Below are 72,089 nucleotides of genomic sequence, written 5' to 3'. Positions count from 1 at the left end.
GAAATTCAGAAGCTCGAGGAGGAACTGTGGAACCTCAAAACGAAGGGTTCTGACATAGTGGCTTATACAGCCAGGTTCTGCGACCTGGTGACTCTATGTCCTAACCTGGTCCCCACTGAAAGCAAGAAAGTCGAGAGATACATCTGGGGTTTGGTACCCCCGTAGCGGGGGAATGTTCTAGCATCGAAGCCTGCGACCTTTGATAGTGCCAAGGAGTTGGCCCAAAGGCTTATCGATCATGAAGTTCCTGCTACTCAAACAACAACCCCAACTGTCGCCCTAGCACCAACCAAAGCAGCCGGTAACAAGAGGAAACGCTGGGACGGAAAGAAGGGCAAATCAACTCAACCCTCTTCCAAGAAACAACAGACGGTGGCTGTCCATGCTGCCACAACTCCTGTTGCCCCTGTACCCACCAAACCATATGCAGGGACCCTACCCAAGTGCACCAAGTGCACTTTCCATTATAACGGCCCCTGTCGGGAAATGCACTGCACCAATTGCGACCGGAAGGGCCATACCGCCCAGTTTTGCAGAGCACCACCCAAACCTAACACCCAGGCTCCTGGTGCGGGAGTGAGCCAGGCCTGCTATGGGTGTGGTGAGACAGGGCACTTCAAAAGAAATTGCCCTAAAGTTGGGAATGTGGGAGGAGCAGGGAGACTACTTGCTATTGGCCACAATGAAGCCGTGGCAGACCCCACGGTATTCACGGGTACGTTCCTTCTCGATAACTCTTATGCATGTGTCTTATTTGATTGTGGGGCAGAGAGGAGCTTCGTTAACCAAAAATTTAAACACTTACTTAATCAAGCACCGCAAGCACTAAAAGAAACCTTCGTCGTAGAAATGGCCAACGGAAAGACAGAGAGTTCAAATGAGATTTACATAGGTTGTACTCTCACGTTAGATAATCATTCATTTCCAATCGACCTCATACCTGTAGCAATCAAGAGTTTCGATGTCATTGTGGGCATGGACTGGTTGAGTCTCCATCGTACCGATATTCTATGTTTCGAGAAGGCAGTCCGCCTAAACCTACCGAGTAACGAAACCTTATTGATCTACGGAGACAAACCCAGTACGAGCCTTCGTATCATCTCAAGTATTCAAGCCCAGAAGTACTTGCGTAAGGAATATCGTGCATTCCTTGCACATGTAGTCGATGCGAACCAGAAAACCAAAGACCTGAAAGACCTCCCCATAGTGCGCGATTTTCCTGACATCTTTTCGGAATAACTCCCAGGGTTACCCCCGCAACGTCAAGTCGAGTTCCGAATCGACTTAGTTCCAGGAGCTACCCCCGTAGCCAAAGCACCATATCGTCTAGCCCCAGCAGAGATGCAAGAACTGTCCGGTCAACTTAACGAACTGCTCAGCAAGGGCTTTATAAGACCAAGCTTCTCACCCTGGGGAGCCCCGGTCTTGTTCGTCAAGAAGAAAGACGGATCGTTTCGTATGTGCATCGACTACAGGGAACTCAACAAACTTACAGTCAAGAATCGTTACCCTCTGCCTCGCATAGACGATTTGTTTGACCAACTGCAAGGGGCGAGCTACTTCTCCAAGATTGACCTGAGATCCGGGTATCACCAATTACGAGTGCTTGAGGAGGATGTTCTGAAGACAGCCTTCCGAACTCGTTACGGACACTACGAGTTCGTGGTGATGCCATTCGGATTGACCAATGCCCCCGCAGTATTCATGGACTTGATGAATAGGGTATGTCGTCCTTACTTAGATCAGTTCGTCATTGTCTTCATCGATGATATACTTATCTACTCTCGAAGTGAGGAGGAGCATAGTGATCATCTGCGACAAGTCCTAGGAACCCTACGATCGGAGAAGCTCTATGCGAAGTTCTCTAAATGCGAATTTTGGATCCGAAGAGTCGAATTCTTAGGACACGTGGTTAGCGAAGAAGGAATCCATGTGGACCCATCCAAAATTAAAGCTATTGAAAAATGGTCAGCACCGAAGACGCCTACAGAAATTCGTCAATTTCTAGGCCTCGCTGGATACTATCGCAGATTCATACAGAACTTCTCTCGAGTTGCGAAACCCCTTACAACATTGACCCAGAAAGGCGTGGCCTTTGACTGGGAAGAGAAGCAAGAGAAAGCATTCCAAACGCTAAAACGAGCCTTATGCACCGCACCGATACTGTCCCTCCCCGAAGGGACAGAAGACTTCGTGGTCTATTGCGATGCGTCAAATCAAGGGCTCGGCTGTGTTCTGATACAACAAGGTAAGGTCATCGCCTATGCCTCAAGACAGCTGAAGACACACGAGGTCAACTACACCACTCACGACCTCGAACTAAGAGCGGTTGTGTTTGCCCTAAAGATCTGGAGACACTACATGTATGGTACGAAGAGCACTATCTTTACAGACCACAAAAGCCTACAACACATATTCAACCAGAAGGAGCTCAACATGAGACAACGACGGTGAGTCAAGCTACTCAATGACTACGAATGCGAAATTCGTTATCATCCGGGTAAAGCCAACGTAGTAGCAGACGCCCTAAGTCGGAAAGAACATTCTGGTCGAAGAGTCAAGTCATTAACTATAACTATCCATTCGCATCTATCCGCACAAATTAAGGAGGCTCAGCTCGAAGCCTTAAAACTTGAGATGTGGCGGGAGAATCCCTGCGTGGAATGGATAAGAACTTGGAAGTCAAGGGTGGCGGAGCCTTATATCTCATGGACCGGATCTGGACACCGAGACACGGTGGCTTCAGAGACTTGGACATGACCGAGGCGCACAACACCCGATATTCCATCCACCCGGGTTCAGATAAGATGTATCTGGATCTTAAAAAGTTATACTGGTGGCCTAACATGAAAGCAGAGATTGCTACCTTCGTGAGTAAATGCCTTACTTGCGCCAAGATCAAGGTCGAATACCAGAAACCATCAGGTTTACTCCAACAACTGGAGATACCTGAATGGAAGTGGGGGCGGATTACTATGGACTTCATAACCAAGTTGCCCAAGACAACGGGTGGACTTGATACCATTTGGGTCATCGTCGACAGATTGACCAAATCCGCACACTTCCTGCCTATCAAAGAAACCGACAAGATGGAAAAGCTCACAAGAACATACATTTGGGAGATAGTACGACTGCATGGTGTTCCTATATCCATTATCTCCGATAGAGATAGTAGATTCACTTCGAGGTTCTGGCAGTCACTACAGAACTCCTTAGGAACAAGGCTAGACATGAGTATGGCCTACCATCCACAGACCGACGGACAAAGTGAGAGAATTATCCAAACCTTAGAAGATATGTTGCGAGCCTGTGTGATCGACTTTGGAAAGGCGTGGGATACTCACTTACCCCTCATCGAATTTTCCTACAACAACAGTTATCACACGAGCATAAAGGCTACTCCATTCGAAGACCTCTATGGCCGAAAGTGCAGGTCGCCTCTGTGCTGGACTGAGGTGGGTGACACTCAGTTAGCTAAAGGACGAGTTCCTGGCAGCACTCTCACAGGTCCGGAGATCATTCGGGAAATGACCGAGAAGATCGTTCAGATTCGTGAACGATTGAAAGCCTCTAGAGACCGACAGAAAAGCTACGCAGACAAACGAAGGAAACCTTTGGAATTCCAGGTGGGAGACCGAGTCCTGTTGAAAGTCTCACCCTGGAAGGGCTTGATACGCTTCGGAAAGCGTGGAAAGCTAAATCCGAGATACATAGGGCCTTTCGAGATTCTCGCTAGAATCGGCCCTGTAGCTTACAAACTCGACTTACCTCGCGAGCTTAGTAACGTACATCCAACCTTCCATGTCTCGAACTTGAAAAAGTGCTTATCCGACGAGACTCTTGTAATCCCACTCGACGAGATCGAGATCAACGAGAGCCTCAACTTTGTGGAAGAACCTGTAGAGATCATGGACCGAGAGGTCAAGAGAACGAAACAAAGTCGTATTCCAATAGTGAAGGTTCGCTGGAACGCCAAGCGGGGACCCGAATTCACTTGGGAGCGCGAGGATCAAATGAAACTTAAATATCCGCATCTGTTCGCTTAGTTATTTGTAATAGCTTAGTTACTAAACTCAAATTTCGGGACGAAATTCCCTCTAGCGGGGGGATGATGTGACAACCCGAAGCTTCCATCTTGTGCTACTATTCAAATCAAGTTAAGTTAGACACGTTTTTGCTACTTTCTAGCTTTATTTTGAGCCATTTGGGTGTTCTAAACCTAGTAGATGCTAGTTAGAAGTTTGGATTGGAATCCCGTAAGCTCACCCGACACAAAAATTGGCCAAACGCTCCAACATAAGGAATGTACGGCCGTACACTTGGGTGTGCGGCCGCACACCCCTCCTCCGGCAGCACACACTCGTCTGGCAGCACTTTCATACCCATAAGAAAGAGTCTTGGCCTTCATTTCACCCTTTTACACCCTCTTAGTCAAGAACTCGTTTTCTCTCAAGTGGATCCCAATTTTTCACTTAGATCTTCAAGTGGTAAGTGTTTCTAGCCTTTGATCTATAGATTCCTTACTCCATCTAGTGTAAATCACTGATTTCATCCATGAAATCAGCTCATTCTAGTGAATCTTGAAGTGTTCTTCAAGATCACCAAGAACACCTACTAAGTTCTTGGGCTCCAAACACCCCCATACGCTTCTACACTGTAAGTACCCTAATCCTACATGTGTTTAGCTATATTTGAGCCTTGTTAAAAGCCCCAAAACTCAATCTCAAAGGAGTGTTCGGCCGAACACCTTCATGTGGCCGTACACCCCTTATTTTAGTGCTTTAAGGCCTTAAACTCATGTAGTATTCTAGCACATGATCAAAGATACTTAGGGGATGCAAGATATGACCATGGAATCTCGTTTTGGACCATTTTTGCTAGGAGTGTGCGACCGCACACATCATGGCCGCACACACTTGGCCGCACACACCAAGTGTGATCGCACACACACTTTTAAGGGTCCAAAATAGCAACAAACTCCCAATCCGGCTAAGAAATGGCCAAAACACCTTCTTAGGATCATCACAAAGACTTGGAAAATCGATTTGGACACACTTTTATGGGAGTGTACGGCCGCACACAAGCCTGGCCGCACACTCTGGCCGCACACCTGGCCGCACACTCACAAAAGTCAAGTTTGGTGGCCTTACACTCAAATCCAAGGCCCTACACTCATTTAGGGACTTCAAGAGGTGTTTGTAACACTTAATTCCAAGTGTTTTCATGTCCCTAAGGCATGTCCATGTGTCTATTAGTGGTTATATACCTTAAGTAAATTCATATACGTGTTATTACATGTAAAATAGGATTCGTTTGTGCTCGAGACTCCAATTGACACCCGACGATCCTAAATCGATCTTTCATTCAAGTTACTCACTGCAGGTGAGTTCATACCCCCTTAATCAACCTTTTAAATGATTTTAAATGCTTTTAGGGGGAATACAAGTTGAAACATTCTAGCCATTGTTTTAATCACATATGATTAATGACTAGAACAAACAGAAAGATTTACTATTACTTTCAAGTTATTATCAAACTTATGGATTTCGAGCATTTCAGAACCTTTTATTAAACTCTTTTAAATGCTAAAATTGTTTTCAAATTCTTTTAAACTTACATTCTTGTCAAACTCATATCTATATAGTTATATTTATATAAGTAAGGTTTGAAGGACTTAGGACTGATAGCTCACCTTATTTCATGTTCCTTGTTTGGTTGTGGACTTAGGGTATCCTGTTATTTGTCCGAATGTTGTTGAAATCTTAATCATATATCGTATATATATGTGTGGGTATAAAAGCTTTTACTACAGTTCAGTACCTTTGTGTAACAAAGGCATACAAACAACATTTCTATTTAACTATAATAGGTATAGTTAAGAGACTACTACTCACTATTACTATTACAACGACACATACGAGATTCAACACAGTTATGAGTCATTACATACACACTATAATGAGAAACGATGCATATTATATACAAGAGAACATACTATACACTATACAAGGGAACATACTATACGCTATACAAGGGAATATACTATATACTAGTACAGAGAAAGCATCACTACACTATGGTTTACTACACAAACATTTGAACACTATAAACAGAATGTGACATACTACTTCTCGATACGACACTTCATTGTGGTATCACTTTGTAACCAGAGTCTCCTGGAGGGAGAGCGAGCATTGTGTGTATAGATCTATACGGGACAGACACTCCCACACCCTGACTGCTAGCTACAGTCCCAGCCGATAAGGCCAAGGGGTGACAGAATGTTACCTCACTACATATGACACCGGAGGGTCATCAGTTATTCAGCCGTCGATCAGCATGGTTACATACGAGTTCACATTCAAACCTTTAATTAACCAATTAAGAATTAAAGGCAAAACAGACTTTTCGAGGCGTATTGTTCATTTAATACCACCTGGAGTCTGCATTTTCATTTTCTTTGGACTCCCCGAGGTGTACTGTACATTTAGTACTACCTGGAGTCTGTATTTCATCACTTTATAACCAGCAGTGTCACTGCTGAGGAAAAACACTATTTTCCTATGACATTTACTTGTGATCATGTCACATACACATTTAAGTAAACTGCATTTTCATAATGATAGTTTCACTGGGGAAAACTCTTACACTACATAAGGAACAAACATGCAAACAGTCGGGTCTTGGTAGAAGACTACATTCCAGTAAAAAATATAGGATTTTCTAGGGAGTTCAACTATTTACAAATATTTACAACCAACTATGAACATTTACACTGTAGTGGTGTTGATTATGATGGCATGTGCGGAATTAGAAAGATCTAGTGAATCATCATGTAAAATCAAGAACACAAGGAGTAAATAATTCTGTGTAAGCTCATATTAGATCTAGAAAGGATATACAAATGGGTTTGTACACAATTTCTCTCTCTAGTCTAACACTCCAAATGGTTCCTTACATAATGGGAGTCACTCACTTCCTATTTATAAGAAAGACTCAACCCATTTACACATACAAGAGGGTAAGCCTAAAACACTACATCCAAGAGTGACTTTGCACCCTAACATTCTCCCCCTCAAAGTTAGGATTGGATGTCCGGCTTCAATCTCCAATGAGCTAGCGCGATCAAGACCAAACTCCCCCACGAAGTAACACCGGTCTTCAAAATCCGCAAACGAATATCCGAGAAACCCGCTTCGAATACCCATCATTCTCCCCCTTTTTATAATCAAAAAATGATTATAAAACTCATTAAGGGTGAGAAGCGCTCGAGGAATGAACAATACAATACTCCCCCTTGATGTGTACCAAAAATGAATCACCAAAAATCTTGCACGGAAAAACAATCACGAAAAAGCCACAAAAAATTTCCAATTTATGAAATTTTTTGACTTTTTGGGTGAAAGTTGCAAGATTTTTCAAAAACCGGGTAAAAAGCGTCAGTTTCTGAAACTTGCAGGGACCCATTGCGCCTAAAACAGCCAAATATGCAAAACTCTCCCCCTTTTCCAAAGCTGAGTAGAAAGCGTCAATTTGCACAAACTACAGGGGCCTGAAATGTATTTTCTTCAATTTTCAGCAAAAACAGTCATTTTTCGAAAATGGGTATGAACCGCCAAACATTCGAAGCCTCAGGGACTATTTTCGAAAATTCTGCCATTGTGCACCAAACATACGAATAGTTGACCCAAACATTCGAAAATTCAGAAAATTTTCGAATTTGGGTGAAAAGTGTCAAACATTCGAAACTTCAATTAATTGTGGAGGTTGTCAAATATTCGAAAGTTCAGGGGCTGAATTCGAAAAATCTGCTTTTTGATCAAAACATACGAAATCATACGAAGCCTTTTTCCAATTGTCAACCATTCGAAATTTGAGGGACTACATTCGAAAAATTTTCTTCTCCATTCCAAACATGCGAAAATTTTGCATCCAAACATACGAAATTTTTTTCTTCTCTCTCCCCTTCGTATGAAAATCATCTTCCTCACAATTTTTCTCTCCTCTTCATACGAAAATTTTTCCAAACACACGAATTCGAAGCATTCGAAGCCTCTTAATGAACAGTAACCTCTTAATCATTCAACCTCTGAATCGAATTATTTCACTTCAAAATCCAAACACAGGGACCCTTCGTACATTAACACCAAATTCTTCCTTTTATTCATCAATCCAAAACACCATCAATTAACTGTTCGTTCCCAAATCATCGACCATAAACCTTCGTACATTAACGATTTCTTCGATTCTTCGTTTATATACATCATCAATCATCCAGTTCGTTCATCAATATTTCACTAAATCAATCCATCACCCAAACGTTCGAAATCAAGATGATACCAGGCCAAATCATCGATTTCTCAAAATCAACACCAAATACACTTGATTTCAACCCAAAGCAGTCGACAACTCCAAAATTTTCGTTAACACTAGTTCTTCCAAAATCATCAACAGCAAACAACCTTCGCTTGTTCATTCACGAATCGTGAATCCAGTGAATCAACGATTTCTTCCACAAATCGTTCTTTTGCAAACATTGACAAATCTTCTTACATCAAGAATATGTTCATCAAATCAACAACTTAACTTCAATTGAACATACTTCCTCACGCGGATTCGGTTTCCAGAGAAAAATCATAATAATCAAAAGTGATATTATGCGTCTACAATCGACTCCAATCTTCGAATCTTAACCCAAATCGATCATTAACCCCTCGAATCTAAAATCCATTTGCTTTTGACTTCAGTTAACCAAGAACACACCAAACTCAATATCGACACCGAAATCAAAACAAAAACATCACATTCGTTCCAATTTTGACTTTCGTTCTTCGTTCATTGTCAACCATCATTCCAGTCGATTTCACAAATCAACCATTCGACCACAATTCGTCGACCTTTGTTTTTCAAATCAACAATCGATTCATAAAAATCGACTATTCCCAAAATCTTCGAAATCAAAATCTTCGGCATCACCATTTCCCAAAATTTGTGCCCAGTACACAAATCAACATGAACATCAACAGTTAATTTTGATTCTTCTGACCACCACATTCCAATATATGATAAAAATCAGTGAAAGACTAAAATCGAGGAGTGAAATCACCAATCGACTTCAAACTACATTCCATAATCGACCTTTTGGAACAATATCATATGTTCGATTCACAGTGATAGATTCACAGCGAGAGCTCCGATTTTGAAGAAAGTCAAGATTGTACAACTTCTTTATGCGTATTGTGCATAACTAAGATTTGTGAGTGAATCAATTGTTTGATGGACTAGATAGTAAATGATTATATCGAATCAAAATAATGGATTGGGCTTATGGAATGAACAGTGATTCGAATTTATGTTGGACCCAATTAAATGGGTATGAACAACAATGAATAGTGATATTTCACTTGACTTTGGGCTCACAAATTGGATTACATGAAGAATAAGCTCAAATCATGTATTAGAATATGATTTTGATTTTGTGATTTGATCTAAAAAAAAATTAATTGGATCAAATAAAGGGGTTGAAACGGATTAGATCCAATGAGGCAAATCGATCAAAAATGAAAAACAAAAAATACGAATCAAAATCATGGATGTTTTGGAATCCATTTGAGAATTTGAGATACCTTTTTGACGAATCGAGTTCCGTTTTCAACAAACGAATCGAATTTAGAAGATCTTGGTTCTTTTGTTGGAACGAGAAAATCTCCAATTTGAACATTGTACAACCCACTATGCGAGATGTACAAATCGTTCTTCATATTCTTCGTGTTCTTCAACGATCCAAGAACATATTCAAAAGAACCATCAACACATTTGGGTTTTGATTTCAAATTCAATGCAACATTTGGAGATTGTTGCTTTGGAACCCAAATTTGCTTCACGGATTTTGGCTTCACAACATTTGACGATTTTTGTGAATAAACCCGCTTGTTCTTCCGATTAATCTTCTTCATCTTTTTCTTTCTCATCTTTTTGCATCTTGAAGACTTGATTTCATGAACAAACCCGCTTTCCACAACTTCAACTTTATGAGTTTGAATCAAATCTTTTAGAGTTTGATACTTGTGAATTTCTTGGATCACCGGCTTCCGATAAGGAATCATTCCTTCAAACGAATCACAAGAACACAAAATATCATTGGTTTGAACTCCAATCGAGCAAAAAACTTTTTCATCTTGAGAATCAACTTGAATCTTCTTATCATGAACTTCAAGAACATCAAGAACATCACATTGTACTCCATTGTCAACAACTTCAACAACCTTAAGAGCACGAAGATCATTTGGGTCTTCAATAAGAGAAATATATTTCTTTCTGAACAAATATTTTTCTTCTCCAATCTTATCACTACTACGTGATGATATGGACCATGTAATATCAGCCAACCATTTGATCTCACAAAGTGGTTGAAATATCAAGTTTCCATGATCATCCTTCAAACCTCCATAAGAAACCATAGTTTCCCAATATATCGAATTCTTTAACACCAACCCATAATATTGATCTTTATTGACTTTGTATTTGATATCTTCAACGATCACAATCCAAGAATTGTAAGGCAAATTCACCATGATCACAAAAACTTGAAGATTTCTAGAGAGAGAAAGTGATTTTGAATGGGTTTTCTAGAGAGAGAAAGCAAAAATCACTTGAATTCTAGTGAAGAAAATCGAATTATGAATAGAAACAAAGATGAATTCGATTTCTAGAATCCAAAAACTCTCTAAACCACGAAGATCCAAGATCATAAAATGAATCACCAAATCAAGATTGCCACCATGGATCAATTCTTGATGAAATCAAGAACGCCCGCTCTGATACCAATTGTAGTGGTGTTGATTATGATGGCATGTGCGGAATTAGAAAGATCTAGTGAATCATCATGTAAAATCAAGAACACAAGGAGTAAATAATTCTGTGTAAGCTCATATTAGATCTAGAAAGGATATACAAATGGGTTTGTACACAATTTCTCTCTCTAGTCTAACACTCCAAATGGTTCCTTACATAATGGGAGTCACTCACTTCCTATTTATAGGAAAGACTCAACCCATTTACACATACAAGAGGGTAAGCCTAAAACACTACATCCAAGAGTGACTTTGCACCCTAACATACACTACGTTGTTACAAACATATTCTTACAAGCAATGACACTAAAAATACTTATGAACTCACCAGCGTTATGCTGATAAACTCTTTTCAAAATAACTTGTATTCTCAGGTCATCAGTAGTCAGGTACCGATGGAGCTTTTGAGAAGATGGAGCACATACAAGACTCATCTTTTATTTTGAGTATTCATTTTTGGTGTCTTCCAAACTATACAGAACACGTTTGTATTAAAATTATTCTATTAATGAAATGGATGTGGTTGCTTGTTTACTATTATGCTTTGTTGTGATACTGTACATGACGTCCTCCACCCCAGAACGTTTCCGTCGTTCCGGTTTTGGGGTGTGACAGATCTCAAACGAGTCAAAACGCGAACGAGGTACACCGCCACCCAACACGGCGGCTGGTGGCGGCCGCCACCACCTCACGGTGGTGGTTATGGATTTTTCTATTGATTATTCCAGCATGATTACAAACAATATTACAATGAACACACACACAGTCAAAAGAACATACTAAACACACACCCACAACCACCCTTGTGGTGGCAGGTGGTGGCAGATGGTGGCAGCCACCACCTCACGGTGGTGGTGGTGGCCCTCTTATGATTCCGGCTAAGACAACCACCCACACACAACACACATACATGAAATTAACACCATACAACAGCATACACACCCGCCACGGCTGTCCTTGAGGCGGCAGCAACGACAACAACTCTTCAGCCGCTAGGTAGCGGTGGCGGCGACGTAGCAGCGAACAGAACGGAGAGGAGAGGAGAGAGGTTTATGCTTCTTCAACCGTGAACAACAACCATGACATCCACGGGGTTGCTCCTCCGGCCTCGGTAATGTGATGGTGCCAACTAGCGGTTCTTCGTCGTCGGCGGCGGTGTTCATGACAGTTCTTCCGATCGCTCACATCGTCACCGGCGGCTACGGTTGGCGCTTCAAGGCAAGGCAACAGGTAACTCGTGAGAACAAACAGCGGCGGAGAGGCACCTGCTCGAGTCCCCGTCGGCAGCTTCCTCTTCAACAGCATGGCAGCAAGCTTCGTCAGCGTCCATGGAAGGTGGTGGCGGCGGTTGAAGATGAGAGGGGGGGGTATAAGGGTGGTGTGGTTGAGTGTTCTAGGGTTAGGGTTAGACGGTAATGAGATTATATACCCGACCCTCTTAGACATTTTTCCATAATAACAAAATCAGCCCCTCCATCTTCCTTTCTTTCAATTCAAGTCCTTAATTTACCATTTAAACCCTTCCATCTGAAATTCCTTGCAAAACGAGTCCGAAATGTTTACTAAACAGCCCCAGCCATCCATAACCCTTTCATAATAAGTCCAAAAGATACCAAACACCCCCTGACTTCTAAAATCCTTTGCAAAATAAGTCCCAAAATTACAATTTAACCCCCGGAGGTTCCAATCTTGTCATTGGTTTCCCGAACCAACACCCCACTAATTATTATTTGATTTTGGAAAATACAAATATAAAGTAATAATAAAATTACATTTCGGGGTTCCAGATTTATTATTTAATTATTTTATTTTAAATGGGATGTTACAGTTCGGGACTAGGGCACCAGGTGGAGTTAGTGAATACGTTAGTCATTGGTGGTATATGGGAGTTTTACAAGGTGAGCATTGGTTGGAATAACGGTGTGGCTTGCATCATTGGTTAGAAGTTTTATCGGGTAAACATCGCTTGATTATTTTCGGGTGCGTTGTGGTGGCTATACACTTGGTTTGTAAAATGAAGAATAAACTTCGATAGGATGTAGGGTGAAAAAGGTTGGTGGAGACATTGTGGAGACGGTTAACATCAGTTGTCACAATTAGCTGATCGGATTGACTGTAATTGCTTGAGCGAAGGTTGGGGTTGCCGATATAAGAACTGTTGGTGGTTGATGTCGATGTGAGGACGGTAACTAGTGATGTCATGGAACGTATCGGGCTGTGCGTCACCTCATTGGTTTCAACCGTTAGGCTCAATTGTCATCTATGATGATCAGGTTCTGATGGTTTTTGTTTCGATTGTCACACACCGAATGACACCAAATGATGTGATATCTTATCTCCAGGTGGTCTTTAAGGAGACGATAGCTACAAAGGGATCTGCTATCACACAAGGAAGAGGAAACAACGTCAATCGTTCTCCAATGGGGGATCTCAGGAAAATGATCCGATGGTCTAATTAGTCTCATGAGGTGAAAATAGTAGTGAGAGTAGAAAGTACGAGGGTGCAATCCCTTTACCAGTTTGAGTAAGGAGCCTTTATAGCAAGGCTTTAACAGTTCGGGTGCGTTGAGGTGGCTATACACTTGGTTTGTAAAATGAAGAATAAACTTCGATAGGATGTAGGGTGAAAAAGGTTGGTGGAGACATTGTGGAGACGGTTAACATCGGTTATCACAATTGGCTGATCGGATTGACTGTAATTGCTTGAGCGAAGGTTGGGGTTGCCGATATAAGAACTGTTGGTGGTTGATGTCGATGTGAGGACAGTAACTAGTGATGTCATGGAACGTATCGGGCTGTGCGCCACCTCATTGGTTTCAACCGTTAGGCTCAATTGTCATCTATGATGATCAGGTTCTGATGGTTTTTGTTTCGATTGTCACACACCGAAAGACACCAAATGATGTGATATCTTATCTCCAGGTGGTCTTTAAGGAGACGATAGCTACAAAGGGATCTGCTATCACACAAGGAAGAGGAAACAACGTCAATCGTTCTCCAATGGGGGATCTCAGGAAAATGATCTGATGGTCTAATTAGTCTCATGAGGTGAAAATAGTAGTGAGAGTAGAAAGTACGAGGGTGCAATCCCTTTACCAGTTTGAGTAAGGAGCCTTTATAGCAAGGCTTTGGTATCGATCTCAGTGTGAGAAACAAGGGTGTCAGATCTGACATGACACAATAACGTTGATCGGTGGATCGTGCTCATTTCCTAACCAGATCTTGTGATTGGCTCATGTAGAATAACGGTAATGCTTTGAGCATTACTCTTGTCGTTTGAAGGCGTTGTTTTTATCGCAAGACGACCTAGACCGATGGTTGGCCAGGCCGCGCGGGCTCGCTGGCAGATGGACGCTAGATGAAGATATATCAAGGATACTGGTGGCTTGGCGACCCAGTGGCCGCAAAGGCTTGTTGCTAAGTCATTTCCGTTATTCTTTGGGCGTATACCAAGCGATACGTTATCAGTTGAAAAGTAGGTAAAATTTTGACTTTTTTTGGTTAATATGAACGGTCAAAATTTTAATGGATGAGGGAGATGTGAGTGTGGCAAAAAGTTGCCGAGTCGGGGCTTTACACTCGGCATGTGGAGGCGGTGGTGCCGTGTTTGCCGATACCTAGGTAATGCTTACCGAGGTGAATCCCTTCGGACGCATATGATTAAACCTAAGCGAAACGACGTCGTTATCTGTTGTCTGTATAACCATATCACTGCTAGAGCCGGCACCAGGCCACTAGCGGCATCTTCCTCCACCGATGACGGAAGAGACTGAAGCAACGCAGATAGCACACTAGTCCCCAACAAATTCAGATGTCGTCCGTTTCAACTTCGATCCTCCGCCACCACTCCACGCCGTTCATATCAACCACCGTCCACCGGTGCGCCTCCAGCTTCCGTTCACTCTCTATCGCCGCCTCCAGAAACCAAAACCGTGAAAACGTCTCGAGGAAATCCCAGCAGCCGAGCAAGCATCTACTCAAAGCACGCGACGCCGTTAAACATTTCTCGTCTCTATCACCGTCTCTCACCTCCACCGATAAGCTCCATCTCTCTCCGGACCAAGCCATCGGAAAAGTTGCCTCCGCTCAAGCCAATTTTATGCGCGTGGTGGTTGAATCGGCGAAATCCTCGTCTTCGGAGGAAGAGGAGGGACTTGGAGTTGAGTTGTTGTGTGTGGTAAGGAATTTGCTGAAGAAGATTAAGAGGAGAGTATTAGTAGGAGATAAGGTGTTGGTAGGTTCGATAGATTGGGTTGGTCGAAGAGGAATGATAGAAAACGTGTTCCAAAGAGAAACTGAGATACTTGATCCTCCAGTAGCGAATGTAGATCATTTACTAGTTTTTTTCTCTTTAGATCAGCCGAAATTGGAGGAATTTTCACTCACTAGGTTTCTAGTGGAGGCCGAATCAACGCAGATACCAGTCACACTTGCTTTGAACAAGACTGAGCTCGTAGACAAAGAGGTATCCATTAAAATCATGATCTCATAATCTGCTACATTCTTAATTACTTCTTAACTTTCCTGTTTCATGAGTCATATCAATATCCGATTATCTCATGAAATTAGGTTAAATTTTGAATTCATGTAGTTCCACAATGGAACTCAGTTAGATCCCCTGTAAGAAGACTGCATTAGCTCTTGAACAGAAAAAGTTACTTGATACGATTTCCTCCTTATTGCAGACAGTGGTGTCATGGAAATCCAAGCTTCGTAGTTGGGGTTATGAACCGATCTTTTGCAGTGTTGAGACAAAAACTGGACTTGATTCTCTACAGTTCAACTTGAGGGATCAGACTACAGTAATCGTGGGTCCAAGTGGTGTTGGAAAGTCTAGTTTGATCAATGCTTTGAGAAGCAATCACTTTGGTCTTACTGCTGCAGAACTGGATGATTCTTCTTCAAATTCAAACCATGTAAATCTCATCTCTGCTTCTATTTCATTCAATCTAGTTTTTCTTTTGTTTTCATAATACTAAGATTTTGTTCCAGATTTCAGGAAGCAAGTGGCTTGAAGATCAAAGAGTTGGAGAGGTGTCAGCAAGAAGTGGCAGGGGAAAACACACAACTCGCCATGTTTCCTTGCTTCCATTATCTGGAGGAGGATATGTTGCAGATACTCCTGGCTTTAATCAGCCGAGTCTATTAAAAGTAACAAAACATTCGCTTGCACACTGCTTCCCAGAGGTGTGTGTGTGTGTGTCCTAATTTGGCTTCAAACCCTTCACTAAAAGTTGTTCCATTCGCCTTTTATTATGTTGAGTACTCATCATCTTGATTCTTGAACTTGATTGTTTTCTTCAGGTTCGCAAGATCCTTTCAGAAAGTGAACCATTGAAATGTGCATTCAGTAATTGTTTGCATCTTGGGGAACCAGGGTGCCTTGTGAAAGAGGATTGGGAAAGATATCCATTCTACTTCCAACTGCTTGATGAGATCAAAATTAGAGAGGAATTTCAGTTGAGAACTTTAGGAACCAAACGAGAGGGTGATGTAAGGTATGTGTATACTCTTCTCAATTCTCAATTCTCAATTCTCAAATCTCAAATCTCAAATCTCAAATCTCAAATCTCAAATAAATACTACTTTATCAGTTTGAAGTTTGAATTTTTTTGGTTTGTTTATTTCACTGGGGCACTAAGGAATCCTAAATTTTTATGTGAAAGCCCTTCATAACACCATTTTATGCACAAAAAATGGTGCAAATGGTGATTCATCTCCAACCTATTCTTTACACCAAATAGAATATTCCAAGTATATTCCTTTTTCTAACTTGTCTACATTTTCAAAATACCTTTTTATATTTATTAGCTTTTTAAAAATTTGTCTTGCATCATTTTGTTACAATAACTTTATAATTAATATTATTAAACAAATATAACTAGACAAATAATTTGAATTAATTGGTACATTATTAATTAATTAAACAAAAACATGTTTACATCTATAACACATTTAGATAAACACTACTTATTCATCTATAGAAATATTATACATACATTTGAAGAAATATTTAAAAGACATGTACACAATTATGCGTTGGAATATCTTTCCCACAAAAACTATTTAAAATTTTAAATATATCTGAAACAATTAAAATAAACTAGAAATGCATAAACCTAATCTCGAAGGACCAAAATTGCACACACGAACTACTATTATAGCTTAACAGCTAAACTGATATAGTGGCAGAAAATACATATTATGGTTTTCCGTATTTTAATGATTACAGAAATTAGTTAAGTATTTGTGTATTATTTATTTGAGTTTGAAATTTGAATTGGTGGTGAAATATGGGAAAATCAGATACAAAATGGGAGATATGGGGGTGAAACAAGCAGAACCACGACTAGAGCCAAAAAAACATAGGAGACAATCACGTAAGAAGATGAATCAATCATTACTAGATGACATAGAGGAGGAACTTGATGATGATGATGATGATGATGATGATGATGATGATGATGATGATCCCATTATACAAGCAATGAAGAATGAAAACCAGTAGCTCGCTAGTCATTGTAAATACTAAATAGCTTTGATTGTTGCTACTTTTGGAAGAAGGAAATAGTTATGGATCCTTGAGGAGGCATCATCTTGGTTTGGAGAATGTAAAAAACTTGCAAATAAGCGTTCGGAAAAAAAAAAAAAAAAAAGAAGGGAAAAGGTTAAAAATGACTAACATACTATTCAATTTCTCCACTTTTAGTTGGTCATTGAACTTATTTTTGTCTACTGTTAGGTAATGATATTTTCAAAATATTCTACTTTTAGTTATTTAACTAATGACAGTCGAACACTCTACACTAACACAGCAGCCATTTTGGTTTTGGTTGTGCATTTCCATTTGGAATGCTTAATTCAAAATGGTTATTATACCATCACTTTGATAATGGTTTATTACAAAAGGTTAATGTTATTGTTGTCCAATAAGCTATTTTGATCTTATCTGGTCATTATTTTTATTTTTTTACTTTTTATTTTGCAATCTAACTCTCTAAACTTTCAAAACTAATGTCAAAAAAAAAACCATTTTGACATGTTAAAGGGCCGTCTGATTATGGGGCATGTTACAAATTGATGTAAAAAAACATTTTGACTAATGTTAAGGGGTCATTTGGTTACCAGGTTTACGTGTCATTTAAGTACTCATCATATCACATGTCATTTAAGTACTCATGTGGGTGCTAACATGATGTCCATCACGTGTGTTTCTATTTTAGAATTTAAAGTACTTATTATTAATAAAATTTTAAAATTATGATTATTATTAATTTACATGAATAACATTTATAGAAGATTAAGTCCAAGACTAGTCCATCTTCTTAAATAGAACCACCGTCTACCTCCCACTAACACCACCACCGTTGTCTATCTCTCTCGACCACCACCACCATGGATTTTTAAGCCAGAATAAATCAACAAAAGAAAATTGATGCTAAATAAACCCAAAAATCAAACCCATATTTTAAACACATCAATTCATAGCACCCAAACACAAATTTTAAACCCATCAAAAACATAATCATTGGAGCCCAAATTTAAATCCATCAATTTGCAGCACCATAGTATCCTTGTTATTTCTTAGTTAAAGAACATGATACTCATAAATTGCTTAAAACGAAGAACCCATCAAGCCTTTATTACATATAGATATGGGGTTTTGTTGAAGAACATAAAGAACACACACGTTCTTATCCTTGTTATATCCAAGTTATATTTTCAACAAAAGAAATCCGGATATGACGCACGATTAAGTTTCTCCATTTTTTGACTATGAGTTGCCATTGAAGCTGGAAAGGAGAGAAGAGGTGATAAATAAAGTTGGGATACAAACCCTAAACGAGGTTGATTGCTATCTCTCAAAGTTTTAACGGGTGTTTGGGATTGAGTTTGAAAAGTTCTTATTATACTTATTAGCTTTTCAAAAACCTAATAAGGTAAAAAAAAAAAAAAAAAAAAAAAAAAAAAATTGTGGAGAAATAGAAAAGCGCTTTTGAAAATAATTTTTTACTACCCTCAAAAATGAGTTTTTAAAAGCCACACTCCCGAATTTTGAAACATTTTTATAACTTATTAACCTAAAATGACTTAACTTTATCCACACTTCTTAAAAAAATGGTTTATCAACTTAGAACTTCTTGCTTCTTGCTGTTCGTATGAGTTAATCCAAGTACTTTTTTAGAAACTTTTGTAGCCACATAATCTAATAAACACTTATATCAAAATTCACTCTTATAATAATAAAGTTGATTTGTAACTTTAAAAAAAAATAAAGAAAACATGTGGAAGATGAGGTGGAGGACTTTTGCCCAAATGAAGCCACGTCACCCAAAAGTGTATCGGTGAAACTGGAAACAAAAGTGATGTTTCCTTTTTAATCGATAAATTGATACTTTTAAGTACCCTAAAATACAAATACAAAAAAAGTTGGATGATTTAATGAAATAAAAACCCATAGTTTGTGGGCAATAGCGACATTAATCTTGTTATAAATATTGGGAGTGTTCGGCAAAAATAGTTGATAGCGGGTAACTTGTAGCTTGTAGTGTTTTGTTAAACGCTACGTGAAGTAACATTTGGATTTGGAGCGTTTTGTTTAAACTAAACGTTAGAAGCTTGTAGTGTCAAACGAGACTTTCTGTTTAAAATGGAGCGTTTTGTCAAACGCTAGAAGCTAGACACTCTCAAACGTTCTGTGCCGAACACGCCCATTGTATAAGAATATAATATATTTAATAGGGAAACCCCTAACGATTATCCGTCAATATACACAAAAAACCCATTATGTATAATAAATAAACCATTTAATGTTCTGATCAATGTAATTTGTAACCGGTAAACCTCTTATAGCCGATTACCTTAAACTACATGGTCTTATAAAAACCCAACGTATTATCTTCAAATGCATGAAAACCCCTTTCATATTTTTCTTTTTATAAACACATTGTTGGAATTGGACCGGTTGCTGGAATTAGGAAAAATGTTTTTTGGAGTAATGAATATGTCTCTTACACAACAACCAACGGTGAGCACCGGACCAGGTATTCGTAAAAATGCAACTACCATTTTTGAAATCGATGTGACTGATTCCTAATATAAGGAACCATTTGGAACCTGTTGATAGTTATGGTTCTCAATTTTTATTTTTTTTTTGAACTATTACCCATCAGGAGCAAATACCCATTGTTTTTAATAAAAAAAAAATTAGATTAATCAAGACTTCATATCAAATAAAATAAACATTTCTATTTGTAAAGAGTCATGGTTCTGAAGCGAAGCCGGTCATGAAATTTGGATTATAATTTGTTATTTCCATTACACATCTAACCCAAATTTGGAGGGGAAACGCCCAGTAAGCAAATTTAAAAAATTCAAATTCGTGGAGGGCCCCACATTCTTCAAAATTATACAAAGATTTGACAAATAAAAAAAAATGAAAGATTTTATAGTCTAAGATTTAGAAAAGATTGAAAAATAATTTAGTGTGATTGTATGGGAAAAAAATGCACTAAAGATGATCAAATTCAATTGCTCTTACTCATTTAAAATATTTTTCTTCCATTTTCTTTTGCCGATGCATAAAAGCTATTATATTATTTATCAAGCTAAACATTAAAAACTGAATAAAACTTCTCACATTCCAAATCCAAAAAAACACAAATTTCATTTCAATTGACCCAATTATGATATAAAATAGCCATAGCCTATTTCTTGGTTGGTTTCTTCTTTGAAACCGAAGTCACAGCCACCTGTGGTTTTGGATGCTTTTCAGCCTCACTCGGATCCAACCATTTGAGAGGATGTTTGTTAAAAAATGGCCAATTAGGAATTGTAATCAAAGTTGTCAACACCACTCCCCCAGCATACACAAACAACATCAGTTGAAATGAACCCACAACATAACCTGTTATAAATGCTGCAACTGCAAATACCACCAGCAGTATCTGCATCAATTGCTCTGCCACCTTCTGTCCTTGCCAATCCATCTATTTACCCAAGGGTATTATCGGAATCAAAAAATATATATATATATCATTAATTTTTTTAAAATTCAAGGATTACAAAAAGAAAACAAAATTATGAAGATGCTTATTGACTCGAAAATGTAAATTTTCCACTTGTGACTTGAAATGACTAAGTTTGAGAAGTATGTTTATAGCAATGTCATCTATATGAAAAACAATTTTCACTACTATAACTGGGTAGAGCTTTCAAGGTATAATGTCCCGATAAGAAAAAAAATTAGAAGTAGAATGTTATAAATAGGTAATTTTTTTTGAAGTATAATGTCCTAATAAGAAAAAAAAAATAAAGTACAAATCTATAATAGGAAAAAATGAAAGTAGAATGCCATAATACGAATATTGTAATTTTGAAGTTTCTGTAGGATTATCTCAAAATGGAAATTCTTGCAGTTTTCAATGGGATCAACAAGAGAAAAAGAGTCGTTTTCATCTAGAGAAAAAGTGAAAAAAAAAAAAAAAAACCCGTAATTTCTGGACCACTGATAACCCTAAAAAACCTAGGGTTTCATTTGACACGAAGCTTACAATTTAACACCAGCAAGCTATATCAAGCACAAGCATTTAGTTTCTAGATTTGTTGTTTTATTTGGATCTTCAACAGTAAATTCATTTTTTATCAATTTTGTACATGTAATTGAAATCAGAGTCAATCAACTACAAAGCACTAAGCAAAAGGACAATCATAAGGTGAAATCGAACACAGTGAGCGCAATCGACTATCAATTACCCTACAAAAACACCTTAAAATCTCCGATTAGAGATCGATAAAAAAAACACGGAATTTTTCCGGACAAAAAAAATCAGTTCAGAACAACCTATAAACAAGGAGTATCAGAAATATCGACAAAACTGAGATCCACAAGTTATGGAATACAAAAAGTGCCGATCGTATACCAACAACACTGAATTCAAATAAAATAAAATCATGTAACAGATGAGAGAGATAGATGACGAACCGTGAAGGCCGACGGCGAGTGAATGTAGGCGTTTGGTTTGTTCAAGAATAGAATCGCACGGAAAACAGTCCCATATATGTACACTGACGAATTGTGTGAGATTGTGAATATTTTCAGATGTTACACAAACGGCCCTTGTACTTCATGTAAACTTGTAGAAAACATCCCCTAAAGTTTTTGCAACTCTTTATCCACAAGATGAGAAGCAATTCTCCATTGGTAGCAAATGGTTATCCATTAAGCGGAGGAAATCTTAGTTAATATAGACCCCTCTTGCAAGAACGGACTAACAGGGTCAGCTACCCAGCCAACCTTCATAATTAAGTTTTGCAAATAAGACATGATATCCCAAGCTAAAAAGTTGAATGGTTGGTGTAAACACTTGTATTACGATATACTCATTCTAATGTAGGTCTTTAACTCTACGAAAAATCAAGACCAATCTAACTCCCCTATGTCGGTTTATATGTCCATGAGTGTTTTTGGAGTTATTCTATGCAAGAATAACAATAATAGCAACATCGCACCCAATAACAACAACAACAGACCATGAATTAAAAGAGGTTGGAGGAAGGTAGATGTTGTTATGCATGCCTCCACTTGGGTAATAGTGTCACATAAATAGCCTTATGCATATTATGTAGAGAAGCAACTATGCAAACGGTATAACGAATAAGACATGTATAAATGACATAAGCTACTTCACTACAACACTCCTATACGAGGTCATGTCCTCGTAAAGAGACAACGTATTCATGTCTAAGATCACACTATATTCACACTTCCTTCGTGGTCATACTCTCCTTCTTTCCATTGACTGTAAGCGAATCCACCCTTTTAATTCTTGTCGTTGGTAGCTTCCTTTAGACATGTCCACACCACCTCAATATACATTCCTTTGATTTTTCACTAATTGATCTGAGGCCACTCCCGAGGAATTCCTGATTATCTATTTTGTATTTTATCCTAATTTATTGTAACATCCCAAAAATCATGAAAAAAAATTTCATTTTTGTAAACCATTTTTCACAAACCATGATATAATAAACCATTGTTTTCATAACAAATCCATAAAATCAGAGTATCAAAAATCTCTCAAAACATATATCAGTAGGAGGATGTGTACGATCATGCATTCGCCTTGCCACGATCATCTAATGTACCTAAAACAATGAAACCAACAAATTTAAGCCAAAGCTTAGTGAGTTCCCCAAATATACCTGATAATTTCATTTTATTTATCTCTTTTTATAGTTTATTTTAGCATATTTCATTCATAATTTAGTTAATATTCATGGATTTTTCCCTTTTGTTATTTTATGACTATTTCAGGTACTTTCTAGTTTCATGAGCGTAATTGCAGATTTTAAGGAGACTAGAGGATCGGGATCTTTAGGAATCAAATGGACTTGGAGGACAATGGAAGATAATGGGCTAGAAGTGTCACAACTAGCAAATTTGGGTTAGGAAGTTGGCCCTTGTACAAGAAAAACTCTTTGTGTAATCTTGTAAAATTTCATTTAGTGAAATTCAAACGTCAACGATATTAAGTTCATACTTGCGTACAAGTCGAAGCAACCACGTGAAGATCCAAAAACTCGACCCAATAAGTCAAATCCAATCATTTTTGGGCCTTAGCCCAAGAATTTTCGACCCAAACCCCCTTAATTGGGCCAATACCTTCCCTAGAACATTATTGGGCCGAATACCCACTTATTTAATCACATTGGGCCGAAAACCTTTCCTTAGGCCTCATTGGGCCGAAACCTCCTATTTTGGGCCCTTTGAACCTAAAACCCTATTAAGCATCAATGGGCCAAGATTCCTCATTGGGCCAAGCCAAATCAAAGCCCACAAATATATTTTTTTGGGCCAACCTTGGGCCGGTTAGGGTTTGGAATAATTAAAAAAAATGAAGATTTAACCTAAGCATGACAACACACTTTTAACCATCATATTTCTAGACATTTAACCCCCATATAACAATGCAATCTCATGCATCTAGGAGGTTATTGTCCCACAAACATCAATGCTTAACCCCTCTCTTCTCTCATCTTCATTTCTCGGCCACTCCCTCCCTCTCCACCCATTCCCAAACTTCATCTCCAACATATTTTCTCTCATCACCCAAAAACTCTCTCATCCTTTTCTTCAAAATTCGTGGTTTGTATGTGTGTTACAAGAAGTTTCTCTTCAAGTTTCATAATTTGGTAAGTTCTATGTTTAACTCAAGTATTTTTGCTTCATGTTTATGCTTAGAACATTCAATTTACACACTTTGTTGTGTGATAAACTCCTTAAAACCCTCACAACTTCGAAGATCTCATCAAAAACTCAAGCTAGGTTCAAAGATTCTTTTTCTTCTTCATCTACATCTCGAAAATCCTCAAGCTGAGCTTCATACCCCCATATCTTTCGTATTTTTCATGTTTTCGGGGGGAGGATACAAGTCAACTCTCGTTTAACCGTTGGATATTTGCATGTACCATTGTGTTATGTGTTTAACTTTTAGATCTTTACTTGAACATGAAGTTTATCACTTAGATCTTCATAAAAACCACGAGAAAAGTATGTGTTGTCATATATATTACATATAAACTTGTAGATATGGGATTATACACTCAAAATAGCAAAAATGAGTGTGGTGTTCAAACATGTATAACCTAAACTCAAAAATCAGCTTTTAACAGAAACGTTTTGGTCTAATTACGGACTGTTTTGACCACCTTAATTATAATTTTTTTTACATGCAAAAAGCTCAGGTTTATACATTTAAAATGACTACTCTCACGCGTTCATACAATTTGTCTACAATTTTTGGCGATTTTTACAAAACTGCCTATCATTTCCGGAATGATTTCGGACCAGTCGGTGAAGATGAACATTTTCACACTGGTTTGAGGCTATTAAAAATTATAATAAAAATTCTGAACAAAGTCATTTTCCAAACTCTCAGAGTTTACGGATCCAAATTTCGACTTACGATGATTTTTCTATAATTTTTCTAAAAACAGGGACAGAAAGGTCAAAAACAATAAATTATTTTTATCATGCTAAAAGCTCTTATACATCTGTTAGATGTAAGTTTGTATAACTTATATATACTTTTAAAACATCTAGACATGTTAACTTATATGTATTATATATATATATATATATATATATATATATATATATATATATATATATATATATATATATAATTCCTTATTGGGCCTGGAAATAATATACATGTTTAGTGGGCTTTAGTGTCCTTTTACATGCTTAGTGGGCCTTAGTGTCCTTTTGCATGTTTAGTGGGTCTTAGTGTCCTTTTACACGTTTAGTGGGCCTTAGTGTCCTTTTACATGCTTAGTGGGCCTAGGTGTCCTTTTGCATGTTTAGTGGGCCTTAGTGTCCTTTTACGTGTTTAGTGGGCCTTAGTTGTCCACTTACATGTTTAGTGGGCCTGTAATGTACTTTATATGTTTCTTTTCGCGTAAATTCGATTAAGGATCAAGTGAGACGTGTCGGTTGACACCTATTGAGTGTACGATCGTAGCCTATAGTTATAACCAGAGTCTCTTTGAGGGAGAGCGAGGGTTTGTGTATAGATCTATACGGGGATGACACCCCACACCTGAGTTGTTCGCTACAGTTAGACAAGGCCAGTCTAGGGTGACAAAAACCTTATTCTATTCCGTCGGCGTCCACCAACTCCATGACAGCCGAAATTGTCATTATCTAGTATGGTTATAACGACTCACTTAGAAGAATTATCGTTATAAAATTTACGGGGAAATCATTCTCTTTTCTCTTTGGATTACTCGGTAACTAACTGTTGGATAAGGTGTCTAAGTCCGTAACTATATTTGGTATGACTTGAACCGACCCGGCATGGTCCATTTGGGTTGCACTTCACCTAACAATTTGTATGGATATATTTTTGAGAATAAGATGTTTATGATCCATTAATATATTATATTAATATTATTTAATTAGTGTTGATCAAGAATTGATCAAATGGAACTAATTAAATATGGACTCTTACATATATATGGAATGGGCTAAGATTTATTTAGGATGGGCTAAGAGTATATGGAAGTCCATGGATAGTCCATGGAGCTTTTAACCCATGGATCCTAGGTAAATGAAGAGTCATGGGTATTAGGGTGTAACCCTAATCCACCATAGTATATAAAGAGGTCCTTGGTTCTAGAATTGGCACTAGTGTGTGTGGGAAACAAGGGTGGGCCGATTCTAGCAAGCATCATATTCTCTCAAGTATTTCCAAGTTGTTTTGGGTTATTTGTGACACCACTTGAGGCATCCGCACTATTGGTGCTAGGCTCTAAAACTCCAAGCAATCAACCACAAAAGAAAGGTATGTTATTCTACTTAAAGTTTTGTATTACAAGTACCCCATAACATGCTAGTTAGGTTGTAAACCTTGGAAATCAAATTTGCATGTATTTTAGAGAAAACATAGATCCAAGGTTTCTAGGGTTGCATGTACACCATAGGAGTGTTAGAATGTTCAAAACCCAACAGTGGTATCAGAGCCTAGGCTTGTTTTCTTGACACTTGATGCAAACTTGTTGAAAAAGCTCAAAAATCTGCACTCTGCAGCATGAACTCGCCGAGTCCATGTGAAAACTCATCCTACTCATCGAGTAGGTTCTTGCACTCGACGAGTAGGAGCCCCAGAATGCAGTTTTTTGAGTTTTGCTGCTGGAATGGACTAGAAACATTACCCTAAACTGTTTTGGTGTTTTAAAACTTATTTTAGATGGGGTAATGTTTATGCTAATCCATTTACAATGGCTAATATCAAAATTCCATGTTTTATATGTGTTAGTATGATTCTTGAAATTTTGATATGAATGTTCATGTTCTTATGAGTTTTAGAAGATCGTAGGAATTATGTGTAATTTGCTTGTAGTATAATTCTTGATCTTAATGGCTAATGATGGAGTCCATAACTTGTCCTCAAGTTATGGATAACCAAAAGTCACTTCTTTAAAAGTGTCATTAAAGAATAAGATGTTACATAAAATGAAGAGTCTTCATTTTAATGGACCATTAAAACTCATAAGTTATGAAATGAAAAGTCTTGAATAGTTTCAACACTTGCACTCAAGTTTGGAATTTGAAAAGTCTCACACATTAAATACTTTAATTCCAAATTGAACCTTAGAATTTTAAAAGTTTAAAATTCAACCCTTATACTTTTATAATATTAAAAGTTTAATTATTATATATATATATATATATATATATATATATATATAAGAATAAGTCAGTCTTACCGTTAGTAGGCCTCATTCACGAAGCCGGTCTATAAGGGGGGTATAAGGTTGTTGCCTATAAAATGGCAGCTTAATGGGTGTCCACTCTCACCCACCGCTTCCTTGACTGGTGGAGGGTCGTTAGCCGAACGGGTAAGATAGGACCTTAATCCTCATTAAAAGTATAATAAAATTATAAAGTAACTAAACCTTTATTAATTCCCAATCTTAGTTACTTTAGGAAAATGTGAAATAGGTGCTAACCAATGAAATTACACTTTGTACCTTACCAAGTCGTTAGTGGAGCGTGTGTGGTTAACCGGTACACTAACTAGGACTAGTAAGAGTGACAAAGGGTGACTTAAGTTTTATCATAGATCGATGGAATGCGTGTGGTTAACCGGCACATCGATTAGGTGATAAAATTAAGGGTACCAAGTCAATTTGCATGGTTATTCACACCTTGTTTGTGATCCTCGGCATCCCAGTCACAAACTTGAGAGGGCACAATCGAGATTCAAACATGCCATTGAAAGTTCAATGTATCTCAAAAGATCTAGGAGTTTCAAATCCAATTAAAACTTAATAATTTATTTCGTTTTCGTGGTGGAAATTGGTAAATGGTCATTTACCTACCTTCAAATATTTTATAGCTTGGATTACAGCATCCCTCTTCCAAGTTATGAAATAGTTTGTAGGATCCTAGCCTTAATATTTCATTTGGGTGACTTATTAAGGACTCTTCATCTAATAAAACTTGTCCTTCTTTCTTTCAGATGTCTTCCAACACTACTACTGGCTCAAACCCTGCAGGCTCCTTTTCCCTAATGAACTTGTGTGGGAAAGTCACTTTTGATGGTTCCAATTTCAATGAATGGATTAGGAACATCATAATGATTACTTGCTATGAGGGCAAAGAGTATGTCCTCGATAAGGAGCTAAAGGTTATCGATGAGTCAACTGCTACTCCTGAGGAGATTGCTGAATATAGTACCCATGAGAAAGATGCCACTAAGGTGTCTTGCATCATGTTGGCCATAATGATAGCAGAACTCCAGAAATCCTATGAATATTTCTACCCTTTTGAGATGCACCAAGATCTGATGGATAGGTACCATCAGAGTGCTCGTCAGGAGAGGTATGAAATCATTTCCTCCATGATAACAGCTAGGATGAAAGAGGGAGAACCCCTCACCGGTCACTTTCAGAAGATGCAAAGGTTCGTTGACCGGTTATTGAAGCTTAATGTGGACTTTCCTGAGGACATAGCAATTGACATCATTCTCCATTCCTTACCTCCAAGTTATGATCAGTTTCGTATGACTTATCATATGAACAAGGAGGAAGTCACACTAAGTAAGCTTCAAGGACTGTTAAGGACCGCTGAAAGTGGCCTTAAAGGTAAATACACTGTTACTCCTACTCCTACTACTGCTCTCGTTCTGGCAATTGGGCAGGGAAAGGGGAAGAAGGAGAAGAACCCTTCGAAGGGTACCAAAGGAAAGTCTCTTGATGGCTCCTCTTCAAGTGGAACCAAGAAAGGTTCCATTCCTCCTTCTTCAAACCCAAAGGAAGCACAGTGCTTCTACTGCCATGAAAAGGGGCACTGGAAGCGAAGCTGCCCTAAGTACTTGCAGGATGTAAAGGATGGGAAAGTCAAACCCATCCATGCAGGTATTTACACTATATTGTCTAAAAACTCATTACATACTAACTCTTGGGTGCTCAATACAGGTTGTGGTATTCACATTTGTACTAATTTGTAGGGCCTAAGAAGTAGTGAAGAAGTGGAGCTCGGGAAGATAAACTTAATCATGGGCAATGGAAAGCATCACTTGTGACCAGGATTGGAGTTTATTCTTTATTGCTTAATAATGGGTTAACTTTAGATTTGAATAATATTTGTTACTCATCAGAAATGGCGAGAAATATTATTTCCTTTCATAGTTTGTACAAGCAAGGATTCACCTTTTCATTTGATAATAAAATTGGTGCTATTGATGCTTTTTATAATGATGTGTTTTATTTTAAAGCATTACCTTGTGATGGTGTATATGAAACTGTGTCGATTGTAGAAAATTTAGGAAATAATGTATTTCACATTGATTCTTCTATTACCTTGGATAAAGCATCCTTGTGGCATTGTCGTCTTGGACATGTCAACAAGAAGCGCATAGGCCAACTCCAAAAGGTTGGAGTTTTGGAATCATTTGACCTAAAATCAGATGATAGTTGCGAGTCTTGTTTACTTGAAAAAATGACAAAGTCACCCTTCACTAGTTCTTGTGGGAGGGGTGAAGGTTTGTTGGACCTCATACACACAGATGTGTGTGGACCCTTCAAAACCACCACAAGGGATGCTAATCGCTATTATCTGACTTTTACTAATGATTATAGTATATATGGATATATCTACTTAATCAAGCATAAGTCAGAGACCTTTGAGAAATTCAAAGAGCTTAAGCAGGAAATGGAGAATCAACTGGGCAGGAACATCAAGATGCTCCGATCCGATTGGGGAGGAGAGTATCTTAGTATTGAGTTCCTTTACTATCTTAAGGAATGTGGGATTGTCTCACAATTGACACCTCCTAGGACACCATAGCTGAATGGTGTGGCTGAGAGGCGCAATCGAACCTTGTTGGATATGGTTCGTTCCATGATGAGTCGATCTTCGTTACCAATCTCATTTTGGGGGTATGCCTTAGAGACTGCCGCCCATATCCTTAATCTAGTCCCTACAAAGAAGGTTGCCAAAACACCTCATGAGATGTGGACCGGAAAGGTTCCCAATCTGGACCACATCAATATTTGGGGTTGCGAAGCTTTCTTGAGGCGCGAGTCTCACGACAAGCTCGAACCTCGAAGTGAGAGGTGTATTTTCATCGGCTACCCACAGAAATCCTTTGGTTACCTCTTCTACAGACCTAATGAGAATGTGGTCTTTGTGGCAAGGAGAGGAGTCTTTCGTGAGAGAGAATTTATAAGCCAAGGAGACAGTGGGAGGCAAATTGACCTTGAAGAGCTTCAAGAGTCAAGCGGTGAAGGAACCTCAAATACTAGCGACCAACCTAAGGAGGAAACTCCTGTTGATCCGATAGATGAGCCCATACCTCTGAGGCGTTCCACGAGAGTTAGGAATGCACCTGAGCATTACTATGGTTTCCATATTACTGCGGAAGGTGATACGCTTATCAGTGATAGTACACTGGTAAGTCTGGATGAACCTAACAGCTACACGGAAGCCATGGCAGGCCCTGAGGCTGCTAAATGGAAAGAGGCTATGGACAGCGAGATATAATCCATGTATGACAATCAAGTTTGAAACTTGGTTGACAATGTGCCAGGTCGTAAGACAGTTGGGTGTAAATGGATCTTCAATAAGAAGACCGACATGGATGGTAATGTACACACTTATAAGGCACGACTGGTTGCAAAGGGCTTTTCTCAAACTCCGGGAGTTGATTATGATGAAACTTTTTCACCTGTGGCAAAGATTAAGTCTATTAGGGTTATGCTAGCCATTGTTGCATTTCATGATTATGAAATATGGCAAATGGATGTCAAAACCGCTTTCCTTAATGGAAAGTTGGCTGAGGATGTTTACATGGCTCAGCCAGAGGGTTTTGTCGATGCAAAGTACCCTAATAGAGTGTGTAAGCTTGAGAAATCCATTTATGGATTGAAACAAGCACCTCGCAGATGGAATCTTTGCTTCGATGAGAAAGTCAAAGAGTTTGGCTTTTCGAGGAGCGAGGATGAGTCCTGTGTATATGTTAGGGCTAGTGGGAGTATAGTTAGCTTTTTGGTGTTGTATGTGGATGACATACTACTCATAGGAAATGATATCCCGACTTTGCAGGAGGTTAAGTCCTGGCTTGGGAAGTGTTTCGCTATGAAGGACCTTGGAGAAGCTTCCTACATCCTAGGGATAAGGATACTGAGAGACAAGAGTAAAAGACTAATTGGACTTAGTCAGAGTACCTACTTGGATAAAGTGTTGATGAGGTTCAACATGGAGAATTCCAAGAAAGGAGAGTTACCGATCCAGCACAATGCCAGACTGAGTAAAACTCAGAGTCTGAGTACAGAAGCTGAGATAGCTGAGATGAGTCGATTACCATATGCTTCCGCTGTTGGCTCGATCATGTATGCTATGACATGTACTCGTCCTGATGTGGCCTTTGCTTTGAGCATGGTCAGCTGATATCAGGGAAACCATGGCAAGGCTCACTGGACTGCAGTAAAGAACATTCTCAAGTACCTACGGATGACTAAGGACTGGATTCTTACCCTCGGTGGGAGTGATGACTTGAGAGTAGCAGGGTATAGTGATGCTAGCTTCCAGACTGATAGGGATAATTTCCACTCTCAGTCAGGCTGGGTCTTTACCCTAAATGGAGGAGCAATTACTTGGAAAAGTTCCAAGCAGGAGACAGTAGCTGATTCTACTTGTGAATCAGAGTACATAGCAGCGAGTGAAGCGGCAAAGGAGGCAATATGGCTGAAGAACTTCATTGGAGACCTTGGAGTTGTACCAGCTATACAGGAGCCTATGGAGATTTTCTGTGACAGCAATAGTGCGGTTGCCTTAGCCAAGGAACCAAGAGATCATGGTAGATCCAGACACATTGACAGAAAATATCACTTCATAAGACACAAAATAGAAGAAGGACTCCTCGTGGCAAAGAGGGTATCGTCGGAAGAGAATCCTGCAGATCCCCTCACGAAGGGACTGACTAGGGTTAGGCATTTGCAGCATGCGAGAAGCATCAGGCTGAGAGACGATATTAGTTTTAATAATTAGATAGTTTTCTGAAACTTGTAAAATGTAATTAACATTTGATGATTAAATAAAAGTTGTTATTTATTTATGAGTAAAGTGTTACTATCCTATGTTGATCGTTTACTATTGTTTCAATTTTGCATGTTTTGACTTCCAGAATAATTATTTTATTCAAACTCTCCACAGTCGGTCATACGTTGGAAGTAAGTATTGAATCAAGACTGTCATGAATCTGGCTTGTAAGATTTGTCTAAGGTGCATTAGACATAGCAGTGGTTGCTACAACATTCATGAGTGCTCATAAGTTCTGAGTATTGGATTAAACCCACGCTCACTTGTATCAATTCATGGAATTTATCTCGAGTGATCGTGAGACGGTAATATCATATATATATATATATATATATATATATATATATATATCTTCAAACCTAGAGATATGAGTTGTTGACTATGAGTTGGTTATACATTGATTGTACGAAAACGCATTGGTAACTCAATTTCATAAAACGTGCTTTTGTGCATAATTCAACTGGTAGTTAGTACAAGCATATGAGTCGAAGTTTATTTGTTCCTTTTAGGATTAGAAGCGATATCTGGGCCCCTCGATGATTTGGTTTTGACCTATGTACCGGGCCCGGTCAGAACCTAATTGATGTGTTCAATTTAGTTCTATGTCAAACAATCAGAGATCGAGAAACAACTGCTGAACAATAAGTACGACATTGTTCCATGTATTTGTCCGGCTGATATCTTGAGAACAGATGATTATATGATCACTTATCTAAAATGGCGCTTCATAGTTCAACAGAGTTTTAAAAGAGCTACGATTGCTGGTTGGTTCCTGAAGTTATACTTGCAGCTATAGTTATCAGACTTATCCAAGTGGGAGACTGTTGGATAAGGTGTCTAAGTCCGTAACTATATTTGGTATGACTTGACCCGACCCGACATGGTCCATTTGGGTTGCACTTCACCTAACAATTTGTATGGATATATTTTTGAGAATAAGATGTTTATGATCCATTAATATATTATATTAATATTATTTAATTAGTGTTGATCAAGAATTGATCAAATGGAACTAATTAAATATGGACTCTTACATATATATGGAATGGGCTAAGATTTATTTAGGATGGGCTAAGAGTATATGGAAGTCCATGGATAGTCCATGGAGCTTTTAACCCATGGATCCTAGGTAAATGAAGAGTCATGGGTATTAGGGTGTAACCCTAATCCACCATAGTATATAAAGAGGTCATTGGTTCTAGAATTGGCACTAGTGTGTGTGAGAAACAAGGGTGGGCAGATTCTAGCAAGCATCATATTCTCTCAAGTATTTCCAAGTTGTTTTGGGTGATTTGTGACACCACTTGAGGCATCCACACTATTGGTGCTAGGCTCTAAAACTCCAAGCAATCAACCAAAAACGAAAGGTATGTTATTCTACTTAAAGTTTTGTATTACAAGTACCCCATAACATGCTAGTTAGGTTGTAAACCTTGGAAATCAAATTTGCATGCATTTTAGAGAAAACATAGATCCAAGGTTTCTAGGGTTGCATGTACACCATAGGAGTGTTAGAATTCTCAAAACCCAACACTAACTCGCTCCGGTACTCAACCTCAGGGGTTGTTTTACCAACATTCTCTTTCACAGACAACATCGGGTTGTCAGGGGGCATTCTCTTTACATTCTCTTCATTCTCTTTTTGCATTCTAGTAAACAATAACACACATGCATTAGTACAAGATCGGATACAAATATTTCAAACCATTTCTTTTTAGAAAATATCGGATTTTCTGGGAATATTCGCTTTACTTTTGCAAACAAAAGATAATCAAGGATAGGCATGCATATATTCACAGTTTTAGAACAAGACTTACAAATTATTTTATAGAAATATCGGATTTTCTGAAAACACTATGAGAACTACTCTAAACAAGTACAAAACCATTTTATACAAAAATGCGTATGAACTCACCAACGTTTTAGTTGATGCTTTTTCAAAACGACTTGTATTCTCAGGGATCCAGTAGCAGGTAATAAGCTCGACTATGAGATCAAGTGGTGCGACTTCAAGAAATGTTACTTTACTTAATTTTCTGTAACTGATGAACAAGTTCAATATGTAAACTATGTAAATGTGTATTTCCATTGTATGATGTTTGGTTGCTATGTTTCATTCATATTCAATTGTTATGATACTGTACATGAAGTCATCTGACCCCGGACATTTCCGCCGTCCCGGTTCGAGGGTGTGACAGATTAGTATCAGAGGATTGTTTATAGTGAACGAGTATATCTAACCATACAAGATATACAGCTATAAATACAATGGGACTAAAAACACTATGACTAAAAGTATACCTTAAGAATATAAGTATCTTCTAAAAGTAGACGTACTTGCTAGAACCGTATCATAATAAGAACAAAACAAAAGTATTTAGATGTTGAACACTACTGTCAAACCTAGGCAGTTATGTAACCATATCTGGGATAAATATAGCCTGATCAACTATATTTATTTGAGATACGACTAACATGTGCTTGGGAGTGAGGGTAGCGTTGCAACGAGTCTAAAACTTACCAACCTTACATGCAAAGGAGCATTAGAACCAAACCTAAAGTTTAAAATACTATAGGAGTATTTTATGATACTAAACAATAACAACAAGTCTAAAAACTTATCGATTTCGTACATCAGGAAACCCTAGGATCAAACATGTAATACTATAGTAGCATACCATATGACCTCCACACTTAAATCTTCTACATGTATCTCATACCTCCATTCTTACAAAGGCAACACAACTGAGCTTCACCCCGAAGACCCCTACTACCCTGCGGTAATAGCCAATGAATGGGTCAAGGGAGAACCAGAGGAAGTGCATGGGGAGAACCCAGAAAGGGGTCCTAAAGAATACCAAGAGATGAACCACGATGGAGAGGATTCCGATGAGGAGTCAGGCATGGATGAAGGCGCCGGAGAGATCCTTAGCGAGCCTTACTCCTCGGAAGCAATACCGAACCAACACGCAGAACAGGAAGACCTTACCAATCATCTCCGCTCCTTAGAACAGGAGGTGACCACCCTAAGACAACAGCTCATGGCAGCTGAGGCTAGGGCAGCCTTAGTAGAGCAGAGAGCGGAAGAGGCCACTCATGAAATGAGCGAAATGGTTGGACACCTTGTACGCTATTTAGACATATGAGAGTCACTACCCTATTCGCACTAAGTCCTAGGTTTACCATGTAATTCGTCACAACTAGTAGTAGTAAATCAAGAGAGGTACGCCCTACAAGAACTCTTGTAACCTGAGCCAACTAATGATCTGATATCTATAACCTATCAGGGTAACTTAACATTTGTACAATACCTATTTCTACATACTACCATTAATACATCATAGGGATGTAGGTCGAGACAATGAGAATCGTGCAACAAAACATGTGATTTAGATGCATACATGCATAGGTTTATATCTATAATCATAGATGAGATACGACTAGAGATAACCATAGTTACTCACGAACCTGTTTCTCATCATGCAACAGAATCATGTCTACCCATGGAAACAACCAGCTAGCCGGCGAAACACCAATTTTGCAGATAGACCCCGCAACCTTCCAAGCCGCTGTAACAGTTGCCGTGACAGCCGTCATGACACAACTCAACGCCAACAACCCAAATTGAAATGGAAATGGTGTCGATAACTCCAACCGTAGTAACAACCAAGGAAACCAACGAGGACAACTTACCAAGACAACCCAAACCCCAAACCTAAGGTCATGAAGCGAAAGCTAGGGAACAAGAAAGGAAGCCGTTCGACTCAAGGGCCTACCAAAAGGCAACAAGTTGTAGCATCCCTTACCCCCACTGGCCCCCTTACCCCAGCACCGAGAAGACCATATCATGGAAACCTCCCGCTCTGCAGCAAGTGCGGCTACCATCATCAGGGAGTTTGCCGAGAATTTCATTGCAAAAGTTGAAACAAGAAGGGGCACACCTCCCGCTACTGTAGGGCCCCGGCCCCATGCGGCACTCCAACCCCCAACCCAGAAGTAAGTCTCGTATGCTACGCATGCGGTGAAACGGGACACTTCAAGAGGAATTGTCCAACAGAGAAGAATGACGGAGGACCAGGAGGAGTTTAACAACTGGACGTGAAAGGGACAACAAGGAACCCTACCGAGATTTTCTGTACGTTCCCCAAACCACTCAGTCTAACTTAGTATAAACGTAAGGCCGTGTGTAATTAAGATTCTACAAGCTTAGAGTGCGTAGTTCCGCCTTAATTCCTGTTTCTTATCTAACTGTGGAATTAGGACATGACCACTCAGTCTACAATCCTTTCAATATTAAATTATGTACGACTAGGCTACATCAAACCATCATAAAGAGGTCTAATAGAAATCAGACTACGAAATCACATCGTTGATACCAAGGCACTCGTATTGCTAGGGCACCCAAAAATTCAGAACGATATAATCACAGTAGCAATACCAAGAACGAAATTGGTAACATTACAAACGTGTACATAGAACACACTATCATTTCAAACAACTATCCCTTTCAGATCAATCCAACATCTATTACAATAAGGAGCCCAACGGTGTCAATTGACATGGGCTGACTTGATCATCACCATACGAAAATCATGTGCCAACGAGGCTTTTCACCTTAACCAATTGAATAACGAAACTCCTACAACTTGTAACGACAATCCTCAAATTATCCAAGACATCTAGACCCTTAGGTACCCTTGCAAGAAATACCACTCTTTCCTAACTCATAATAGGGAAAAGAAAGAAGGAGCAATGGACACCGAGGGTAACCTAGAGATTTATAACCCCCCTAAGATGTTTCCAAAGTCCTTTCGGAAATATCATCTACATGCCAAGTTGAGTTCGGAGATCAACTCAACTCATGGAGCCATTCTCGTAGCCAGACCACCAAGACCACTTAACACCAACATAAACACCGAAGGTATCCGGTCGATGGAACGACCCAGTAAGTATGAGAGTTATCAAACCAAGACTTGAACCTCAGAGAACGCCTATCCAACTCATAAATAGGAAAGGCAAAGTGTCCATAGGACCACTGACTACTAAGAATCAAATGAAACCATCCTCAAGGATCGATATCCCCTATCCCGAATCGAAGACTTACTCGACCTGCCCTCAGGAACAAGCAAAGATCGACCTCCCACTAGTTCAGGATCATGTTGTAAGAAACTCCCATGCCAAATTAAGAAGTATGAGGCCAATTATACCGCACGAAACTTTAACTTTAGTGACAATAGTGTTCGCCCTAAGGTTTAGAGGCACTATTGTTGGGACGCCAAGTACACAATCCTCAATTACCATGACCATCCATTCACTTCACCATATAGGACGCCAAAGCAGAATGCCTCTAAGTTGGGATGAGATGACCAACACCCAACTAACCAAAGGAGCAAGGTCAAGGGCCGGTAACAAAGGTCCACTAGATCACTAAGCAAGGACTTAAATTCTCCTAGGAACGAAGAGACAAGACAAAACCAAGATACCCGCATCTTTTCCTTAGTATTTGAGAGCAGGTTTAGAAACGAATTTCGGGACGAAATTCCCTATAACGGGGGGATGATGTCACAACTAGCAAATTTGGGTTAGGAAGTTGGCCCTTGTACAAGAAAAACTCTTTGTGTAATCTTGTAACATTTCATTTAGTGAAATTCAAACGTCAACGATATTAAGTTCATACTTGCGTACATTGTCATTCAAGTCGAAGCAACCACGTGAAGACCCAAAAACTCGACCCGATAAGCCAAATCCAATCATTTTTGGGCCTTAGCCCAAGAGTTTTCGACCCAAACCCCCTTAATTGGGTCAATACCTTCCCTAGAACATTATTGGGCCGAAAACCCACTTATTTAATCACATTGGGCCGAAAACCTTTCCTTAGGCCTCATTGGGCCGAAACCTCCTATTTTGGGCCCTTTGAACCTAAAACCCTATTAAGCATCAATGGGCCAAGATTCCTCATTGGGCCAAGCCAAATCAAAGCCCACAAATATATTTTTTTGGGCCAACCTTGGGCCGGTTAGGGTTTGGAATAATTAAAAAAAATGAAGATTTAACCTAAGCATGACAACACACTTTTAACCATCATATTTCTAGACATTTAACCCCCATATAACAATGCAATCTCATGCATCTAGGAGGTTATTATCCCACAAACATCAAGGTTTAACCCCCCCTCTTCTTTCCTCTTCTTTCCTCTTCATTTCTCAGCCACTCCCTCCCTCTCCACCCATTCCCAAACTTCATCTCCAACATATTTTCTCTCATCACCCAAAAACTCTCTCATCCTTTTCTTCAAAATTCGTGGTTTGTATGTGTGTTACAAGAAGTTTCTCTTCAAGTTTCATAATTTGGTAAGTTCTATGTTTAACTCAAGTATTTTTGCTTCATGTTTATGCTTAGAACATTCAATTTACACACTTTGTTGTGTGATAAACTCCTTAGAACCCTCACAACTTCGAAGATCTCATCAAAAACTCAAGCTAGGTTCAAAGATTCTTCTTCTTCTTCATCTACATCTCGAAAATCCTCAAGCTGAGCTTCATACCCCCATATCTTTCGTATTTTTCATGTTTTCGGGGGGAGGATACAAGTCAACTCTCGTTTAACCGTTGGATATTTGCATGTACCGTTGTGTTATGTGTTTAACTTTTAGATCTTTACTTGAACATGAAGTTTATCACTTAGATCTTCATAAAAACCACGAGAAAAGTATGTGTTGTCATATATATTACATATAAACTTGTAGATATGGGATTATACACTCAAAATAGCAAAAATTGAGTGTGGTGTTCAAACATGTATAACCTAAACTCAAAAATCAGCTTTTAACAGAAACGTTTTTGTCTAATTACGGACTGTTTTGACCACCTTAATTATAAATTTTTTTACATGCAAAAAGCTCAAGTTTATACCTTTAAAATGACTACTCTCACGCGTTCATACGATTTTTCTACAATTTTTGGCGATTTTTACAAAACTGCCTATCATTTCCGGAATGATTTCGGACCAGTCGGTGAAGATGAACATTTTCACACTGGTTTGAGGCTATTAAAAATTATAATAAAAATTCTGAACAAAGTCATTTTCCAAACTCTCAGAGTTTACGGATCCAAATTTTGACTTACGATGATTTTTCTATAATTTTACTAAAAACAGGGACAGAAAGGTCAAAAACAATAAATTATTTTTATCATGCTAAAAGCTCTTATACATCTGTTAGATGTAAGTTTGTATAACTTATATATACTTTTAAAACATCTAGACATGTTAACTTATATGTACTTAATATATATATATATATATATATATATATATATATACATATATATATATATATATATATATATATATATATATATAATTCCTTATTGGGCCTGGAAATAATATACATGTTTAGTGGGCTTTAGTGTCCTTTTACATGATTAGTGGGCCTTAATGTCCTTTTGCATTTTTAGTGGGCCTTAGTGTCCTTTTACACGTTTAGTGGGCCTTAGTGTCCTTTTACATGCTTAGTGGGCCTAGGTGTCCTTTTGCATGTTTAGTGGGCCTTAGTGTCCTTTTACGTGTTTAGTGGGCCTTAGTTGTCCTTTTACATGTATATTGAGCCCGGGATATGTATAATCTCATTCCTTTTGAGCCTAGAAATACTTTACATGCTTAGTGCGCCTTAGTTGTCCACTTACATGTTTAGTGGGCCTGTAATGTACTTTATATGTTTCTTTTCGCGTAAATTCGATTAAGGATCAAGTGAGACGTGTCGGTTGACACCTATTGAGTGTACGATCGTAGCCTATAGTTATAACCAGAGTCTCTTTGAGGGAGAGCAGGGGTTTGTGTATAGATCTATACGGGGATGACACCCCACACCTGAGTTGTTCGCTACAGTTAGACTAGGCCAGTCTAGGGTGACAAAAACCTTATTCTATTCCGTCAGCGTCCAACAACTCCATGACAGCCGAAATTGTCATTATCTAGTATGGTTATAACGACTCACTTAGAAGAATTATCGTTATAAAATTTACGGGGAAATCATTCTCTTTTCTCTTTGGATTACTCTGTAACTAACTCGCGCCGATACTAAACCTTGGGGGTTGTTTTACCAGCATTCTCTTTCACAGACAACATCGGGTTGTCAGGGGGCATTCTCTTTATATTCTCTTCATTCTCTTTTTGCATTCTAGTAAACAATAACACACATGCATTAGTACAAGATCGGACACAAATATTTCAAACCATTTCTTTTTAGAAAATATCGGATTTTCTGGGAATATTCGCTTCACTTTTGCAAACAAAAGATAATCTAGGACATACATGCATATATTCACAGTTTTAGAATGAGACTTACAAATTATTTTATAGAAATATCGGATTTTCTAAAAACACTATGAGAACTACTCTAAACAAGTACAAAACCATTTTATACAAAAATGCTTATGAACTCACCAACTTTTTAGTTGACGCTTTTTCAAAACGACTTGTATTCTCAGGGATCGAGTAGCAGGTAATAAGCTCGACTATGAGATCAAGTGGTGCGACTTCAAGAAATTTTACTTTACTTACTTTTGTGTAACTGATGAACAAGTTCAATATGTAAACTATATAAGTGTGCATTTCCAATGTATGATGCTTGGTTGCTATGTTTCATTCATATTCAATTGTTATGATACTGTACATGAAGTCATCCACCCCCGTACGTTTTCGCCGTCCCGGTTCGGGGGTGTGACAAGAAGATTAATGGAGATGATGAAAATTATGGGCTTGTTGATCATTTGAAGGCTTGGAGAAAATGAATTTTGAATATGCATGAAATAGAAGAATATTCGAGCATGCAGAGATTATTGATCGGGCGAGTGCACGAGCTATGAGTGATTTGGAGAGACCAAATTGAACTTAAAATGGGCTATGAGCTGATTGGAATCGATCTGGGCCAGTGGGATATGCTTTGGAGGCCCAAAACTCAAAGAAGCCTACATCAGACACCACCCACGCTAGGGGTGAGCAAACCCAAACCACGAAACCGAGAAACTGACTAAAACCGACGAAACCGAAACCAAGAAAACCGAAGCCGAAGCAAAACTGACGGTTAGGGTTTGAATTTTTTAAAAACCAAAAAGTCGGGTTCGGTTTCGGTTTTTACCCAGAAACCAACTCATCCAACCCGAGAAATCGACCCATAATTAAAACCGACAAACCGCCCCAAGAAACCGACCCATCCAATCCGAGAAACCGACCCATACTTGATTGTGTTTTGCTTGTAAAAGATTATTTCGGGCTTTTGTTGTAACTTGTAATAGACTATTTGGTTGTAAGAGTCATGTTTTTTAAGTATTTAACTTCAATTTGGTGTTTTTTGAAGTATTTAACTTCTTTCTTCATTTCTGGAAAATGGGTTTAAACCTAAAACCCATGGGTTTAAACCCAGAACCCGTGAGTGTATGGGTTGAACCCAAGAAACCAAAAAACCGCCCAAACCGATCTCAAAACCCGAGAAACCGAACCGATCAGAAACTGATCCTATTAGGTTCTGAAAACCAGAAACCGACCATTTATGGGTTGGGTTGGGTTTGGGTCTAAAACTGACCCATGCACAGCCCTAACCCGGGCAACCCACCCGCGCAGAGTTGGGCGGCCGCACACAGACGTGCATAGGCATTTTCGGAATTCCATATTGAGAGCTATTTGAGGAAGGTTGGTGTGCATCCACATCCGAAATTTGAAGGTTTCTCCGGTGATTTTGGAGCATTTGGAAGGCCAAGAACACATCATAAACAACATCTTTTTTCTCTTGATTCTTGCTAGATGTTTGGTATAATCTACTCTTACTTTGTTTTCTTGAGTTTAGCCAGGTTAGGCTAAACTAATATTGGTTGACTTTTTTGAAATCACTTGAATGTTGAAGGACTCCATGAACTTGTTCTTGAATCTTTATGAGAATGTTTTATGTTTTATCATCTTCTTGCTACTTGTATGTTTTTATTCATGAGTTTAAATGTATTCGTAGTGATTAGATGGCTAATTTCTTTATTAAGTAATGGATCTTCAAATTAGCAAGCAACAAGTGGTTCTTGTGTTAGTTTTCACTTCACACAATCACAAAAACATTTTCTCCAACATGGTAGTGAAAGCATTTGACTCCTCTTGTATTTGGTGACTTTTTTGGTTCTTAATGCTAGTTAATTTTCACTAATTACATACTTAATGGAAATTGTGACTTTAACTAAGGAAATATGTTATGAGCTTCTCTAGCTATTTTATTAACTAAGAAAAGTCTAGGTAATCTCAAGCTTCTTGGATTACTATAGCCAACTTAGAGATTTAAAACAAGTATTACACTATTGGATTCTAATGATATGTTCACCAATTGTTCAAGTGAGGAAACCTTAAGTTAACCATTTCTCTCTTATTGATTTTACATCAAACTATTGCTTTTGTTAAATTGTGTCTTTAAATTCTAATTTTCTTTTAAACATTTCAAAAGATCAAAAACCCTATTTTTATTTTATTTTAGTTTACAAGTGTTTGTACAACAAGATTTTTTCATAGAAGTAACAAATTTAACCAATCTCCGTGGATTTGATCCCTTTACCATTATACACTATTTTAGTGTACAAGATTTAGGGTTATTTATTTTGTTGTCCTCGATAACCACCAATACACCACAAAACACATATATAATGCATGCATACAAGGCCTAGAACACATGGTTAGACCGCCACCTGAGCCTTCAGCGATAAGCTGGACCGCTCCCGAGCCTACAACATAAGTTGGACCACTCCCTTGGGCTTACAGTATCAACTGGACCGCCCGGGTATCTTGGCCTTCAACATAAAGCAGGACCGCCGCAACCCAACCACATAATGTCGACATATGCAACCAATAATCAATAACCAACCATACAGGTAATCACACATGTCTACCAATCTAACAGATCACTAAAGCATAGCAACATCTTATACACAAGGATACATAACACAATCTAGTGGGCTGGCCTTGGTGCCTTCGACCCACGAATATAGTGAGAGAACTCACATTAAAGTCTAGAAGGTAGCTAAACTGATTACAAATACAAACACCGACTCTACATGTCACATATACAACAAACAGGGACCAAGTCTCAATCAATAACTCAAAATGTTCCCTTTCACCTAAAGTCAAACTTGGTCAAAATCAACGGTCAACGGTCAATATAACATCCCGATATTAGGTATTTTTATTATTTCTTGTATCTTTATCAAAAGTGGCACATTTGCTCCCATGAAGAAAAGGTTTGCTATTTCGGTCATACGCAGGGCATACGTAAGAGTACGTGCAGCGTACTCATGCAACATGAAAATCACAGATGATCAAATAGTACGTTGGGTGTACGTGTGGTACGCCGTACGTACTAGCCCATACTTCAAACCCTAATTTTAAGGGTTGCTCCTTATTTAAAGAACATAATGTCCCCATTTGATCATCCTTATCAGCCACCAAACCCTCCCTAAACCCTAATTCCGAGTTGAGTTGCTTGTGTGAGTTTTTGCATACTTTTTGAGTGTTCTTGGTGCTTGTAGTGGAAGAAGGAGACTAGAGAAGAAGGAGTGGGTGCTAGTAAGCTTGTAGATCCAGAAACTTTTCCTCTTTGTGCATCATTTTCAGGTATAAAGTCTATACCTTGGCAGGCTTTTCATTATATCTTCATGGTTGAAGTTTTATGAACTTTTTCCCCCAAGATTGGACCTTTATGAGTTTCGAGCACTCCAGGGAATTGTAGTTGGCCTTACATGCATTTTAGGACCTATAGATTCATAAAAATGGTTGCTTGATCATTCCTTTTTGCTCATGCATGAGTAAAGTAGCTTAAAGTGTATTAGAAGTTAAAGATTGTTGCATTGGGACTTTTCTAGCCATGAAAAGGCTTAAAGTCAATGACTTTAGGGTTAAGACATCTTAGAATGGTCAGATCTGAGGTTGGGTTAGTTGTCTTAGTGGATTAAAACATAAAGTTTGTGAAAGTAGAGGTAGACGGAGTACGTCGAGCATACTCCTAGCAACGCCCCGCGTAGCCGGTTCCACCTGATGGGTTTTGAGTACTATAACACTCCTATGGTGCACATATGTGACAACCCGGAAATTTTTTTGATTTTAAAGCCCAGTCAATCAGCTCAAATGAGTGTCAAACTCATTAGTACTGAGTTCTAGCCCGGTTAAAGGTCTTTCTAAGGAGTTTCAGCCTAGTACACTTAAGGAATAAGTGTTGGAATTTATCTGCTAAAGGCCACAGTACAAGAATCAAGCCCTAAACTCCATCAAATGGAGTTTACGACCGTAAACATGGAGTTTACGGCCGTAAACTCATGTAGGCCGTAAACTCCTCCATATAAGTTCATTTCCTTCACTATTCTTCATTCTTTCACTTTCCCTTCAAGAACACATGAGTTTTCTCTCAAGTATCATCCCGATCTTCATGCTTGATCTTCAAAAATCGTAAGTGTTCTTTCTCTAGTTTGTTGATAATCCTTCTTAACTAGCTTCATCCTCATGATTCATCCATAAAAATCATGTTTTCTTAGATCTTCAAGTTTCACCAAGAACACCAAGAACACTCACTAGTGTTCTTGGCCAATATCAACCATTTCAAGCTTCTAGATCGTAAGTACACTTCCCTATACTTCATATCTAGTTAGTATCCATGCTTAGAGGCTTGAAAACATCAAGACCACAAGATCAAAGGGAGTTTACGGCCGTAAACTCCCAAGACCGTAAACCCCTTTTTGGTAGCCATTAGAGCCATAAACCCTATAGGATGCAAGGCAAGTGACCCAGAACCCATCCTTGAAGTGTATAGGACCTTAAACATCGAAAACATCAAGGACCATTAGAGTTTACGGCCGTAAACTCATGGAGAAGTGGTCCATGGGCCGTAAACTCTACAAAGGGGTGAAATGTTGCCCCAATCACTTCCTAAGGCTTAGACTTGAAGTTAGGATGCTTCCTTATGACCTTTAAGACTTCAAGACACAAAATGGTAGAAGTACCATGAGTTTACGGCCGTAAACTCATGGGTTTACGACCGTAAACTCCAAGGGAGTTGGTCCCTAAACCGTAAACACATGTTAGTGCCATTTCACTTTCCTTTGATGAATCACATGTGATTCCAACACTTGATCAAGGTGTTTCCTAGTCCCGGAAGGTGTTTCCTTTCATATAGTTGTTTATAAACACTATATTCATGTCAATATGTGTCCTTATATGTCATTTAGGACCTGTTGTGTCTCGGGACTTCATTCGTGGAACTTCTCATCCTTACACGCATTCACGTTTGAATCACCCACATCAGGTGAGTTCATACCCCGTAATGAATCTTTTAACTGTTTTAACTGTTTCAAGGGGGGGGATACAAGTTGAACACAATGATAATTGTGTAAATGTTTGTTATAAACATCTTTCAAAATGTTACTTATGTCATTTATAAGTCGTCAAAACATTTCAAAACTCTTTTAAAGTTATGTTACTTTCTAGTTATACAAAACTTTGTTTTTAAAGTACAAACATAACTTAGTAGATAAACGAGTCTTTCCAGTAACAGTCTAAGTAGAACATTAGTAAGCTATAATAGGTATAGTTTAGGAGAATGCTATTCATTACTTCTAGTACAATGAAGCACAAAAACAAACAATACCATACAGAACAGATAGTGAAGAGAATCAAACAATACCATAAATAGAGAACACAAAATTGCTAGAAACAAACAGAACGTACAAGATACAGTACAAAACAAACAAGTTAGGTTGCTATAGCATGAGAACACACATACGGGATCTAATTATACCAATGAATCACTAACTCATTGTTTTAAACAAAAGGTGATAGTTATATTGGGTATACATGATCATATACTTTAATGTGAATTACACGGCTTGCAAGAATTTGCAGAGGTCGTGTTTAGTTTCCCCTAATCTCCTGACAGGGAGAGCGTATAGTAAGGGTTCTAGCCTTCACATTATAACCGTAATAAAACAAATATGTTTTTAGGTTATTAGTACATCCGCATGTCATTATAAACGACAACTGTGTACTTACACTTCCCTTTCTTTCATAAAGTGACGATACCACTTGAAAGTCCAACCCAAACTATTTTCGAGTCAAGATAGTTATAAACTAGGGAAAATAGACAAACGGAACAGTCGAGTCTAGCACATAACAGAAGATGCCTTGGTAGAAGGATACGAATAAAAGAGAGGACCATAATGCTAGTCTTATGATTCCTTAATGTATACATAACAGGATATATATATACCAATAGGGTTCGACAGGTAATAGGATGTGTGCTCTCCGCTTCATTTCATGTTCCTTGTTTGGTTGTGGGCTTGGAACGAATTCACCCAATCTATTTTCTACCCGATTCTATATATATGTATGCTTAGTATACATTGAGTCATCATAAGGGTACCAGGTATGGGTCAGGTTATAGGACACAGAGTCAAAGCACAGTTTTCTAGTACAAAACATACTTTCAGTACTTTTGGTATACAAAACTAGAAACTTCCCGGTAAAGGGTTTAATCCATTTTATTAAACTAGTACAATTTAAAAGACCTTAGGTGAGTAACTCTATAATACCTTAGTTTATACACCATGTTTATGTATAAAACTAATACCTAATAGGTAGTTGGATGTGTGCTTTCCGCCTTAATTTATGTTCCTCGTTTGGTTGTGGAATTAGGGCAGATTTGCTCAATTAACTTTCTATCCGATATTAGATTATATTTAACAGTATAAACTAAGCTATTATAAAAGTAGTCACTATGGTCACTATTTTATTATAAGAAATAAGGGTTTTCTTAAAGAAATTCTTCATTAGATATAAAGGAAACATTACAATTAACTCCATGAGTAACAAGTGATTACACCAGGGTTATATATGACGATGATCTAACAAGCAATGGAATGTGTGCTATCCGCCTTAATTCCTGTTCCTTGTTTGGTTGTGAGCTTAGGGCAGATGCGCACAATCGATTGTTTGTTTACTCTGAGTCTTATATAACTTGTACCCACTTAGTACCCATAGAATCGGTTGTAGTGTCATTTTACTTAAACTTCCATCAAAGTAGGAAATATATGATTTTCTAGAGGAACAGGCGAACTTTTCAAAACAGGACTTACAACTTACGACATTTTACAACTACACGTTACAACTACATTTTTAACACCATTTTACATCTACATTTTTAACAACACTTTACAACTTATTTACATCACTAAACTCTTATGAACTCACCAGCTTAATTGCTGATCAACTCTTTCAAATAACTTGTATTCTCAGGAGACTATTAGACAGGTGCTCGTGCTGGGAACTCAGAAGATGGAGCATTATAGCTTCAAGTATTGTTTTGTTATTTGTTTATGAATTCTATGTTTTGTGAACACACACATTGTAAACACTTTCTTTCGAAATGAAATGGTTGTTCATTACTTGCTTACCATATACATATCTCGTGATACTACACATGACGTCCTCCACCCCTGAACGTTTCCGCCGTTCCGGTTTTGGGGTGTGACAACATACAACCCTAATGTCTTGGATCTAAGTTTTCTCTAATTATACATGCAACTTCATATTATCCAAAGCATATACCCTAGCTAGCATGAAATTGGAGATATACAACATAAAAACTAGTTAGATGAATACCTCTTTTATGTAGCTTGTTGAACTTGGCTTTTCAAGAGCTTAGCACCTCAAGTGTGATTCCTCAAATGGTTCACAAACACCAAAAGCAAGAGGAGGACTTTCAGATAGAGGTTATGAAGCTCTAAATTCGGCTAGGGTTTCACCTTGGAATAGAGTGGACGATTTTTGCATGCTAGGGGTTACTTTTATAGTATGGAATTCCTAAGGGTTTCAACTTGAAAACCCTAATTCATTTACTTGGGCCATAAATCCAATAATCCATATGATAGGCCCTTTGGACTAACTTCGTGGACTCTCACATAGATTTAGTCCATTTAGTCAACATGGAATATTAGCCCAGTCCACCACCAAGATAAGTATCTTATAGTATGGAATTCCTAAGGGTCGAATCCCTTGCCTCTGATACCTTATTTTCCTCTGATACCGTATTTAGTTGAGGGCGGCGACAGTGAACGAAGTCGAGGGCGGTGATGTTCGTTGGAGACTCACTTGGGCGAAAGCAATAGGAGTCGTTGATTTGTATGACGTCGTCGGCCGTGCCACAGTCCACCACCAAGATAAGTATCGACGGTCCTATCTCCACATTTAAGTTTTTGGTCTACTCCAATTGAAGTAAGCGGTTGATTTTTTTTGCCCAATAAAATCAGTCGGTATTCATAGTTGGTGTATTCTGGTGATTAGAATTGCTATATTTATTTATTTGTTGTGCTTTTTACTTTTCGCATTACTAGAGTTGAGATTTTATTGATTTCGTTGCTTCTGTTCTTCTTCTTAGATCCGCATATTATTATTGCTTTCATTAATGCAATCGTTGTTATGGTTTAGAAGATGCCCTTGTCATGCCTTCTTGGCATGAAGATGCCACCTCAAGCTTCCCCATTTAAACGTGTGTGTATTATCTATCGCCTCATGTTTGGTCCAATTTAGGTGATCGGCTTCATGGTAAGGGAAGTGGTTTCTTTAATTATGATTTGTAAAATTGTCACATTTAGGGGTTTGGAAATATATTTGTTCCTTCTGTTGGGATTTGACATTTGATTGGATTTGGCACATTATCTCAGTTCGGTGATGATTATGCAAGCAATATGAGATGTGGGGCAACTGACTTGCCTCTGTCATATCCCAACAACAATATTCAGTGATACCCAACCAGTTGATGTTGAAATTTGAAAGAAAGTTTCACCATGCATACCAAGTGTTCGATAAAATGCTTGAACCAGGACAATCCAGTCCTTAAAGAGCAATAACACCCAGTCCTTAAAGGGAGATAACAGGGCAACATGGGAAATATTTGACCTGATCAAGGTTGTTGATTTTCTCATGTAACAACAGTTGGTATTGACACATGGATAATGATTTGTTTTATCAGACAACTTGATACTTATATAAGTTCTTTCTTCCTATGCATCTGTATCTTTCTCTTCATGGCATTCATCAATCATCTACTTTTGGAGTTTTACATTAATGAATTTGTATTTTTTTGCAACGTCATTGTTGTTTATTTAAAATTAATTTGTATATATTTTGAATTCTTGAAACAGTATACTGTGAAGAGAAAGGCAGTTAGAATCTGGGGTTGCAAGGACTGTGGGAAAGTGAAAGCAGGGGGTGCATACACATTGAAGTAATAATATTTAATATCTAATTTTTCTTTTGATATATTAATGTTTTTAATTTACTGATATATTTATTTTTGTTTGTTTGTGTATGAATGATGATAGTACTGCAAGTGCTGTTACAGTTAGGAGCACAATTCGAAGGGGGAGGGGGAGGGGGAGCTTCCACGAACAGGGTAAAATCACTTGCATCTGGAATTTACTATTTACTACCCTCATCTATCTAGCAATTTAATCTTTATTTTCTTCTTTTTTTCCTTTCTTATTTTCTTTTATTATGTAAAAAAGGGTAAAATCACTTGCATCTGGAATATCAGAGTCTGAAGAATTAAGGTCAAACTTCCTGCCAAAAAAACTTCCATGTGAGTCAATGTCAGTCAATATGAAGGAAATTCAAGTGGTACAAAACCCAAAATCTTGTCCCCTTTTCAAATCTTATTTGATATTTTACTTTCTTACCCTTTGTATGGTTTGTGGAGTGTCAAATTGAGAGTGACAAAGTATCTTCAACAAGACTGTAATTAAATCATATTGACAAAAAATTGAAAACTTAACCAAATCTTTTCACAAGTCATGTAAGATGAAAGAAGAACTGAGCTCCCTTGATACCATCACATTTGTTAATAGTCATTTGAGGAAGCAAGCATGCTGCCAGATCATACGAAAGGATATGTAAGACCTCATTTCACTTGGCATGTAAGACCTCATTTCACTTCAAAATTTTGTTATAGCTAATTGTATTTTACATATTATTTATATAAGTGATTGATCTTTGCAGGTGTTTGGCTGATGAAACTGCTGTTTTGCTACTGTATGCTTTGGTTCATGGGAATTCAGACTTTTTGGAATATGTGTTGGTGCGGACTGATATCGATACATTGGTATGAATCTATTATTACAAAAAGCAAAATACATTTAGTCTTGTTTGTTGTCTATCTTGTCTGAGATTCTTTCTTCAATTAAAATGGCCAGTTAATGCCTCTGTTGGAGACACTCTATGATGCTTCAAGGAGAACATCAAATCAAATGTACATGGTGCTGATTATTCTGTGCTTATACTTAGCCATGATGCTTCTTTTAATGCTAGCATCCACAAGCTAGTAATTTTGTTTTACTTTTATCAGATATAATATGGTTTTTTATTTACTTTACTCATAATCTTGTTAATTGAGGCAATTATCCTAATATTATATCCAAAAATGAACATTCAAAAGTTGAAACGGACCCCACTTTTGAAAATGATACAACTTACCCTTTAACCTCTTCTAAACCACCACTTCAATTCACTCAATCCAAAGTCTCAATCAATGACATTGTAAGAAAAGCCAGTTCATCATCTTCAATGGCTATGGCTGCCTCTTTTGGTCAACATAAATCAGCCCCACATGTTGACCAAATTTCAAATTCTTCAAATGCTAGAACTTTGAAGCGATGTGTTAATGTTCATGCGCGTATAAAAGTGTTGCGTGAAAATTGGGATGGATTTAATTCCACATATAAACACCTTCTCATTTTTGTTTTAGGTCATGGATCTATGTCATTTGGTAAGAGTTATGGCATCAAGTTAAGACATTTTAGTCCAGAAACTGGTTAATGTTAAAACCTAAATGTGCTGATTTATATTAAGGCTGGTTAAGATAGTGGTTGTAGCTAACTCATTTGCTTAAAACTTAAAACTGTTTTGTGTGTTCTACTGAAAGAATTTTATGTATCTTTCTGTATAGGTTATTGTTAATGCTTTCCCAATCCTTCTTAGAGGTTCAGAAGAGCAATTCTGCACTCTATTGTTAGAAGATAAATCCTTATTCAGCCACAGGAATTATATGTGTATATGATGGTGCTGTTTCTATGACTCAATGGGGATATAGCTTAATGCAGAAAGAAAAACTTAATATAGAAGGTCAAGGAAACGAAGCTTGCTTTCTCCATGAAGTCCTAACTTTTTTACAAATGTGTTGTGTACTGTTATCTACCCTTTCTTAGAGAGGATCTGCCTGGATGGATGTCGTTCTCAGGCCAAGCTTGCTGTTTCTACAATCAGTGGATTGATGGGTTACTTATGAGCAGTCCAGTCTCTCAGATTTATGCATGGTCTATCAGCTTTTTCTTTATCTAACTCATTTTATTTTCATCTCATAATCTGCAATAAATAGGATTTGTGGTTTAATAAGGGTATCTGTTTATTCACTTACGAAAAAAAACAAATTGTTTAACAATCTAAGTTTTGTTTCAGGTTGCAAATTGAGATGCAAAGTTACCTTGAGCTCTGGACAAATGAAAAGGTAAAAAGTTTAAGACAATTTATGGTGAATGTAGTATTCCTTATGTTAAAAGAAGATTTATGATGACATGACATAATTTAACATGTTTTTAGGCCATGAGATTTTCACATGTACGAAAAAACTGAAGGTCTGTATTACATGAACTTGGTATAAAGACTGATGACATTGGTTTTTGGGCCTGTATTTTTTATTTTATTTTATTTTATCTTTTGACTTTATGTAGTGTAGCTAAGAAAAGTTTTTTGATTTGTAGTCAGCCTTGCAAAGGAATATTGCTTTTTGGGCCTCCTAGGAAAACACTTGTTGCCAAAGCACTTGCAAATGAAGTAGGAGCTAACTTCATCAGCATAACTAGTTCCACACTTACATCTAAGGTACTCTACTTACATTTCTCCACTCCTCACCCATACATATTTTTTTTCATAGTTCTCTAGTGATATTTTTTTATGTAGTGTCGTAGAATGATTGGCTCCTATCTTGTTTTTTGATATTTATACGCAATTTTTTTCCATGGTGAGGTTGCAAGGCTTAAAGTTGCCATGAAGATTGTCAAAGGAGAAATTACTCACGGGTTCCTTTTAATGTTGTACATGTTTGGTTTTTCTATAATAAATATTATGCAATATTAGCAATGTATTATATTTACTTACTATTGGAATGATAATTTGTATTTGACATATTAGTGCAATGAATTATCTTTCTTATTTATTGTATTTTATTTTGTATTATTAGACTTTTAATGTGTTATTTAATTTGAAAATTGCTAAATCTATCAAAATACATAATTTTTAAAACATTTAAAATTATGACACGCAAATGCGTGTCATCTTCATTTATGACAGGGGCTTTAATGATACGCAATGCGTGTCCTAAACGCGTGTCGTAAGGTTACGACACACAAATACGTGTCGTCTTCATTTATGACAGGGCCTTCCTTGATACGCATTGTGTGTCGTAAATGAGCGTCGTAAATGCGTGTCATAACTGCGCGTCGTCTATAGACGACGCGCAAAAGCGTGTCGTCTCTCGTTATGACAGGGCCTTTCTTGACACGCATTTGCGCGTCGTCTGAGCGTTTTACGACACGCATTGCGCGTCGTAAAAGGTTGTTTTTCTAGTAGTGGATGCCGTAATCATAATCGAATTTGAGAATGCAATTAACACAACTGTAATCTTTAAAATCTACTTAGTGAAAGAGTTTCCTCACAATCATATTCATGAAGCGGAGAGAAACCTTTACCACTTAGATTTAATAGTGTATGCGTTCCTATCCATGTGAATTTGTCAAAACCATAATCACAAGACAAGGTCTGTGACAAATCCAAACTCATATGGACTGAACTAGTTCATTCTTAATTTCCTGCCATCTAGCAGCATAAGGGTCTTACCATTGCTTCCATGTTATTAAGCAGCTCACCTATACAAATCAATGTACTTTCCATTGATCAAGGTGCTTTGCCTTATGCATTCAAATGAGAACTCATAGAACTCACATGCCTAGTCAAACTAACTGGAATAGGCACAGAAACAAGAATATGTCAATACGATAGGTTATAAACCTTAAGTCGTGTGCTAGTGGTAACAATAGGTTTATTCTTAACTAGTTCCTAAACCTATTCATGACCATTAAGACTCCCACTGACCTCTTGACATATAAGATTCTCTGTCAAGGAACATTTCTCGGCAATCAAATATTTAAGAGTTAATGTGAGTTCTTATCAAGAACAACACTTCACATAATTGGTCTTGGTTGGTCTTTATCTTATCCAAGACATCACAATTACCAATTTCAAATGTGAAAGAGTAAGACACCTATCACATTTCATGATGTGTTATAAACCTACTTAAGATTATGTCACTCAAGACACAATCTTGGAGTATGACTCTAAGACTCGATTTTGGAACGAAGTATGACCCACCTTTTTGATTTAACCATTTTAACAATTCTTGATTCCTCTTCTTAGTCATGCAAGTGCACTAAGGTGTCCTTAGAGTATCGGTTGAGATATGGTTCCATAATCATTAGGATGATCATAAAACACGATATTAAAGTACTCTCCTTTCCTTTTGGATTGGAGAAACTTTTATCTTTCTGCCTAATTGATTCTTCTTATTCATTCTGCTATTCATTGAAACTTTTTCAATGATTCAGAATTACACATTGTCTTGTAAGTATAACCATATTTACTAAACTTTTAGTAAATAATGACGAATAGTCTTTATCATTCTTTGTGGTGGATCTAACCAGTTCACATCATTGTGTACTAGATCCTTTCATCTTTCACTTGACTTACATATACATGTAAACAAGCAATTAGTCTCAATTTCCCAAGTACCAATATTTTCATACATCACATGATTCAAATCATATGATTCCAAGTTTCTGTCCAATTGTGTCACACCCCCAAACCAAGGATGGCGGAAACGTCCGGGGGTGGAGGACTTCATGTATAGTATCACAACAACGAGTATAATAGTGCTCAGAGTAAATACAACCATCATAAATATAATTGAAAAAGTTACACCATAGTATGTGTTTACATGATTCAAATCAATTACACTATGATGAAAAAATGAAATGTTTGACGATTTAACGTCCCATCCTCAAAATCTGTTGATTTCCTGTTTCACTGATTTCCTGATAATACAAGTAGTTTTGAAAGAGTGTCAACAATTAAGTTTGTGAGTTCATAAGAGTTTTATTTGAGAAAGAAGCTGTTTTCCTTGTAAAAGCGATAGAGTATGATTCCAAAAAGTTCAATATTTTCCTTATAAAAGTCATGTAGTCTTAAATCCCAAGACTAAGAGTATGTGTAGGTTTTGTACTTATAATGTTTATAATAGTGATGTATTTCCAAAGAAAATCCAATATTTTCCTTATAAAAGTCATGTAGTCTTAAATCCCAAGACTGAGAGTATGTGTGTGTTTTGTACTTATAATGTTTATAATAGTGATGTGTTTCCAAAGAAAATCCAATATTTTCCTTATAAAAGTCATGTAGTCTTAAATCCCAAGACTGAGAATATGTGTGTGTTTTGTACTTATAAGGTTTATAATAGTGATGTGTTTCCAAAGAAAATCCAATATTTTCCTTATAAAAGTCTTGTAGTCTTAAATCCCATGACTGAGAGTATGCAGTTTTAGATAGATAAAACCCCTTTTTGAAGTAGAATTTCCCCGTAAACTTGAAAGATTGTTAACTCCCTACGTAAGTCGTTATAACCATACTACAACGAGAATTAACCTGCAACAACGTTTTCCAGACGTTAAGATCCTATGACTCTTGTCACCCGTAGACCTGCAGGTCCGACTGTAGCTAGCAGCGAGGTGTGGGGTGTCAATCCCAATATAGATCTATACAAAATTATCACGCTCTCCCTACAAGAGACTCTGGTTATAACTTACAGGAAGTTTGAACCCGTACCCTAAGAGTACGATGGAAGAATTGTCTCACAACTTACGTTAACTAGTTTACATATAGTTTGAGTGTAAAACCTCTTCCGTGGTGGAAGTGAAATCACCTTTTATGAAATAAATTAGTGATATGAAATCCATAAACTACTACTATTATAGTTTATCATGTAGTATATTAAAAACCCATTTGTTTTGAGAGTAAAACCTTTTTCATGTAGTGTGCTTTTATCGTAAAATCCATAAACTATACTTATTGTAGTTTATTATATGTGTTCGAAATGAATGAAAACCTTATCATGTATGACTAATTTCTGTTTATGATGATAAAATAGCAAGAAATACATTCAACATTTAGAAACTTATTGTTATGCACTTTGCTCAACATACTACAAAGTGTTGTTAATATTGTAAACTATGTAAGTAGTCTTTAACTTATCTGCACTGTTTTAGAAGAATCATAGAAAAATCATACGAAGTCGAAAACTGAATCTGTGAACTCTGAGAGTTTAGAAAATTTGACTGGTTTATTCATAATTTTTATTATGATTTTTAGAAGTCCCTAACTTGTGTGAAAATGTTCATATTCACAGACTGGTCCGAATTCGTTTCTGAAATGATAGACAGTTTTGTAGAAATCGCCATAAATTGTAGAAAAATCGTATGGAGATGTGAAAGTAGTCATTTTAAAGGTATGAACCTGAACTATTTGCATATTAAACAGTTTTGAAAGATATTAAGTCTAAGTTGGTCAAAACAGTTCGTGAATAGGACTCAACGTTTCTAATGAAAGCTGTTGTTTGAATTTAGTTAAGTTTTTGGTATTTTAACTTGTATCCCCCCCCCCCTAAAACTTGAAGAAAACATGAAAAATGTAGGGGTATGAACTCACCTTGAGTGATTTCCTGAGTTGAATGTGGAAGAAGAGAGGTTTCCAAGTCAATAACACTTGGGAGATGCTTGAAGATTTGAAGATCAGCAACAGGGGAAAGACTTGGGTCTCTTGGAGGAACTCGAGTTTCTAGAGAGAATATAAGAGGAAGTAAAAGTGTATCTTGGGAGGAGGAAAGTGGGGTTTTATAGATGGAAGAGTGAGGGATTAGAGAGTGGGCTGATGGAAGAGATTTGATGGAGGGATGGGAAGATCTCGAATTGACTAGAGCAAGGTGGGAATAGTGACATGGAGTGGTCATGGAGTGGGTGGGTGGTTGGTGTCATAGATTCTTGGCTAAGTCAACACTCCAAAGCCATGTCTTGTACAAGATTTTGTCCAAAGATATGATTTTCCCTCAAAGATATAATTAAATTATGGGTCTATCGAGTTTAATATATTAAAATATGGGTTTGGGTGAAAAACCCATGTTAAAATCATGAAAGACGAGCTTAAAACGCGAAAGTGGTCGAAAACCGGGAAAAAGGAGCGAATCTGCGAAAATCCGAGGTCAGGAGGCGAAGCTCGGTCCTTGGAGCTTAGAACCGAAGGTAGGTTCGGTCCTAAAGGCTTGCACGCGAAACTGCCCAGGTGGGAACCGAAGGCACATCGGAGGCGAAATGGACCGAAAGTAGAATGAACCGAAAGTACTTGTTTCGGACCGAAAGGACTTGACCCGAACCGAAGTGAGTTCGGTCCTATAAGGGGAGTTCGGTTCTAAGAGGTTTCGGGTCTAGGAGGCTTCGGTTCCTTAAGGGAATTTCGGTTCCTTAAGAGGTTTTGGGTCTAGGAGGCTTCGGTTCCTTAAGGGAGGTTCGGTTCCTTAAGAGGGTTCGGTCCTTTAGGGATGTTTTTCCGTTTATCTTCCCGTTTCGAGTTGTTTTTGACTAAATTAAGGGTCGGGATGCCCCGAGTGATTATAAAAGTTGAAAGAGATTTTGAGAGAGATTTGGGAGAGATTTAGATAGAGTGAGAGAGATCGACAGAGACTTTGTTTGTGACCTTTGCGAGTGTTCAACTTCGAAATGCAAAGTTTGAAAACCCTGTTATGCCTCGTTATGAGTGTTATATGCTCTTGTAAGGTATGTATTAATGTTTTATTGAGTAGTTCCATCACTTACCCTGATGAGGGTTTAGATTTTCAGAACACGTGAAAACTCTAAGTGATACTTTTCATTAGGATGGTGTGTTGTACAATAGTAAACATAATGTAAATCCTAATATACAAGGGTTATTTGAGTTGGCCGGTTTGACTTGTTGACTTTCTTTGACTTTGACATTACCAGAAAGTGACGGTTGTCACATCATCCCCCCGTTAGAAGGAATTTCGTCCCGAAATTAGCACTTTGACCGGGACATCGAGAGTTGGGGAAGAGATGTGGGTATTTTTGTTTCATTTGGTTTTTGCGTTTCCGGGTGAACTCGGGTCCTTGCTTAACGATCTAACAAACCTTCACACTAGGAATGCGACTTTGTTTTGTTCTTTTGATCTCTCGCTTCACGACGTCTACTGGATCTTCCACGAAGTGGAGACTCTCGTTGATTTCAATCTCGTCAAGAGGGATAACAAGAGTCTCGTCGGACCAGCACTTCTTTAAGTAAAACACGTGGAAGGTCGGATGTACATTAATAAGCTCTCGTGGTAGTCGAAATTTGGATGTCACTAGGCCAATCCTGGCAAGGATTTCGAATGGCCCGGTGTACTTTGGATTTAGTTTCCCATGTTTACCGAAACGTTTCATTCCTTTCAATGGTGAGACCTTTAGTAGAACTCGGTCACCCGCTCGTAATCCCGAGGGTTTGCATCGCTTATCTGTGCAGCTCTTTTGTCGCTTTTGAGATGCTTTTAGTCTTTCTCGGATTTGTACGATCTTTTCTGTATTCTTTCTTATGATTTCAGGGCCAATGAGGGTGCTGTTAGGGACTCGCCCCTTTGCTAGTTGTGTACCTTCCCTTTCAGCCCAGTGCAACGGTGATCTGCACTTGCGGCTATAGAGAGCTTCGAATGGAGCGACCTTGATGCTAGTGTGATAACTGTTATTGTACGAGAATTCGACAAGTGGTAAATGGGTAACCCAAAATTTACCAAAGTCAATCACACAAGCTCTTAACATTTCTTCCAGGGTTTGAACCGTTCCTTTTGCTCTGCCTGTCGGTTTGTAGGTGGTAGGCCGTACTCATATCCGGCCTAGTTCCCAGAGACTTTTGGAGTGATTGCCAAAATTGCGAAATGAATTTACTATCTCTGTCGGGGGTAATGGATATTGACACATCATGCAGTCGTACAATCTCTTTGAAGTACGTTCTAGTCAATTACTCCATCTTGTCGGTTTCTTTGACTGGTAGGAAGTGCGTGGATTTGGTCAACTTATCAACGATTACTCATATGGTATCGAGACCACTCATTGACCTAGGTAATTTGGTTATGGAATCCATGGTTATCCGCTCCCACCTCCTTTCGGGTATCACTGGTTGTTATAGGAACTGGAAGGCTTCTGTTATTCTACCTTGACCTTGGCACGCGTCAGATACTTGCCCACATATGTAGCGATGTCAGCTTTCCTATTTGGCCACTGATACCACTTTTTGAGGTCCAGATACATCTTGTCTGAGCCTGGATGAATGGAGTAGCGAGTTTTTGTGTGCTTTGTCCGTGACGACGTCTCTGAATCCATCAACTTCGGCGTCCAAGTCCGGTTCATGGGATCACGTGCCCTGACGCTCTTGCCTTCTAGGTTCTTATGATCGGTGAAGATTGTACATTTCGTGTCGTAGAGAAAGTGCCTCCAGATCTCTAGGGCGAATACTACTGTTCCTAGCTCGAGTTCATGCGAGACCTAGCCGACCCTGTACGCCTTTAGCCGTCTTGAGGCATAAAACTTCTCCTCGGAGCACTGCATAGGGCCTGCTTTAGTGTTTGTCGTTTGTCGATTAGATCGGTAGGGAGCATATGGGTTCGGTTTACGCGACTAAACTTATTCGGATGGTAGAACGTTCACTCGCACTCCTGGGTAGCCTTGTCCCGAAGTTCATGGTAAGACTTGTACCTGGTCCATCTATCATTAACTCGCGCATATAGGTCGTATGTAATTAAGATTGTTAAGGCAGTCGAATGGGTAACCTCGCCCCAATTCCACAACCAGACAAGGAACATGAAATAAGGCGGGTACACTCATTCAACGTCCATCGAATCTTAACTATATACAGCTCTCGTGTATACACTTAGTGGCGATAGGTTAACCGCATTCGTCCCAAGCCCCTGTGCTTGAATTTTATCTGCTACATGTGTGATATTCCTGAAGGGTCTTCTGAGAATACTTTGGAGAGGTTTCAGATGGTATAATGCTCCTCGGGTGAGTGTTTCGGGGTTTTGCAACGAGAGATGACCCGGAGGTCCGTGTCAGATTTTGCGTTTATGAGAGACGAGGGTTTCGATAATCAGCGGGTTAGGCGAAGGGTCTTTTCGTACCACATTCAATTGGGAAGGTGAGGACTAAATCATTCCAAATCGAATGACGACAACAGATCTTTTTAGTAAAACATATGTTAAGTTGTATTCGTACGAAATATTTGTTAGAGTGATAGTGCATCCTGTGTTTCTTGTCAGTGTGTTCCGTTTTAATCGATGTTATTGTTACTGCAAATGATTCATACCACAGCAGCTATTACTGCTAGTAAGTGTGTTCTGATAGCTAGTAATGATACTTTATATTATGATCCCCGACAGATCTCTCTATGATCGATCGGTATATGCATGTCGTATGTAATTTGGTATTGATGAAACCGTCGAGTGAGTGGATCTACCCTAACCCCACTACTAGACATGGAACAAGAATTATTCGCTTTAAGTCTGTAGTATTTTAATTATAATTAACCCTGATGTATACACCAAGTCATCACAGCTCACTTGTAATGATCCTAAGGTCATATATAAGTGTCTTTGATTTGATTGAGCGAGAGAGTATTTTGACCGCTTTTTGAAAGACGGAAATCTTAGCAAACATACTACATACATTACAAACATCTGGTACTTTAACGTTCTTGTTGTTGGAAACATTACATAAGTCCTAATAAGGTTCCTTGTTGCTCCTGCTGGTTTATTTGTCACGCTCCTCATGTTCCCCCGTCATTCCTCTCAGTTGGATAGTCTCTCTTGAAGTGTCCCGTTTCACCGCATAGGTAGCATACTGGACTTACCCTGGTATTGGTGATTGAAGTGATGCGCTGGGTCTGGGTCCTACAGAAGCGGGAAGTATGTCCGTTCCTGTTGCAGTTTTTACAGTGCGGCACCCGGCAAATCCCATTGTGATGGTAGCCACACTTGTTACACCTTGGGAGTGTTCCCATATATTGTCTGACTGGTGCTTGAGTGACAGACTTTGTGGCTAGTGTCGAGGCATGAGTCGTGACTGCTGTTGTAATTACAGGGGCAACCACTGATTGTTGTCTTTTAGTGAATTTTTGAGATAGATTGCACTTCTTTTTGTCCTGAAACTTTTGTTTCTTGCTTTTGGGTTTGTGGTCTGAGGCGTTTACGTTGGTGGACACCCGCTGGTGTTCTTGACTGTTACTACGGTTAGAATTGCCAACACCGCCTTCACCTAGGATGGCGTTGTTAGCATTGATTTGCACCATGACGGCTGTCACGGCTTCCGTGACCGTAGCTTGAAAAGTAGCAGAGTCTATCTGCAGGATTCCTGCCTTGCTTGTTGGCTGGTTACCTACTTGTGAAGAAATAACTCTGTTGCATGGGGAGAAATGATGTCGTGAGTGGGGATGGTTATCTCTAATTATATCATTACCATTTATATACACATATATAAATTTCGCACTTTACTGAACTATTCTCGATGTTTCTGCTAACGTTCCTGAGACGGAGTTATGGTAGTGGGTAGGAGTAGGTTTCGTACGAGTGTTAAGCTTTACCCATCCTAGGATTAAGTTTGCCAAGCACACTTAGCTGAGGAGTTCTGATGGGATCCGGTGCATTAGTGCTGGTATGACCGCACCCTATAGGTCTACGAAAAGGCACCTTTCAACCATGAGGTTTAAAAAGGCGAGATGATATTGAGTCTTGAATAAGGGCTTATACGTCGGGAGTTATCTCGCTAAGTTTATCTTAGTTCTGAGTGTATCGTGTTCCAATTTTTATGGTGTTCTGGAAACAATTCATAATGAGAGTCTATATGAAATAAACTTATGAATTTTTGGTAGTATTGATCCCAATGAAATAATACGCATGCCCATTTCATTTGTATGATTCTAGTATATTTAGTTTTTAGAGAAAGGTTTTGAGCCTGACACAGGTCTACACCACATCATTGCAAGGAAAAGTTGGGATAGCAAATAAATCTCTCGACTAGAGTAATCACTAACTCGCAGGGTCGGGTCTACACATGGAGGGGAGTAGCACCAACACATACTCATAGACCTAATCTACAAGGTCTTGTGAGTAAAATGAACTCCGCTCACGACAATACGTCCCCGGTGGTGCTTGAAACGAAGTCGATGCGTCCTGTAGTTCTGCCAACCTATGCTCGGCTGCGACTACTCTCTCTTCGAGTGTCGAGTTTCTATCCTGATATTCCTTTGCCTTCGCCTAGGCAGCGATAAGGTCCTTAATGAGTTGGTCTCTGAAATAGAAGTCTCTTTCTAAGTTTCGCGTTTGTGAGATGGTAGCGTCTGTAGCAGCGCGCAGTTTCCTAACTCGATGTTCATGATCTGCTGGGTCATCACCAGGAGGGCTCTGTCAACCGGTTCCCCCCATGGTTGAGGTCATTGCAACCTCGTTGGTCTCTAAATACCGATCCTTGTCGCTGATGGCGACTCTACCCCTCGATCAATGCTGCCCAACGGGGCACATGCCCGATGTAGTCGAAACGGTTTGCGAGAACCCTGGATGCGTACAAAGAGTTGATGACCTCTGGCTCTACTTTCCGACAGAAAGTAGGGGTCTCCTGGTAAGTAGAATCTTGTTATGATGTCCGTGCGAGAATAGGGGTGGGGTAAGAGGCATATAATAATCATATTCCTAGAAATACTTATAGGGGTTTGATCCTCCTTAGTTACTTCTATAAAGACATAGTGCATACCAGTTATATATAATAGAAGATATGATAGGCCTTCGAATAAGTGATCATACTCCAAAACCACAACCAAACAAGGAACAGGAAGTAAAGCAATGATCACAGATTCTAAGTCGCTGATATCTAAGTTATATATAACTTTAACGTATCCACTTAGTGATCGTAGACCTACTAGTAAGGATCTGTTTAGTTTTCACATAAGTCATTGTACCATAAAATACTCCTATAGTATTTTAAATGTTATGTTTGATTCTTAGCGATTTTCTGGTATGGGAAGTTTTTAGGCTTGTTGCTCACTATGACTATTCCCCGGTATACACTAGTCACACCTCGGATAAATATAGTTGATCAGGCTATATTCATCCCAAGTCTGATTACATATCCCAGGGTCTACTCGTAGTGTCCAACTCCTTATTTTACTTTTGTATTGTCCTAGATATGATACTATACTAGTATGAATGTATGTACTTATACTTTTAACAAGAAACTATTTATTTCCAAAAGTATAGTTATTTGAAAATGTTTAAATCAGAGACTTTAGTCCCAATGCATTTATAGTTTGTATATCTTATGTGGTTCGATATACTTAGTTCACTATAAACAGTGCTCTGATACCAATCTGTCACACCCCCAAACCAAGGATGGCGGAAACGTCCAGGGGTGGAGGACCTCATGTATAGTATCACAACAACAAGTATAATAGTGCTCAAAGTAAATACAACCATCATAAATATAATTGAAAAAGTTACACCATAGTATGTGTTTACATGATTCAAATCAATTACACTATGATGACAAAATGAAATGTTTGACGATTTAACGTCCCATCCTCAAAAGCTGTTGATTTCCTATTTCACTGATTTCCTGAGAATACAAGTAGTTTTGAAAGAGTGTCAACAATTAAGTTGGTGAGTTCATAAGAGTTTTATTTGAGAAAGAAGTCGTTTTCCTTGTAAAAGCGATAGAGTATGATTCCAAAAAGTTCAATATTTTCCTTATAAAAGTCATGTAGTCTTAAATCCCAAGACTGAGAGTATGTGTGTGTTTTGTACTTATAATGTTTATAATAGTGATGTGTTTCCAAAGAAAATCAAATATTTTCCTTATAAAAGTCATGTAGTCTTAAATCCCAAGACTGAGAGTATGTGTGTGTTTTGTACTTATAATGTTTATAATAGTGATGTGTGTCCAAAGAAAATCCAATATTTTCCTTATAAAAGTCATGTAGTCTTAAATCCCAAGACTGAGAATATGTGTGTGTTTTGTACTTATAAGGTTTATAATAGTGATGTGTTTCCAAAGAAAATCCAATATTTTCCTTATAAAAGTCTTGTAGTCTTAAATCCCATGACTGAGAGTATGCAGTTTTAGATAGATAAAACCCCTTTTTGAAGTAGAATTTCCCCGTAAACTTGAAAGATTGTTAACTCCCTACGTAAGTCGTTATAACCATACTACAACGAGAATTAACCTGCAACAACGTTTTCCAGACGTTAAGATCCTATGACTCTTGTCACCCGTAGACCTGTAGGTCCGACTGTAGCTAGCAGCGAGGTGTGGGGTGTCAATCCCAATATAGATCTATACAAAATTATCACGCTCTCCCTACAAGAGACTCTGGTTATAACTTACAGGAAGTTTGAACCCGTACCCTAAGAGTACGATGGAAGAATTGTCTCACAACTTACGTTAACTAGTTTACATATAGTTTGAGTGTAAAACCTCTTCCGTGGTGGAAGTGAAATCACCTTTTATGAAATAAATTAGTGATATGAAATCCATAAACTACTACTATTATAGTTTATCATGTAGTATATTAAAAACCCATTTGTTTTGAGAGTAAAACCTTTTTCATGTAGTGTGCTTTTATCGTAAAATCCATAAACTATACTTATTGTAGTTTATTATATGTGTTCGAAATGAATGAAAACCTTATCATGTATGACTAATTTCTGTTTATGATGATAAAATAACAAGAAATACATTCAACATTTAGAAACTTATTGTTATGCACTTTGCTCAACATACTACAAAGTGTTGTTAATATTGTAAACTATGTAAGTAGTCTTTAACTTATCTGCACTGTTTTAGAAGAATCATAGAAAAATCATACGAAGTCGAAAACTGAATCTGTGAACTCTGAGAGTTTAGAAAATTTGTCTGGTTTATTCATAATTTTTATTATGATTTTTAGAAGTCCCTAACTTGTGTGAAAATGTTCATATTCACAGACTGGTCCGAATTCGTTTCTGAAATGATAGACAGTTTTGTAGAAATCGCCATAAATTGTAGAAAAATCGTATGGAGATGTGAAAGTAGTCATTTTAAAGGTATGAACCTGAACTATTTGCATATTAAACAGTTTTGAAAGATATTAAGTCTAAGTTGGTCAAAACAGTTCGTGAATAGGACTCAACGTTTCTAATGAAAGCTGTTGTTTGAATTTAGTTAAGTTTTTGGTATTTTAACTTGTATCCCCCCCCCCCCCTAAAACTTGAAGAAAACATGAAAAATGTAGGGGTATGAACTCACCTTGAGTGATTTCCTGAGTTGAATGTGGAAGAAGAGAGGTTTCCAAGTCAATAACACTTGGGAGATGCTTGAAGATTTGAAGATCAGCAACAGGGGAAAGACTTGGGTCTCTTGGAGGAACTCGAGTTTCTAGAGAGAATATAAGAGGAAGTAAAAGTGTATCTTGGGAGGAGGAAAGTGGGGTTTTATAGATGGAAGAGTGAGGGATTAGAGAGTGGGATGATGGAAGAGATTTGATGGAGTGATGGGAAGATCTCGAATTGACTAGAGCAAGGTGGGAATAGTGACATGGAGTGGTCATGGAGTGGGTGGGTGGTTGGTGTCATAGATTCTTAGCTAAGTCAACACTCCAAAGCCATGTCTTGTACAAGATTTTGTCAAAAGATATGATTTTCCCTCAAAGATATAATTAAATTATGGGTCTATGGAGTTTAATATATTAAAATATGGGTTTGGGTGAAAAACCCATGTTAAACTCATGAAAGACGAGCTTAAAACGCGAAAGTGGTCGAAAACCAGGAAAAAGGAGCGAATCTGCGAAAATTCGAGGTCAGGAGGCGAAGCTCGGTCCTTGGAGCTTAGAACCGAAGGTAGGTTCGGTCCTAAAGGCTTGCATGCGAAACTGCCCAAGTGGGAACCGAAGGCACATTGGAGGCGAAATGGACCGAAAGTAGAATGAACCGAAAGTACTTGTTTCGGACCGAAAGGACTTGACCCGAACCGAAGTGAGTTCGGTCCTATAAGGGGAGTTCGGTTCTAAGAGGTTTCGGGTCTATGAGGCTTCGGTTCCTTAAGGGAGGTTTGGTTCCTTAAGAGGTTTTGGGTCTAGGAGGCTTCGGTTCCTTAAGGGAGGTTCGGTTCCTTAAGAGGGTTCGGTCCTTTAGGGATATTTTTCCGTTTATCTTCCCGTTTCGAGTTGTTTTTGACTAAATTAAGGGTCGGGATGCCCCGAGTGATTATAAAAGTTGAAAGAGATTTTGAGAGAGATTTGGGAGAGATTTAGATAGAGTGAGAGAGATTGACAAAGACTTTGTTGCTATCTATTCCTAAGCAATCTATCATAACTCCTAAGCAGCAGCTCAAAAAATCTGATCATCGAACCATGCGATCGAAATACATCTCTTCGCGATCCGAATCAACTTACTCTTCTTTCAAGCTTCCTTTCTCTTCTTTGATCCTACAAAACATCAAAATGCAATCTTATCACATCATGTATTAAGAATCTATAAGTAGGAACTTAATAGAGTTAGATAGTGAACTTACCTAAAGTAGAACCATACAATTTGATTTTACCATCTCCTAGATCTCTCAGGTAGTCAGGGCAGCTTCGCAACCAATGCCCCTTCTCTTGGCAATAGAAACAAACAGACTCTCTCGGAATGGTACACGAGACAATCACGGACTTAGTCTTTCTCTTTACCATTTGGTCAAACGGGTTGACCTTGGCCAATCCCTTTCCATTGGGAAGAGAAAGCTTTTCTGGACTTCCAATGCCGTCATTGTCAATGTCCATGGAAGTTTGGGAAGTAGATCTTCCAATCAAGTTTGCTTCACCAATGCACCAAATCATTATTGATTCAGCAACAATAAACAAATAAGTAAGATCGATAAGGGTCACGTCGTGATCTGTCACATAGTCGTCTTTAACAAACTCACTATATGAATTAGGAAGTGAATGAAGAACCAAGTCAACCTCCAGCTACCTTGGGACCACGACACCCAACATTCCCAGCATGTCAATATGCAGCTTTATGTCCAAGACGTAAGCACATACAAACTTTCCATCTTCATGTTTGCTTGCCAATAGGGCTTGAGTGATCTTGAACTTTTTTAGTCGACGAACATGTGGGTCAGGGAGAACTATTGGAGGAGGTGGAGGAAGTGAAGTATGATTTCCATTTTCATGATCGAAATGTGGAACATCACCTTCATGAGGGAAGCTATTCTCAAAAGATTCGGGAAGACCATGGTTGTCAGAATTAGACATCTACAAGGGAGAAATTCAAGTTAATTGATTTAAGTGCTTAATATAAAACCCAAATGAAATATTAAGGCTAGGACCCGACACAATAATTTACAATTCGGAAGAGGGATGCCGTAATCCAATTGTAAACTATTTGTCGGTAGGTAAATGACGATTTACCAATTTCCACCATAAAAATCGAAAATGAACTTTAGGTTTTAAATGAATTGAAATTCCTATATTCTTTGAGATTCATTGAACTTCTCAATTGTATGTTTAATCTTGATTATGCCCTTCAATTTTGTGACTGGGATACCGAGGATCACAAACAAGGTGTGAATAACCATGCAAATTAGCTTGGTACTCTCGAAGACATTTATCACCTAATCAATGTGTCGGTTAACCACACACGCTCCATTGATCTATGATAATCTCCGAGCTACCCATTGTCATCCTACATTAGTCCCAGATTAGTGTGCCGGTTAACCACACGTGCTCCACTAACGACCAATAAGGTGCAATGTTCAATTTTCATGGATTAGCACCAAATTCACATTTTTTCTAAAGTAACTAAGATTGGGAATTTATAAATCTTTAGTTACTTGTAATTCATTATACATATTAATGAAAGTTTGTGTTCTATCCTAACCGTTCGGCTAACGACCCTCCACTGGTCAAGGGTGCTGTGGGTAAGAGTATATACCCAATGGCGGTCATTTTACAAGCCGCTTCCTTAAACACCCCTTATAGACCAACTTCGTGAATGAGGCCTACTAACGGTAAGACTGACTTTTAACTTATACATATATAATATATTAGACTTTTAATGTTATATAGTATAAGGTGTATTTTATACATTTAAAATACTAGGTGGTTTAATCTATTAATAAATTAGACTTTTAATTTAATTAAATTTAAACCATATGATTATGGATTTATTAATTTTCTCTTTTAATTAAACATTTAATTAATTTAATAAAATCCATAAGAGTGTAACTTAAACCATTCAAAAAACATCAAGGTTCTAAATATAAAATTCAAAATTAAAACTATTCAATTAATTTTTAAGTTACAAAACCAAGAGTTGCACCTTTTGAAAACTTTCAATTACTAGAGTTCTAGAATTTAATGAGACTTTTCAAATTCCAAAACTTGAGGGCAAGTTTTGAAACTCTTCAATACTTTTGGATTCCAAACTTGATGGCAAGTTTTGTAACTCCTCAAAAAACGTTTGAGTTCCAAAACTTGATGGCAAGTTTTGTAACTCTTCAAAAACATTTAGATCAAATTTTAAACTGATAAAATAATCATATAATTTTATCTTTTACTAATTTGGCCTAATACTATTTCACATAGCAAGATGATTCAAATTCTACAAATACTTAGATTTTTCACAAAATCAAGTAATTATCTTAAAATTTGACAAGATAATCACAATTCAAAATTTACAAATGATTAGTTTATCATATAATCTAATAATTATCTTAAATTTTGACCATCATCTTTTAATTTAGATGAGGACAATTATTTTCATAACATAAAAATCGAATTTTGATCAACAAAACAATATTTAGTAATTATCCAAATCAAAATTAAGCCAAGAAATATGAAATCTGTCATCAGACCCGTCACCACCTGGTGGTGAATTTAACCACCTCGTGGTCATCAGGCATAGTCCAAAAAAAACGATTTTTTTTAGCTTTGAACAATTACCAATGCATAAATATAATAGAAAACACTTATGGCTCTGATACCACTGATGGGTTTTGAGTACTATAACACTCCTATGGTGCACATACAACCCTAATGCCTTGGATCTAAGTTTTCTCTAATTATACATGCAACTTCATATTATCCAAAGCATATACCCTAGCTAGCATGAAATTGGAGATATACAACATAAAAACTAGTTAGATGAATACCTCTTTTATGTAGCTTGTTGAACTTGGCCTTTCAAGAGCTTAGCACCTCAAGTGTGATGCCTCAAATGGTTCACAGACACCAAAAGCAAGAGGAGGACTTTGAGAGATAGGTTATGAAGCTCCAAATTCGGCTAGGGTTTCACCTTGGAATAGAGTGGACGATTTTTGCATGCTAGGGGTTACTTTTATAGTATGGAATTCCTAAGGGTTTCAACTTGTAAACCCTAATTCATTTACTTGGGTCATAAATCCAATAATCCATATGATAGGCCCTTTGGACTAACTCTCCATGGACTCTCACATAGATTTATTCCATTCCTAATCAACATGGATTATTAGCCTAAATTATAAGTATTACTGATTGAGTTAATCAGTCCCCGTTAATTTAATCAGTCTCTTTTGATCACTAAATTAATTCCAAATTAATTCTTGATCAATACTAATTAAATAATATGATTTCTCAATTAATATATCACAAATAACCTCTTTCTCAAATATCCATTCTATCAAATTGCTCTGGTGAAGGCAACCCAAAATGTACCATGCTACTCTCGGGTTAAGTACATACCAATTAAAGTTATGGGCTTAGACACGTAATCCAACACTGCCCTCGATGGGTTCTGATTGCGATGTACGCCCCGCCTAATGAAGAGTACGCCTAGCGTACACGATGTGCAGTTGATTTCGTTGACTTTTGACCTTTGGTCAAGATTTAGGGTTTTGGACCATGAGAATGGCAAAATAGTCTTTTTGCACTTAGAAGATTTGTTTGTAGGATTTGGACTCGTGGGTTGAGTTTTGGACCTTAATTATTAATTAGGGTTAACTATTTTGTTGATTACGCGGAGTCTAGATCCGGCATTTCGGGTGTGAGATTTACTTGTCGTCTGTATCGGGTGAGTCTCCTCACTTATTCTCACTTGTGTGGTAGAATAGTTTTATCTGTGATGACCAGTTGGGTCTAGCTGTTATTATTATGTTATGTTGTTTATATGTGACTGAGACTGCTGATAGTCTCCAGGGTTGCTGATAACCCAAGGGTGTGTTGTTAGCCCACTAGGACTGTTGATAGTCCCCAGGGTTGCTGATAACCCATAGTTATTTATTTATGTTGTGTTGTATGTGGTATCTTGCGGAACTCACTAAGCTTCGTGCTTACAATTATTGATTTATATGTGGCAGGTACTTCTGAGGACCGTGGGAAGGCGAAGGTCTGATTGTACACACTCGTTGGGAGATTTACTATCGGGACATGTTTATGAACTCTGATATTTATGATATTGGTTGTTTTGGATAATTATGTACTTAATAACTTGGCTTGTGAAACCTCAAAGGTCACTTCCAACCACTCTACACCCTACGTAGAGCCTAAGGTGGAAAAATGGGGGAAGTCAGGGTTACGCCCTACGTAAATCGCTGATACCCTAACGTAATTATTAAGCTCTTAATCCTAGCCAACAGTTCTCCCAACTCCCAAATCTCTATCTTATAAATGTCTTAATGGATAAAGTCTCCGAATTTATCCATTTCATGCAAACTAAGGGCACAAAACCATAACCTAAGTCCAAAAAGTCACCCAATGCTCAAGAACTCATTCATGGATAGATGAGAGTGACCAAGCTCTCATTTTTATGACTTAATAACCCTAAAAAAAAGTCTAGAAATGACACTCCAATGGTCTAGAGTAGCTCTTACTCATATACACCATGGATATGGGGACAAACGCATGAAACTCTTAGCATAACTAGATCTAATCACAAAACAACATCAAGATGGGAACTTTATACCTTCTAAAGATGGTTGAGTGGATGAAACTTCTCAATCTATACTGATTTGAGCTCCCAAGTAGTTCCACAATCTTCTTTTTCCTTCAAAAGTGAACACAAAACACTCTCAAGCTCAAAACTCACAAATGGGAATTAAGGTTTCAAGGGAGGCCGTTTGGGAGAATGGGCGCTAAGGATGGAAGGGCCTCACGGGAGTTAGAGCTTTTACTTAGGGCTCAAAACCCTAAGATTAGGGTTTTGGTTCGGGGCAGCTACGCGTTGTGTATCTTAATCTACGCCTTGCGTAGATCATTTAATCCCCGCTTCAAGCTTCCCTCCTACGCGCCGCGTAGGAGATTACCCTATGCCATGCGTAGGACCAAACTCCCCAAAAAAACATAAACTTTTAAAATAAGGAAAGAAGTTTACCTCAAGGACCAGGTGTTACAATTCTCCCCCAATTCAACTAGATTTCGTCCTCGAAATCCTCGACTGCAAATAGATTCGGATAATGCTCGTGCATCTCTGCCTCGGGCTCCTAAGTCCACTCGGAACCCTTCCTATGCTGCCAATGAACCTTGACCAAAGGTACCACCTTGTTGTGCAGGGCCTTCGTCTTCCTATCCAGGATATCCACTGGCCTCTCCCCATAGTTTAGGCACTCATCGACCTGAATGTCATCCAATGGAACCACCATCAAATCATCAACCACATACTTCAAGAGCTGAGAAACATGGAAGGTGTTGTGAATCTGACTAAGCTACTCAGGCAGATCCAATTGGTAAGACACCTTGCCTACTCTGGCCACTACTCAAAACGGCCCAATAAATCGGGGCCCAACTTGCCCCTCTTCCTGAAGCGTATCACACCCTTCCAGGGGGATACCTTCAACAAAACCATGTCTCCAACCTGGAACTCTAACTCTTACTATCACATGTTAGCACAACTCTTCTGTCGGCTCTAAGCTATATGTAACCTCTGTCTGATCTGCTAGATAAGCTCCATCGTCTGAAGGACCACCTCAGCCCTCCCCATGACCCTGTGGCTGACCTCTCCCCAACAAACTAGTGTACGAAACTTCCTTCCATAGAGAAGCTCATACGGAGGTGCACCAATACTAGAGTGATAGTTGTTGTTGTAAGAAAACTCAGCTAGGGGAAGGTAGGATTCCCAACTCCCACCGAAATCAATAACACAATCCCTTAATATATCCTCGAGCGTCTGAATGGTCTACTCACTTTGACCATCGGTTTGAGGGTGATAAACAGTGCTGATGCACCCATCGGAGTTTCAAAATCACTCGCACACACTCACGGGGAGTCACCACCTAATCTACCCCCACCCTCTCAAAAGGTTGGTGTTGGTATTGAACAATGTTCCTTGGAGCCCCCTAGGACACACTCTGAAGTCTTTTTGAACCCCCATTCTTCTTCATCACAAGCACATATTGTGGCCTCTGCCACAAGTTCAAAGCATTTCGAATTAGGAATTGTACCTCCATCTTCGGAAGCCATAACTAAGCCAATATCTACCATGGATAAAGGACACTCAGGTCTTACTGCTAACGATTGGGAAAAATTTCTTGACAGGGACCAACTTAAACATCCATAGCTTTCAAGGGATCGAGTGGATTACACCATTCCAGATGAGAACAAGAGCACTTCGTAACAAACTCACAACGAAACTACCAACTGACTCTGAAATCGATGCTCACTTTCTCTCTTTCAACAATGAAGCTCAACTGACTCCAATGGATGAAGAATCTCCTTTCAACAACTCTCCCCCTCCAAAAGAAACTAATATCGCCTTTAAAAATAACAATGCCTCTCGGGTTCCTTCCACATCCCAAGTCCTACATGACCTCGGATTGACGTATTCCTTGAAAGATATGAATATTGAAGATCAAGATGACGATGAAGACAATCAAGCTCAAGGTGTCTCAAGGTTT

The 72,089-nt window shown here is 38.3% G+C and overlaps 3 protein-coding genes across 18 annotated transcripts; 2 read left to right on the top strand and 1 right to left on the bottom strand.

The window, feature by feature from the left end:
• Positions 1 to 14,541: 14,541 nt before the first annotated feature.
• Positions 14,542 to 17,635, top strand: EMB1688 (Minichromosome maintenance (MCM2/3/5) family protein). The gene is made up of 5 exons (XM_079067884.1): positions 14,542 to 15,318; positions 15,539 to 15,769; positions 15,846 to 16,040; positions 16,158 to 16,351; positions 17,160 to 17,635. Exons 1-5 carry the CDS (start codon positions 14,665 to 14,667, stop codon positions 17,359 to 17,361), a joined length of 1,476 nt encoding a protein of 491 aa, XP_078924010.1. The 5' UTR covers positions 14,542 to 14,664; the 3' UTR covers positions 17,362 to 17,635.
• A 2,833-nt stretch (positions 17,636 to 20,468) lies between these two features.
• Positions 20,469 to 21,932, bottom strand: LOC145128424 (signal peptidase complex subunit 1-like). The gene is made up of 2 exons (XM_079063223.1): positions 21,838 to 21,932; positions 20,469 to 20,842 (listed from the first exon to the last, which is right to left on the bottom strand). Exon 2 carries the CDS (start codon positions 20,840 to 20,842, stop codon positions 20,561 to 20,563), a length of 282 nt encoding a protein of 93 aa, XP_078919349.1. The 5' UTR covers positions 21,838 to 21,932; the 3' UTR covers positions 20,469 to 20,560.
• Positions 21,933 to 48,004: 26,072 nt separating this feature from the next.
• LOC145131045 (uncharacterized) lies at positions 48,005 to 52,242 on the top strand. Of its 16 annotated transcripts, none has more exons than XR_013717769.1 (11): positions 48,005 to 48,936; positions 49,173 to 49,255; positions 49,353 to 49,423; positions 49,536 to 49,943; positions 50,026 to 50,128; positions 50,220 to 50,275; positions 50,972 to 51,338; positions 51,481 to 51,529; positions 51,622 to 51,656; positions 51,787 to 51,903; positions 52,048 to 52,242. XR_013717769.1 is itself a non-coding variant. In XM_079065779.1 (11 exons), the coding sequence occupies exons 8-11, from the start codon at positions 51,250 to 51,252 to the stop codon at positions 52,156 to 52,158; spliced, it is 366 nt and encodes a 121-aa protein (XP_078921905.1). In that variant the 5' UTR covers positions 48,009 to 48,573; positions 48,693 to 48,936; positions 49,173 to 49,255; positions 49,353 to 49,423; positions 49,536 to 49,943; positions 50,026 to 50,128; positions 50,220 to 50,275; positions 50,972 to 51,249; the 3' UTR covers positions 52,159 to 52,242. The 16 variants fall into 16 exon arrangements, 11 of the variants coding, with proteins under 11 accessions (XP_078921905.1, XP_078921912.1, XP_078921904.1 ...); XR_013717771.1 differs by having other exon boundaries at positions 51,783 to 51,903; positions 52,056 to 52,242; XR_013717770.1 differs by having other exon boundaries at positions 51,622 to 51,676.
• The last annotated feature ends 19,847 nt before the right edge of the window (positions 52,243 to 72,089 follow it).

This window comes from Lactuca virosa, chromosome 8 (genome assembly GCF_052849685.1).
Source record: "Lactuca virosa cultivar CGN04683 chromosome 8, Lactuca_virosa_CGN04683_v6, whole genome shotgun sequence".
NCBI lineage: Eukaryota > Viridiplantae > Streptophyta > Magnoliopsida > Asterales > Asteraceae > Lactuca > Lactuca virosa.
The sequence above is the reverse complement of the archived record's forward strand: the minus strand, read 5'-3'. Positions and strand labels throughout refer to the sequence as shown.

Bases quoted from the DNA above. Each gene is read 5' to 3' on its own strand.
- EMB1688 (XM_079067884.1), top strand. From the start codon at position 14,665: ATGTCGTCCGTTTCAACTTCGATCCTCCGCCACCACTCCACGCCGTTC. The intron at 15,319-15,538 runs GTATCCATTAAA...TCCTTATTGCAG, and splicing joins CTGAGCTCGTAGACAAAGAG to ACAGTGGTGTCATGGAAATC. The intron at 16,352-17,159 runs GTATGTGTATAC...TGGGAAAATCAG, and splicing joins AAACGAGAGGGTGATGTAAG to ATACAAAATGGGAGATATGG.
- LOC145131045 (XM_079065788.1), top strand. From the start codon at position 51,250: ATGTCGTTCTCAGGCCAAGCTTGCTGTTTCTACAATCAGTGGATTGAT. The intron at 51,339-51,480 runs GTCTATCAGCTT...GTTTTGTTTCAG, and splicing joins GTCTCTCAGATTTATGCATG to GTTGCAAATTGAGATGCAAA. The intron at 51,904-52,047 runs GTACTCTACTTA...TTCCATGGTGAG, and splicing joins GTTCCACACTTACATCTAAG to GTTGCAAGGCTTAAAGTTGC.
- LOC145128424 (XM_079063223.1), bottom strand. From the start codon at position 20,842: ATGGATTGGCAAGGACAGAAGGTGGCAGAGCAATTGATGCAGATACTG.